This window comes from Papio anubis, chromosome 5 (genome assembly GCF_008728515.1).
Source record: "Papio anubis isolate 15944 chromosome 5, Panubis1.0, whole genome shotgun sequence".
NCBI classification, from domain to species: domain Eukaryota; kingdom Metazoa; phylum Chordata; class Mammalia; order Primates; family Cercopithecidae; genus Papio; species Papio anubis.
The window spans coordinates 168,128,848-168,200,936 of record NC_044980.1 but is presented as its reverse complement, the minus strand read 5'-3'; the positions used below and the strand labels follow the sequence as shown (position 1 = coordinate 168,200,936).

At 43.6% G+C, this 72,089-nt stretch overlaps 1 protein-coding gene across 5 annotated transcripts; it reads right to left on the bottom strand.

Moving 5' to 3' along the window:
* Nucleotides 1-17,892: 17,892 nt before the first annotated feature.
* Nucleotides 17,893-68,144, bottom strand: SFXN1 (sideroflexin 1). Of its 5 annotated transcripts, none has more exons than XM_003900549.3 (11): nt 67,917-68,144; nt 54,639-54,811; nt 38,843-39,013; nt 37,700-37,798; nt 36,386-36,461; nt 35,730-35,815; nt 34,358-34,485; nt 31,280-31,329; nt 25,669-25,718; nt 25,218-25,265; nt 19,875-20,690 (listed from the first exon to the last, which is right to left on the bottom strand). In XM_003900549.3, the coding sequence occupies exons 2-11, from the start codon at nt 54,800-54,802 to the stop codon at nt 20,594-20,596; spliced, it is 969 nt and encodes a 322-aa protein (XP_003900598.1). In that variant the 5' UTR covers nt 54,803-54,811; nt 67,917-68,144; the 3' UTR covers nt 19,875-20,593. The 5 variants fall into 5 exon arrangements, with proteins under 5 accessions (XP_009207856.1, XP_003900598.1, XP_009207855.1 ...); XM_009209591.4 differs by having other exon boundaries at nt 20,224-20,690; nt 67,889-68,053; XM_009209593.4 differs by having other exon boundaries at nt 20,224-20,690; nt 38,843-38,984; nt 67,917-68,021.
* Between the last annotated feature and the right edge of the window lie 3,945 nt (nt 68,145-72,089).

The window sequence follows — 72,089 nt, the reverse complement described above, 5'->3', positions numbered from 1 at the left end:
ACAGTATAGTATGTGAAGAATCCCAATGGCTTTGAGACAAGGACTCAAGCCTGCTTTTTCTTCGTTTAGTTTTAAAATATGACATTGAGACATGAAGACTGAATATATTCAAGGTGTACAAAGTGGTAATTCTGTTACAGTAGGTAGTCAGGCAGACATGAGCAGGGGAGGAGAGAGGCCCCCTTCCCTCCCACCAGGAATGGGAGGTGACGATCAGGTGATGGTCAGGCAGTTGTGAACTGTGTCTCTAAAATAATAATTGGGTGCAGTCGGTGCTAGGGAAAGGCCATCTCCCAATAGATATAAACACCTGAGGCCTGGCGCAGTGGCTCATGCCTGTAATCCCAGCACTTTGGGAGGCTGAGGCGGGCGGATCACGAGGTCAGGAGATCGAGACCATCCTGGCTAACACGGTGAAACCCCGTCTCTACTAAAAAAATACAAAAAATTAGATGGGCGTGGTAGCGGGTGCCTGTAGTCCCAACTACTCGGGAGGCTGAGGCAGGAGAATGGCGGCAACCTGGGAGGCAGAGCTTGCAGTGAGCCGAGATGGGGCCACAGCATTCTAGCCTGGGCGACAGAGCAAGACTCCGCGTCTAAAAAAAAAACAAAACCTGCAATTGGTGATCAGCAGCTTCCCAATAAGATAGCAGAAGCTGGGAGAGTGGGTTCAAGCATGCGCACTAAGAGGCAACACGGCAGGGTTTAAACACTTGGCTGGTAATGGAAGAACGCCTCAAACGAACATGCGTACAACTCCAGTAAACACACTGAGCCTGCAGCCCCTCCCAAGTGCTAGCAGGCCACTGTGCATGCAGACAGCCCACCCCAAGGAGGAATCAGGGAAGTAATGCAACCCTGGAAGCGTGCCAACATGTAAAATCCCGTCAAAGGTCAAACAGCACAGTTGAATCTCTCGTCACCCGCTTGGCCCTCCCAGTCTACTTCTTTTCATTCCTGCTTTAAACTTTTTTTTTTTGAGACGGAGTCTCTCCTTGTCGCCCAGGCTGGAGTGCCATGGCACGATCTTAGCTCACTGCAACCTTCACCTTCTGGGTTCAAGCGATTCTCCTGCCTCAGCCTCCTGAGTAGCTGGGATTACAGGCATGTGCCACCATGCCTGGCAAATTTTTTGTATTTTTAGTGGAGACGGGTTTCACCATGTTGGTCAGGCTGGTCTCGAACTCCTGACATCGTGATCCGCCCACCTGTCTCCCAAAGTGCTGGGATTACAGGTGTGAGCCACTGCACCCGGCTGCTCTAAACTTTTCAATAAATTTTCGCTCCTGCTCTAAAACTTGCCTCTGTCTCTGACTGCTTTCTGTCCCTCACTCTGCTTTCTGTCCCTCAGTTGAATTCTTTCTTCTGAGCAGGCAAGAATTGAGGTTGCTGCAGGCCCATACAAATTCAGCATTGTTAACAATTTCATATACATAGATGTTATGTTTTAGGGGAGGAATAATGACTCCCCTCCATCCTTCTAGGTTCATTGGCTAGGCTATGAATCAAATCGACATAGGACAGACTAACAGGAGAAAAGCTAATTACATATGTATGCACAGGAGTTCCACAGAATATGACACTGGAGGAATGACCAGATGATTGAAGCTTAGATAGCATCCTGAGCTACAGAAACGGATAGGGACTCGGGGCTTCTGGAGGGTGGTAGAGATACTAGTTACGGGAGGGTGAGGGAGGAAATGCAGGGGGATAAACGCTGTCCTGTTTACAGACAAAAAGTCTCTCAGGTAATGAAAGTTCTCTGGAGCAGCTCTTAGAAGAACAGGTGATAATCTGTGTGGGCTGGTGTCAACCTCCAGTTGCCTCTCCTGCGCTCCCAATCTATCCTTCCTGGTTGATAAAATCCACAGGGAGATGCATAACAATTGAGTTTCTTTCTCTTCTTTTTCTTTTTTTGAGACAGGGTCTCATTTGTCACCCAGGCTGGAGTGCAGTGGTGTGAAGATGGCTCACTGCTGTCAAGCCTGGTTTTTGCTTCATTCTGTACCCTGAACTTCTGGAAGCAGAGAGAAACATAAAAACTGGCACGGTGTGCTCTAAAGAAAAAGAAAGAATGAACGAGTGAAAGATAAATAAATAAAGGACCGAATCAATGTAAGAACAATGCATGAAGATCAAGCAGAAAGACCCTGGGCTTTGGAATCAAAAGAGATGTCTGGGTTCCAGTCTCGGCTAGGGCTTTTCAGGGCAGCCCCTCTGGGTCTTGATTTGCCCTTCCATCAAGTGGTGTCATAAACAGCTCCCTCTTGAGGTTGTGGGGAGAATAAAATAAAATAACCTGTGCGGAAGCTCTTTGTTAATTTAATAGCATTTTGTATAGGGAGATGTACAATGTCTTGTCCAAACCAGGACCGTTGAGAATGAAAGGGAGCACTACTAACAATGAATGAAGTCCATCTGAAGTCCAAACATTCTCATTCTACGTATGCAAATTGTCCCTTTGGCTTCTGTCATGAGCGGTGCCAGGTTAGAAATAGCCCCGTCCACACATGCTTGTGTCTTTCCACAATGTCAGGCTTGTATTGATTGTGATCCAATCACAAAAGCCACGAGGTCTGTGGAGTTCCCAAGGAGGGAGTTCTCCTGAATACTTCCCACTTACTCCATAGTCAGAGCTGCGGGCACTCCGTAAGTCAGTCAATACCACAAACCATGCATGATACTGTCCTTGAAGTGTTACAGATCAAACATTCCACAACAATGGAGCATTTAACATCAAGGGGAAAAAGAGATAGAAGAAAGTGTTAATAAATCAGTCCAGGGGGAGCAAAGAAGACACAAGGTGTCCTGTTCTGGGCTGGGCAGTCTCTTGGTCTTGCAAGGAAGAGTCTTTGAGGTGGCAGAGCCTTTGGCAGCAGATGTCAAGCTCTTATCATGAGTGACAGCCAGATGGTGTCAGTTAAGATGACCATTTGAGCTGCCGAAGGCCTAATCTTTTATGGTCACAGAGTCCTCTGGCGAGAACTGATAGTGGAAGAGGGGCTTGTTTGTGTCCTTGTCTGGTTGGATGCGGTCTTTACTTTTTACATTTGTTTATTAAACAAAACATCTTATACTTGTTGGCAGAGTGCCCTGTGAATTATCAAGTGGAGCCTTTTCCTAAGATGGAGTTAGTTATGTCAAGGGTACTCCATACAGCTTCCCTAATAACAGAAGAGACATCATTCTGGTGTAGAGGAAAGCCCTTGGGAGGTGTCTAATAAAGTTACAAACTCAGCCTTCTTTTTTTTTTGAGACAGAGTCTCACTCTGTTGCCCAGGCTGGAGTGCAATGGCGCCATCTCGGCTCACTGCAACCTCCGCCTCCCGGGTTCAAGCTATTCTCATGTCTCAGCCTCCCGAGTAGCTGGGATTACAGGCGCCTGCCACCACGCCTGGCTAATTTTTGTGTTTTTAGTAGAGATGGGGTTTCGCCATGCTGGTCAGGTTCTCGAACTCCTGACCTCAGGGGATCCATCCACCTCTCTCTCCCAAAGTGCTGGGATTACAGGCGTGAGCCACCGTGCCTGGCCTTTGAACTCAGTCTTCTTAGCGCCTGACTTTGAGTGCTGGCCTGCCCCACCCACTCAGCAGGCTTCCAAACCACTTCATAAAATCATGCCATTTTCAGTTCAATTCCACAAAGGTTTAGATGATTGACAGTGGAGTCTTATTTTGTGTATTTGCATTCCATTTCTGCCTCTTACAGTATGTAGGATTTTGTGCGAGATATATAACCTCTCTTTGCCTCAGTTTTGTTCTCTGCAAAATGGGGATATTCATATCCAAGTTCATGAGTTGTATGAGGATTACATGCTTAGCACAGTCCCTGGCCACGAAACTCCTTAATAAAATAACTGGTCATTCCCCTTCTTTCCTTTGCAATGAACCATGAAGCCCGTTAGGGTATTTATTGAAATTTGAGCATCACAGAAGACAATGAAAATTGGACTGAGTTGTCGTGGTCTACATATTTACGTGAGTAACACAAGATAACATACCCTGTTACCCGTGTTTGTCATTACAGTAACAATAATGGGAACTGGAGCAGAAGGAACGCCCCCGACACCCTCTTGGCCCTCCTGAGTTGGCCTGCAAGCTGACCGCGTTCCTTCTCAAACACTGGGCTCTCTTCACTGGGCTGAGGGTTTCCCTCTTCACACAGGTGCACCCAGATGTGCTGTGGGGCTTGTTACTGCCTCCCAGGGCATCCCTTACATATGAGGCTTGGGAGTCTGGGGACAAGCGCTCCAGCTTCCCGGCAGTTCTCATGCATATTCCACACAGTTTCTTAGAGGGCCTGAGCCCTAGGTGCCCACAGTAGGAAGCCACTCGGGATGACAACTTTTAATGGCTTTTCTCCTTTCACTCTTCCAACTGTGCTTCCTGAGATTACCTCATAAGTCAACCTTGAAGTAGGTTCAAGAAGTCCTACTCTTCAAGGGACCCAAAATGAGATGGTAACTAAGATCTATTAAGAGCTGCCTTTGTGCCAGGTGCTGAGCTGAGCATACTGCCTGTGATCCTCGTGAAATCCTCATTAGGCAGGTACTATTATTATCCCCATTTGCAGATGAGAAAACAGGCTCAAAGAGGTAAGTGGTTGTCCCAAATTCACACAGTGACTTATTTTCCAGGACATGGTGCCTGGGCTGGAAGCCAGGTTTGTGCTGGATGATTCTGTTTTGATTTCATTTCAAAATCAAATTCCTGCTCTAGTCTATTTCATTCATTGGATCTGCTGAATCTCCTACACAGAGGAGACTTTGGAGACCAGCTCCTTGGGGGTGACAGTGGGTAGAGAATATCTAGACCATGGAGGTCTACAGTTGAAAGTCTGTGGCTGTGAGGTATAGATGAAATTGAGATTCTGACAGGCGGAAGAGCTAAGCAGAGCCTCTGGGGCAAGAGGAGTGACTAACCCTGTGTGACTCGGAGAGGCAGGCACCCTGCTGGGAACGTCCCCATGCTGTTCTCAGAAGCAGATTTCTGATGTGAAAGGCGGAGAAGCCCCAGTCTTCCTCCAGCGGGCAGCACCTTCCAAACCCAGGTCTTTGCCTTTCAGGGCCTGCTGATCTCGGGGAAGCCAAAGCGGCTCTTCCTGTGCTATCTGCACAGTAAGTGCTTTCCTTTACTTGGTCAGTCAAGTCCCCAAGGCAGGACTTTGAGGGACACCCTACGGAGGGGAAGCCCTTAATTTTAGCTCTTGCTGATGAATTTGTGACTAGACCAGGAAACATCATTCCAAAATTGGACAAATTCCAAGAAGGAAAGTTCATTTTTCAAAGCTGGAGGAAATTAGAGCCTGGAAAACATCCAGGGGAAAGGACAGAGCAGTGAGAAGCGTGTCTTCCCCTGTGGAGGGTGCAGATCCGATCCCCAAACCCAATCTTGATTCCACCTCTTCCTGGCTGTGCTTCCCCTCTCCCCACACGCAAGGTGAGCCACATCATCCTTCTGTTCCTGTTTCCTCACCGATAACGTGGGGTGCTATCGGTTCCTATCTGATAGGATTGCTGTAGAGACTAAATGGCAAGGCACATAGATCCCTTAGCACAGTGCCTGATGCATAATACATGCTCAGTAAATGTTAGCCAAGCAAAGGGCGTATTGGGCACAGCAGCTATGAAAGGTAAAAGAGGGAGGAATTAGGGAAAACCTTCAGACTATGATGCCGATCTGACATTCCGTCAATGCAGCACAAAGTCCTAGAGCAAAGATGGGTCTTGGAAGAATCCCACATTTGACAGAAATGGCCAAGTCTGAGAACCCCCACCATGCTCAGTCACTGGCTGAGGGGGCTTCCTGGGAAGAGTACGGCCTTGGCTAGAACTTGCACGCAGAGATGGACCCTAAAAGCTGTAGCAGCAGGAGCAGCCAGTTGCGTGTCTTGTAGCTGAAATGCACGCTCTCCCTGAAGGGAGATTGGAGCACGCACCTTTGTGGCTGCCACCGGGAGTCCCCTCTGAAGCACACCCAGTTCTTGGCCTTGCTCGGGCCTGCAACCTCCTTAAAGAGATCATTTTTCTTCTGGTTTTCATGCAGCTTTTGGAAAATTCTCTCCCTGCTGGCAGGACTGGTCTTTCCCTAGCATTTCCTTCCATTCCTCCAGCAACACATGTCCTCAGTTCCTCCTCTGTGTAAGGTAAAGCCTCAGAGAGCAGGGGCCTGTGGGACAGCTAGGGGAGGCCTTGGCTCCAGCTCTTCCAGCGCAATCTCAGGTGGTTGTCCTCCAAATCCACTCTTTTTTTTTTTTAAATGAAACGAAACCAAACCAAACCAAACCAAACCAAAACAAAAAAACGAAGTTTCGCTCTGTAACCCAGGCTTTAGTGCAATGGTGCAATCTTGGCTCACTGCAACCTCAGCCTCCCGGATTCAAGCGATTCTCATGTCTCAGCCTTTCCAGTAGCTGGGATTACAAGCATGTGCCAATGCACCTGGCTAATTTTTGTATTTTTAGTGGAGATGGGGTTTCGCCATGCTGTCCAGGCAGGTCTCGAACTCCTGGCCTCAAGCAGTCCACTCACCTGGCCTCCCAAAGTGCTGGGATTACAGGCGTGGACACCATGCCCAGCCCCAATCCCTTCTTTGACATCTCCCCACCTCTGTGCCATGGATACATCCTTCTGTCTTCTCAGTTGTGCAGCCACTAGGTGAGGCTCAGGTTCTGCTTCCCTCTGTCTCTGACTCTCACACATGTTGTGGTGAATTAAAATTGGCCACACGTTCCTTATTACTGCTCCCATCAAGAAGCGAGCTCCAAGCCTCCTGCCTGACTGGCTGACTCTGGGTTTACCCGTGTGGCTTGACCAGTGGGACATCAGCAAACATGACCCAAGCAGAGCCTTGTGTATTGGTGTCTCTTGGGATGCTGTCCTGAGGCCACTGTACAGGAAAGCCAGTTTGGCTTTTTGCCGGAGGAGAGGCCATGTGGAGGAGCACCGAGGTATCCCAGCCAACAGCCAGCATCTACTACCAAGCCTGTGGCTGAGGCCATCTCGGAACTGCCAGCAACTGAATGCAGCTACATGAGTGAGCCCAGGTGAGACCCGTCAGAGAATGGCCCCACCAACCCACAGAATCAGAATAAATAATAAAGACCTTGTTGTTTTAAGGCACTATGTTTGGAGGGGTTTATTACTCAGTAATAGTTAATACACATGTACCCATAAAACACCTTCCAAGGAGAAAAGATAATTCTCTGAAACCTTACAATTAAGTCTACCAGGGGCAAAAGACACGTTTCCTGGTTGCTGTGTATTTGCAAGGCTGCCCTCCCACAGAGAGGTCAAAGGAGTCAGGATTTCACATCATGCAGCAGAGCAGAGTCTCATACAGTACCTGCAGCATTCAGGAGCGAGACGCAGGCCCATCACAGAGCCCGAAGTGTGACATATGCTCTCACAGCTACCAAAGGCTAACAGGATCCTGGAATTACCACATGGAAGCCATTGCTTCAGGGTCCTGCCCATCCCTAGGCCCTGCGGACGAGGAGATGAGGGAGAAATCTTCTTTTGGATGCACGAGGAGCTTAAGCTTTAGAAGTTAGCCAAATTGTGTGTGTGCTTGACTTCTTTGTTAATTAATGCATTCAGCAACCCCTTATTGAGGGTCAGCTATACACCAGGCATCCTGGATATTTTCTCAGAGGAAAAGGATGCCTACTTTGACTCTACTACAAACCAGGAGGCAAGCAAATATTCCTCTCAGAGAGTAGTTTAGCATTCTTTAGGTCAGGGACATAAGACACTTGGCCAGTGGGACAAGCTGTGACTCCAGCTCTTCCAGCACAGTCTCAGGTGCTTGTCCTCCAAATCCACTCTTTTTTTTAAAAAAAACAAAGTTTCATTCTGTCACCCAGGCTTTAGTGCAATGGTGCAATCTTGGCTCACTGTAACCTTTGCCTCCCAGATTCAAGCGATTCTCATGTCTCAGCCTTCCTAGCTGGGATTACAAGTGTGTCCAAGTATGCTTTATGACTACTTCATAAAGCACAGACTAAGAAATTTCATAGGAAAAGATGCTAAAAAATTGAAGGTATTTTATTTTTTCTCGTTATGAAAGTAACAGCTACTCATTGCAAAACACTTAAAAAGCACAAAAAGTATAACACAGAATAACTATCACTTGCAAGCTCGCTGTCACTGAGTTTGGTGTTCTCCTTGGTTTCATCCTGGCTTCAAGAGACGCCATTTAAACTGGGCTTTGAAAGATGGGTAAGAGTTTGCCAGGAAAATCAAAGATGGAAAGGCCTTCCAGAAAGAAGAAATGGCGTGTGCACAGGCTCTGAGATGTGAACGTGCAGGGTCATGGTTTGGAAAAGCTGACAGGAAAAGGACAGAAGGGCCAGAGAAAGGATAGTGACTTTGACAGGCTGGCAGGGATGTGGTCATGGAGGACCTCAAATAGTAGACCAAGGAGCCAGGAGTTTATCCTGGTGGCAATGAGAGACCAAAGGGCTTTAGGAGAGAGTGTGAGTGTTCTGGTAGTGTGGAGGATGGACCGGAACGGGGAAGTCTGGGAGCAGGAGCTGCTCCCATGGAGGTTCTGGTCCAATAGGGAGAGAAAATGGTCTGAAACAGGGTGGTGATCATGGAAGCCACAGACGTTCACCTCAAGGGGTGAGAAAGCAAACCAAAAATGAGGGACCTTTAGATTTTCGTTCTCACAAAGACAATGATATCCTGTTGGGGAAATGGCCCTGTGGCTAGAGTGAAAATTGGTACTGCCTTTTTGACAGACAGTCCACTTATTAGCTGTGTTATTTGAAGCAAGAACCCAACTTCTGTAGGCCTTAATGCTATTGCATGAAAATGAAGATAATAATAAAATCTATCTTATAGGGCTGTTGGAAGGACTAAATAAGATAATGAATATAATGTTCTTATAATGCCTGGCACACTGAAGTAAGTGCTAAATACAGTTAGCAAGATGATTATCATCATCATTATCGTTACAAATGTACATGCTCAGGCCGGGCGTGGTGGCTCACACCTGAAATCCCAGCACTCTGGGAGGCCAAGGAGGGTGGATCACCTGAGGTCAGGAATTCGAGGTCAGCCTGACCAATAAAGTGAAACCCCGTCTCTACTAAAAATACAAAAAATTAGCCAGGCGTGGTAGCTGTAGTCCCAGCTACTCTGGAGGCTGAAGCAGGAGAATTGCATGAACCTGGGAGGCAGAGGTTGCAGTGAACTGAGATCACGTCACTGCACTCCCGCCTGGGTGATGAAGGGAGACTCCATCTCAAAAAAAAAAAAAAAAGAAAAGAAAAGAAATGTATATGCTCACATGCTATGAACTAGCAGCTAATCCCACTTCTAGGAACCTCTTTTACAGAAACGATAGCATAAGAATATAAAGCTACGCACAAGGGGACTCATGACAGCATTTTGTGTGTGTGTGTATAGTGGCAAAATTGTGAAAATAAATGTTCATCAATAGGGGAATGATACATAAATTATAGGAATTAGTATATCAGAATTCTATGAAGCTCTTAAAAATGAGAAAGATTAATATATTTTGTCTTGAAAAAAGTTCATGGCATATATTTAAGGATAAAAAATAAGGTTGTAGTATAATTTGAATAACAGGATTTAATTTTTACAGACAATTCAAAAAGCAAAAACATTTACAGATGAGCATAATGTTTGTGTGAGCCTATGCTAGGTCTGGGGGAACACACAGGAAATTGTACCCAGCAGGAGATGGTGGCATGCAGAGTTGAGATATACTTCTGTGCTATCTTATTCTTATGAGAAAGTATTATTTTAATTTTAATTTAATTTTTATTTTTTAGAGACAGGGTCTGTCTCTGTCACCCAGGCTGGAGTGCAGTGGCACGATCATAGCTCACTATAGCCTCAAACTCCTTGGCTTAAGGGATCCTCCTGCCCCAGGCACCCAAGTAGCTGGGACCATAGGCACATGCCACCACACCTGGCTAATTTTTAATTTTTTTGTAGAGACAGGGTCTTGCTATGCCCCATCTCGAACTCCTATGCTCAAGCTATCCTCTGCCTCAGCCTCCCAAAGTGCTAGGATGTGAACCACTGCGTGTGGCCTATTATTTTTATAGTAAAAATAGAGTTTTTTAGGTCAGAGAGGTTGAGGCGTGAAGGAGGGCAGGGGGGAGGAAGAGGAGTTTGAGGTGGAACCAGGATGGGAGCGGGGATGGGAATGAATGGAGGAGGCAGGTGCATGCCAGAATAGAGCACGCCACAGGGTTCCAGACATATCATCTTTCAAATTGCAAACTCCATTCACACTGGAGTCTTTGCCGAGCCATGTTCCCAGTAGCAAATGAATTGCTGTGTGGGGACATCTGCTGCTTGCATTCAGCCTCATTTAGGTTCCTTCTCCCAGGCCAGTCTGAATGGAGTCTTGGTTGTGGTTACCTTGGGATCAGAGGCTGGCCTGCCCCTCCCTCTGATGAAAGGCAAGTGAAGGGGGAACCTGGGCAGATGTTGTTGTATTGACCAGGGGGCCCTAGAGCCAGATGCGCAGGCTCAGTTCTGCCTCTGCCGTTTATTAACTGGCTGATCTTGGGCAAGTTACCTAAATGCTCTATGCCATAATTTCATCTGTGTAGTGGGGGATAAAAACTAGTTATTTCACAGGGTTGTTGTGAGATTAAATGAGGTGTTGTCTAAGGCAAAATAACTGTTCAATGAATGTTAGCCACCACTAGCTGTAAACAGGGGCTCACTGGATTTAAATGAGATAACAAATGCCAATATTCTTAGCTCAGGGCTGGACATTCGCATCAGTATAATGCATTTAAAAACACCATCCATCAACCCCCAAAGTTATTAAAGTACATCAAAGCACAATTCTATCTCTAGAACAGCAATTCTCCATCCTGACTGCACCTCAGACCGGCCTGGGGAGCTCAAAATTCCAATTCCCAGGCTTCCCCTGGGTATGGAGATATAATAGGTTCGGATGCGGCCTGAGCAGCAGATACTTTGAAAGGCTTGGCAGGTGATTTTGGAATGAAGCCGGGGATGAGGAGCCTTGCTCCACACCGAAATGGGCACGTCCTGTCCATGCTCAGCCAACTTTTAAGAATGGCATCTTCCGTCGCTGCCTTTCTCTGCACCCTCTCTCTCCGAAACTACCTCTTGCCCACTCACCACTCTCAGTGGCTGTGGACCCTCTCTATCTGCCCCCTCTTCTTACTCTCTCTGCTTTTTATTGTGAGGCTCAACTTAGCTGCTTAGGATTCTTTTGTTAATTCCCCATGACCTAGATTTTGTCTTACAAAGGAGTGCAGGTAGCTGAGCTACCCAGGAAAGCTGCATACAGCTTTCTCTCTCGGTTATGGTATCTTCTTCCTCCTCATCGGATCTTGATCTGTCACTGGACTTCCTGTTCTGACTCACCCCTCAGTGAGGGAACCAGATCAGAGGAAAATGTTCTTGGTTCCTGTCCTCCTCGCACATGTCTGCACCCTCATGTCCTACCCAGCGCCCAGCCCTTCTCTCACTTACCTGATGCTGCTCCACTCCAGAAGTGGGTCCCAGAATCCCCCCTCCTACATTCTGGATGAAAATGATTATTTAGAGTTTGTATCATGAGATTGGGTCTTTTGCATTCAATGGAGTTGGCATTTTCTTCTCTATTTTTAATTTTTTAAATTGTTCTCTCAGCTACCATCTTTCCTGGAGATAGTATTTTTATAATCAGAATAAGATGCATTTTTAAAGATACATTTTTATTATTAACGGGAATAAGAGGGCAGAACTTGTTCTTGATTGCAATCAAACATGATGAAAATGATTTCCTGGCCCCTGGAAGCCAGCTGAGATGACTCCCCTGGACTACTAATTTTTGCCAGGCTTGCACTGTGGCCGTGCTGGAGACGGCCCGCTTATCTGTCTTTTCCATCTGAATGTTATTGCAGAGAAATAAAAGGACAAATAAAAAAGGATGAGTTCATGTCCTATGCAGGGACATAGATGAAGCTGGAAACCATCATTCTCAGCAAACTATCGCAAGAACAGAAAACCAAACACTGCATGTTCTCACTCATAGGTGGGAATTGAACAATAAGAACACTTGGACACAGGAAGGGGAACATCATACACCCGGGCCTGTCGGCGGGTGGGGACTGGGGGAGGGATAGCATTAGGAGAAATACCTGATGTAAATGATAAGTTGATAAGAGCAGCAAAACCAACATGGCACATGTATACCTGCGTATCAAACCTGCACGTTGTGCACATGTACCCTAGAACTTAAAGTATAAAACAAAAAAAAGAAATAAAAGGACAAGGGAAGGTAAGTCACACATATTGGGAATTGACTCAACATTCTCTGTTTACCCCTTTTAATCTTCACAAGAAGACTGCAAGGTGGCTTTTATTGTACTCATTTTACAGAGGAGGCAACTGAGGGCCAGAGAAGGCAAGTGGCTTGCCTCATATCACAGAAACAGTGGTAGAGCTAAGATTTAACTACTGCTCCTTCCCTGCAGAAAACTGTTCTGAAGGAGCCCCAATTTTAGGATGAAATTCGTGCTGCCTCTGTGGGCACTGCAGGGCCCTCATGACTTGGCATCCTGGTGAGATCTTCCTGTACACTACGCTCAGCCACACTTTCCCTGGTCTCCAGGTCTTTGTATGCACTGTCTCCCTTACCTAGAAATCCTGTTTTTTTTCCTGCCATTTTCTGCTCCCAGTGAGGAAGTCCTGCACATCCTTCTGGTGTGGCTGAGGTTTCATCTCCTAAGGCCCTCCCCATTCCCTGCTCCCTTCCCACCGCCAAGGGTCAGGGCTCAGCCTCCGTGCTCCTGCAGCACCTGGTGTTATTGACCTGTGTCACAGTGCTGACGATGCTGAGGGCAAGGACAGGGGCTGGTCCACCCTGGTTTTGTGTCCTCCCCTCTCACCCCCAGCCAGGTGCCCGGTACAATGTACCCCAAAGGAATGCATCCGGAATCCATGAATCCATTCCTATCTGTGGGACGCCAAGCCAGGGCATCTTTCCAGCTTGCCGCCGCTGGAGAGACCATGTCTTTCTTGTAGCTTCCTCTACCTCTTTCCTGACTTCGCTTGGGAGATGCACGTCCGCGGGCGGCCATGGGTTGCCCTGGGCCACCTGCCGGCAGCTGCGGGGAGCGCCCGGCTCCGGCCGCGCGATCTTGCAGGCAATGCTGCGCCCTGGCGTCGCTTCTCAGCGCTGCGCCGCTCTCCTGGCTCGGAAATCAGAGCCTGATTCAGGCCTGACAAGGCTCCTGAGGTCCACGCTGTTTCCATCTTTTCCAGTAGGGAGCTGGAATCTACGGAAGGGTCCACGATTGGCTCAGTATCCCCTGGGCTTTCGAGCTGGGAGAGCCGAGAGTTGGCCCCAGGGCTGCCAGCGTGGGTGCCTGGGCTGGGATCACTGCCCACCCTGCGAGAAGGCCTGGAGACTCGGGTGTTGCTTCAAGCTATTACATTACTCAAAGGCCTGAACTGGATGGTTTTCCGTTTATAATATGAATACACGTGCATTTCAGAAAATTTGGGAATCAGAAAAGTGTAAATAAGATAAAGATTACCTGCAAACTCAGAGACACCAACTGTTAACCATTTTGGTGTATATTATTTTTATATGTCTTTTATGTGTATCAATGTATTTATTACAAAATTGAGATTAGAATGTACATAGAATTTTAAAAATAGCATTTCATATGTCCTGAGTGCGGAAGCAGAAAAAAATCTGGGAAAATAGAAAAGTATAAAGAAGAAAATTTAAAAATGACTTTTAGTTTCATTGCGTAGAGATAGCCTTCCTTCCCAATTTAGTTTATATTTGTGACAGTCAATCATATATATATATATATATATATAATCTACTTAGCAAGAATTCAAATCAGAAATTTAAAAAAATTCCCAAGATAAAAATTTATTTATTTTTTTGAGACAGAGTCTTGCTCTGTTGCCCAGGCAGGAGTGCAGTGGTGCAATCTTGGCTCACTGCAACCTCTGCCTCCCAGGTTCAAGCGATTCTCCTGCCTCAGCCTCCCAAGTAGCTGAGACTATAGGCACATGCCACCACGCCCGGCTATTTTTTGTATTTTTAGTAGAGATGGGGTTTCACCGTGTTAGTCAGGATGGTCTTGATTTCCTGACCTCATGATCCACCCACCTTGGCCTCCCAAAGTGCTGGGATTACAGGCGTGAGCCACTGCACCTGGAGAAAAATTTATTTTTATTCGTTTTTCTGCCTGAAAATTTCTCACTATCTTTGGAAAACATCCTCCAACTTCCCCTTCCTCCAAGTCCACCCAGAAGGCTCCATTCATATGGCTTCCACAGGAGTAGCCATGGTCTTCTGTGAACATGAGTGTATACATCTGTGGGATTAGGTTTCAGGAGTGAAACTGCTTAAAAGAGAGTTATGCTTTTATACCTTTTGATATATACTGCCAAACTCTTGTAGAGATATTGTAGCAGTTTGCACTCTTGTCGGCAGTCATGACAGTACCTGTTTCCCAATAGGGTCACCAGCAAAATGTTGTCAGCCTTTTGTCCCAGGGATCACACATCCATCTTAAGTTTAACTAAAATGTACTGGATGTGCATGCACTGTGCCAGGTGCCAGGTTAAGGGCTGCCTATTTGCTAATCCTCACTGCATCCTCACAATAACTCAATGAGGGAAGTAGTACTATCTTCATTTTACAGATGAGAAAACTGAGGTTGAGCGAGGTTAGCCTACCTCAATTTGAAGAACCGAGCCGAATCCAAGCCTGAGAGGTCCACCTCCAAGCATTCATCCTCCTAACCAGTGGTTCTCAAGTTTGAATGTCCATCAGAATCATTGAGAAGGCTTGTTAAAAGTTGGCTGGGCCCCAGCTTAAGTTTCTGATTTGGTTAAGTGTGAGATAGGCCTGAGAATGGGAATTTCTAAGGTCCCAGTGATGCTAATGCTCTGGTCCAGGGATCACACTTTCAGAACCATTGCTTCTATGACTCTAATATGAGGCCCCATCTGGAAATTACCTTTGACCTTGGCTGAGTGCTCATTGGAACTCTACATGTTCTACATACCTCGTATGTGTGTGTATGTGAACGTGAATAGAATCCTTTATGGTCTTTTGAATATCTTGGGTAAGGTTGTGGCAAACGATTTCACTTCTTCAAGACTTTCCCCACCTTTTGAATGGAGATGATGCTCAGAGGAACCCTTGTGGGAATTACAAGGAAGAATGTATGTAAAGAACACTTTGGAGATTGTGAAATGTTGTTCTAAAGCTGGTTATAATTATTCCTGTTGATGGGGAAGCTATGAGAATTTGTAAGGTATAAATTAAGATTGTGGTTCTAGGCCAGGCGTGGTGGCTCACGCCTGTAATCCCAGCACTTTGGGAGGCCGAGGTGGGCAGATCACGAGGTCAAGAGATCAAGACCATCCTGGCTAACATGGTGAAACCCCATCTCTACTAAAAATATAAAAAATTAGCTGGGCGTGGTGGCATGTGCCTGTAGTCCCAGCTACTCGGGAGGCTGAGGCAGGAGAATCGCTTGAACTTGGAAGGCAGAGGTTGCAGTGAGCCGAGATTGGGCCACTGCACTACAGCCTGGGTAACAGAGTGAGACTCTATCTCAAAAAAAAAAAAAAAAAAAAGATCGTGGTTCCACCATGGTGTGACACTGGGCAAGTCAGTCCACTTCCCTGAGCATCAAATCTCTTTTCTTTGAAAGTGCGGATATGATGGGTTCCATGAGGATTAAACAAGCCCCTATGTGCATCAGTCCTGGTTTCCTTCTGTTGCAGAAACTTGGAGGCACTCTGTCGTCTGTGAGGAAAGGGTTCATTCCAGAACACACCTGTAATGTGGTTGCTCAGTCATTTCCCCTCTAGCTGTCTTCTCAGAAAATCTCCTATTCCCTGTTCTTTCCACATGCTGGTGATGCCCTCTTTGAAACACACAATGGATTCTTTTCCACATTTGGGTAGGTGAGGACACTTTGCAGATTCTAGAAATAGCCTAGGTTGAACCCAATGACCACATGGCCCCTGGCCTAGTGTCAACTGTTCTAGGTGCTGGGGATATGGCAATGGACAAAAGAGAAATCCAAATCCTTGTCCTCGTAAGCTTGTTTGTCAACGAGGACCCCTTCCCATGGTTTCTTGGAATCTGGTGAGGGGTAAATACTCAAAATTCATAGAAAACCACAAGTTGTCCTCAAATTGACCCAGTGAAGCTCACTGACCCCTGGGAACACCAGGAATGTGGCTGTAGCCAGAACTTCTCAAGCTGCGATGTATTCAGGGATCACCTGGGGCTCTTGGCACCTGTCAGATCCTGGCTCCGCAGGTCGGGGGTCTGGTCTAAGAATCTGCATTTCTAACAAGTTTGGATGTCTCTGGTCTACGGACCACACTTTGACTATCTAGGGTTTAAGTGATGCCTTATCTCATCCCACCAAATGTAATCTTATTTTTCTGCAGCTTTTAGTAAAACTCTGAATACACAGAAGAAAAATTAATTTTATTAGCATATTCCAGTTGTCTACATTTTTGGACAAGGTTGTAGGTATGGATGTCAGATCTGGTTTTCAAGTGACCAGGAGCAGCCTGAAGCATGCACTTCACTAACGCAAGCCCATTTGCTCATCTGTGAGTGGAGACTCTCTGGCTTCTGTCTCATTTATGCAAAACCTTAATTGCTGGACATTTTTAAGGGATAGATTTAAAGTCTCCACTTGACCATTTTAATCTGATATTTTTAGTTAAGTTGTGTGCCATCTCTGGCAAAGTTGCCAGGGTTCTGAAATCTTACCTTTAGCAATGACACGCTGGCATTTTGAATGCACACCCACTGTCTCTAGAGCAAATATACAAGAGGCAACCATTCGTTTAATGTTTACCAAGTGCCAGGCAATATGGTGTCTACTGTGCAGGGATTAGCTCATTTAATCTTTATAACAACTCTATGATTCAATGATTTTTCCAAAGAGTCAAAACAAAAACCACAAAATGAAGGTCACAGAGAATGTCATTGGCCTAAATGCGTATCTTTTATAAAAGGGTGCAATGAAGATTGGACCTGGCTCTGATTTCTAGACCCACGCTCTTGAATATATTTAAATAATTTCAGTGACAACAGAGTTACTGTAGCAAAACAAATGCAGAAACATGGCCAAGGAAGTTAAAATGCTCAGCTCTGTATCAAGTCTTTTATTTTATTTTATTTTTTTTTGAGAGGGAGTCTCGCTCTGTCGCCCAGGCTGGAGTGCAGTGGTGCGATCTCAGCTCACTGCAAGCTCCATCTCCCGGGTTCACGCCATTCTCCGGCCTCGGTCTCCCAAGTAGCTGGGGACTACAGGCACCCGCCACCTCGCCCGGCTAATTTTTTGCATTTTTAGTAGAGACGGGATTTCACCATGGTCTTGATCTCCTGACCTTGTGATCCGCCTGCCTCGGCCTCCCAAAATGCTAGGATTACAGGCCTGAGCCACTGCGCCTGGCCCGTATCAAGTCTTTTATTAAGGCACTCCCCAATCTTAGGTTAATTTAGACTTTGTCAGTAAATGCAGTTCCAGGTTAGAATCAGATCAATAATATAAAAGCACATTTACATCACTGTCATGTGCAGTGGTGTTGGCCATCAGAGTTTAAAGCCAAAATCCATCCCCCATGCCCATCATTAATATTCCTGGAATCACACTGTCGTTGGGGTTTGGGGGGGGTGGGTGTGCCTCTATGTATATGAGGTTCAAAAAGGTGGAAGACTGGTAGCTCAAAATAGAAATATATTTCTTGTCAAAGGCAAAATACAAAAATATCTTTTCATTAGGAGTTGCTGATGGTACTGCAGATATTAAGTTTGAATGAAAAGTACCATCAATTGTAACATACAAACTGCTTTATCCTTTATGTACAAATAAAAGAGAGAATTTATTTTCATTCTGAGTTTATTTAACATTTCATCCAGTTGAACTGAAATAATACATGGCCTCCAATACTGGCAAGACACTGTGCTAATACTGAAATAAAAACTGCCAGTCAGTAAACACTTACAATCATAATCCTTTATATCATGTTAATAGAAATATTAATAACTACTTAGCTTTACAAGCTTATTGCACTTCATGTGGATTTTTTTCTCCAGAAAGGGTATTTCTAAAAGATCGGCAAGGATTGCCAATCTTGGTTTATTTGTTCTTTGTTATAAACCATGATTAACATACACAGTTTATAGCTTTATATAAAAGCATTAAGAGTCTGAAGCATCAAAAAACAATGTTTAAAAAGACGCAGCTCCATGTTCATCATCCCTTTTATAATCTTTTCTTTTTTTGAGATGGAGTTTTGCTCTGTCGCCCAGGTTGGAGTGCAATGGTGTGATCTCGGTTCACTGCAACCTCCGCCTCCCGGGTTCAAGCGATTCTCCTACCTCAGCCTCCCGAGTAGCTGGGATTACAGGTGTGCGCCACCACGCCTGGCTAATTTTTTGTATTTTTAGAGACAGGGTTTCTCCATGTTGGCCAGGCTGGTCTCAAACTCCTGGCTTCAGGTGATCCAACCGCCTTGGCCTCCCAAAGTGCTGGGATTACAGGGGTGAGCCACCGCACCTGGCCATTCCTTTGATAACTTTTAACACACATAACTGGAGTGTGTAAAATTTTGGTTAGTTTGTCAGTCTTCTAACCAGTCATGAGCTCTTCACTGGAGGTTAACATTCTGAAACGGAGCTACAGATTACCTGGTGCCGGGAGGACTCTGAGAGGAGCAGGACACCTGGGGCAGGCAACCGTGCCTTAGCTTCCTACGAAAAGAGTCCCTTCAGCACCTTATGGAGATCTGCCCTGAATTTCAGGCTTTTACCACGTTTTAAAGAGACATGTCGAGGACAACAGAACCTGTCCAAGACCAGAGTGTCACGGGAAAGCCGTTTTGCTTCCAATGGTTTAAGACAAAAAATCTAAATGAGGAGATTCTGGCAGCATCAAGGAAGGCTCCGAGTGGCCCAAAGCTTCAGATCTATTAATCCTTTCAGAGAAAAGAGAAACACAGACACAAGGCACGCCATTTTTTCTTTATGAGGAAATTCAGTCTGGTCACATTGTCAGAAAAAAAATCTGCCAAAACTAAAGAGTTTCTATATATTTTTTCACTTACAATCTCTGAATACAATGATCTACACTTCGTGAAACGTCGCCCCTCAGTATCCGTGGGTGGCTGGTTCCAGGACCGCCCTCCGATACCAATATCTGCGGATGCTCAAGTTCCTGATATAAAACGGCGCAGTATTTGCATATAACCTAGGCACATCCTCCTGTATACTTGATAAATCATCTCTAGATTGCTTATAACACCTAATACAATGTAAGCACTATGTAAATAGTTATTATACTGTATTGGTTTTTAAATTTGTATTATTTTTCATTATTATGTATATTTTGTATCTTTTTAAAAAATATTTCCCATCCAAACTTGACTGAATTCACAGATGTAGAGCTCATGGATACAGAGGGCCGACTGTCTACGACGTTCGACATCTACAGACTTGAAACATAATCTGTTATATTAAATATATTATCTGTGAAATCACTACAGATGATGTAAACAGTGGTACATTTCATTATCTTCCAATGAAGTGGAATGCAACATACAATATTCAAGTAAAATTCACTGTGACTGATTCATACACATTATCACTGTATCTTTCTGAAAGCCAAAGAGATCTATAAGGATGACAAGAAAAGACATGTAGGTAGCTGGAACTGTAGTCTCACTTCTTACCAAAAAAAAACCAATGAACTAGATTCAGCCCACTCACACAGCGTTGGTATTGAATATACTTCCAAAATTTGACATTTGTACATTTCAGTAATTTCATTATTTGATGTAAATAATTGACTATAAAGTCAATAACTGCAAGGTAAGATTAACATCTTTATAAGAACATAAAACAATAAATTAAAAGTCAACCAAGGCAATCCACCCACAATCTGAATGTATATAATGATCTAGCAGGAAGGCATGTTGCCGTGTTCCGTGACTGACTTTTGGAAGGGGTGTGAAGGAGCTTTCACCCTCCAAATCCAAAAACTTCGTTACCTTCATTGGGCCAGCACAGTCCCCACACTAGAAGCAAACTGCCCTTAATATTTCGGGGTAGGTTTTTATACATTAGCCCAGAGCTTTTGTATTTTCCCAGTTCACTGCTGAGATCTCCTTGATTTGGAATGGGAGTGAGATGAAAATTCAATATTTTAAACAGATTCTCTTTTCATTGATTGATAATCAATAGAATATTTACTGATCATACACTGAGCACCTATTCTATGTCTATTAGTACTTTTTTAAAACCCTGGGTGATGGCTGGTATACTGTCTTTGAAAAACAATGACTATAAAAGCTAAAGGAAGGGTATTTCTATAAATCATAACATGATTCAATGTAAGGGAGTATCAGGCACTTGGCCCATGCCAGGTGCTCTGTTAAAGTAGCAGCTTTATTCTAAAAGGCGAATGTGGATCTTTAAAAGGTTTCTGTAACTGGGAGAACCCAGGTTGAACAGGATTTTTCTCACCAGCATGGCTACACCAGCTTTGCAGTGGCAGAATGAGCTGCAGAGGTTTCCTCCTTGCTTTACAGTCCCTTATTAAAGTACACGCGTCGCAATTCAGGATGGCTCTCTTGGATCTTAGCTTGCAACTCGGCCTCCAAGCTTGTCACAGACATGGAACTGGGATAAGGGAGAAATGACAGGGTTATTACACAGGCAGAGGTGAGAATCAGGATCTAGAAAGAGCATGGAGAAGGCACAGGTGTGGAGATCCCAGGACTGGTACAGTGGGTCTTGTTGGAGAAATGCTTCATACGGCTAGAAAACGAGATTATGTTCCTTTCAGAAAATTGTCACTCATAATGGAAGAAATGCATCTTAAGAACCCAACACCCAACTTTTCCCTCTCACGTTATTAAAAGGTGAAATCTCTTATTGCTGGCAAGAGGGTATGGTGATGACGCTCTCAGACCCTGCTGGTGCTGGAAAAACCATTTGTGGCAATGCCACTTCCTAAGAAAAACAGTATCAATCATTTGCAATGTTCACCATTGATAACAAAAGATATATGCAGTCAGTGAAATGTATAACATTAATAATTTGTCTGCATTAATGTGCTTTTGTTTACCATATATAATACATGCTTATTGAAAAAATTTCAGAAAATACTAAAATGTACAAAAAAACCCCAAAACATTTATAATCCCACTGAGAGATAACTGCTGTTAGTCTTTAAGTGCTTAAGAATGTATTTGAAGGTATTATGGGTATATATATATATAAAAAAGCTTATTCTTTGAGAGAAACGCATACTCATTAAAGTATAAAGAAAATTGTCCAGAATACCTACCAGAAAAACTGCTAATATTTTGATATGTAATTAGTTTAAAAAAAAATTTGAGGCTGGGCGCAGTGGCTCACACCTGTAATCTCAGAGCTTTGGGAGGCTGAAGCAGGAGGATGTCTTGAGGCCAGCAGTTTGAGACCAGCCTGGGTAACCTAGTGAGACCCAAATTTTTGTATCTATCAAAATAAAAAATAAGACAGGTGTGTTGGTGTATGCCTGTGGCCCCAGCTACTCAGGATGCTGAGATAGGAGGATTGCTTGAGCCCAGAAGTTCAAGGCTGTAGTAAGCTATGACTGTGCCACTGCACTCCAACCTGGGCAAGAGAGTGAGACCCTGTCTCTAAAAAACAATAAAAAAATTGGTATTTAATATAGTTGACATGTGATAGACTGTAAGGTTAAAAAAAAGTCAGGATACAAGTTTATATTTCAAATATGCAAAACAAATTTTAACAATTACGAATATAGAAAAAAAGTAGGAAAAAAAAATCCCACGATGGCTACTGCTTATGTAGTGGGTCTTTGAGTCATTTTACTCAATGATGACATTGATGATGGTAACGATAATGGCTATGACTTATTGCTCATTTGCTGGGCCAGACATTATGCATTTTAATCCTTATGAAAACTCTAGAAGTCCAGTATTATCATAATTGTACAGGTAAGGAAACCTGAGGTGCAACTGAGATGTTGAAGGCAGATCTTTCTTGATCCCGAAGCCCTGCTATGCCGCCTCTTGGTCCTTCTGTTTTGCCATTGATCTCTAAGTATCTGTAATTACTACGAATGTATGTTAAAGGCCCAAGTCTGATCTTGGAATTAAAGTTATTCAAACCTTGGTGGATGGTGGGGAGTGTTCTCTTTTTTATCTTCCAGGAGAGTTTGTTCAAAATTGGAATAATCTGTTTCTTGACAGCTGGAAAAACTTACCTGTAAAACTACCTGTTTCTTGTGTTTTCTTTGTAGGAGGAAGATTAAATGCTGCTTCAGCTTCCTTAATGACTATCTTGCTTATTCTGACTTTTTAATTTTTCAGCTTTGCTAATATTTTTTCCAGAAATTTGTCTATTTTGCCTGTTTTCAAATCTATTGGTATAATGTTGATATTATTTTTAATCACTGCTGAATCTACAGTTATGCCTCTTTTTCATTCATATTATTTGTGCTTTTCTCTCTCTTTTTGATTAATCTCACCAGACAATTGTCTATTTTGTTTCTATTTTCTTTTTTCTTTTTTTTTTTTTTTTTGAGGTGGAGTCTCGCTCTGTCGCGCAGGCTGGAGTGCAGTGGCCAGATCTCAGCTCACTGCAAGCTCCGCCTCCCGGGTTCACCATTCTCCTGCCTCAGCCTCCCGAGTAGCTGGGACTACAGGCGCCCGCCACGTCGCCCGGCTAGTTTTTTGTATTTTTTTAGTAGAGACGGGGTTTCACCGTGTCAGCCAGGATGGTCTCGATCTCCTGACGTCGTGATCCACCCATCTCGGCCTCCCAAAGTGCTGGGATTACAGGCTTGAGCCACCACGCCCGGCCTATTTTGTTTCTATTTTCAAAGAACCAAGTTTTCACTTTGTTGATCCTCTACTCTTTCTGTTATTTATTTCTGATCTTAATCTCCTTCCTTCCTTCTTTTCTGATGTTTATTCTTTTGTGCTTTTTTTTAAGTTAAGTTGGACATTTAGTGCATTGATTTTTATCCATTATTCAAAATATAAACATTTAAAGCTATAAATGTCTCTCAAAGCAACACATTTGCTGCTTCTCAAAAATGTTAATAAAGAATGTTTTCATTATCACTTGTTCACATGGGAGATGGGCAACTGTGGCGCATTCATACAATGCACTATGATACAACAATAGCAACGAATGGACTACAGGTACACGCAATAATGTAGATGAATCTTAGTTCTGATACTGAATAAAAAGAACAAGTACTAGAAGACTATATATCTTATGATAGTGTGACACCCTTGTCTAACAAGTTCCTAAGAAGACAAACTAAAGATACATACACAAATATAAAATGCAAGAGCATGAAATTCAGTATAGTGGTTAAATCTGCAGGGGAGGCAGGGACACAGGTTGGGAGGAGTCTATAAGATGTAACTTATTGGAGATAAATATACATATACATATATATATATATATATATTTTTGAGATGGAATCTCACACTGTTGCCCAGGCTGGAATGCAGTGACATGATCTTGGCTCACCACAGCCTCCACCTCCTGGGTTCAAGTGATTCTCCTGCCTCATTGGGCACCGAATTTGTGGATGTTCATTATATTACTAGTATAAATAAAATAAAAATAAGGAAAACAGGGTCATGCTTGGATCAATGAGGATACTATATTACAAGCCAAGGAATATTATTAATCCTACTCTATGAAACCGAGGAGCCACGGACCTAAAGAAGCCAAACATACAAACAATGTATAAACAATAAAACAGAGTAAGAAGTTATTTTAAAATACAGTAAAACAAAAGACCATTGGTTTCACAAATGTAAAACCACACGCTTTCTGAGGGCCTTGACCTGAGGACACTAGTAGTTACAGAAAGCTTTTCATTTCTACACCTAGAGTTTAAATGAATCTTAAAAAATAAATGTTAGACTATATATATTTTTTTTCTCGCAGCACTCAAAGAAAATCAAGGCCAAAGTAGAAAGTTTCTCTATGGGTTTTCAAATCTAAAATCTTTTCAACCTGAAAATAATTACAGCTACATTTCTTAGGCGTTTCCTTGGTATCAGGCACGCCCCTCGGCATTTTATGTGCTCGAAGTCTAAATTGCTAAATCAAGGTCAGCTGCTGAACACCAGTGTTCATCAGCCCACATACTATAGACATGGACATTCTCAGGTTGAGCCCCAAGACTCTGGGGTTTGTGCAGTTAAACAGGTATCATTATCCCACTGTAGAGATGAGGAAATTCGTCTGAATCAGGCTCCCAGAGCAAGTTCTGAAGGTCCTGCCCTCTTCACGGGGGGCTCCTCAGCAGGCCCAAGGTGATAAAGGGCTCCTGTCCATGAGGTTTAAATGTCTATTCAAACACAGCGGGGTCGGAGACAGAGTGGGAGAGCAGATACAAGGTGGAGTTCTCCATCAGGTAGAGGCATGTGACCGCATTAGTTCTAGAACAGACGCTTCATCCAAAACCGACTCCGCAAGGCTAGGGGATTAAAGATGGTATGTTCGGGACCTACCGGCCCACGAAGGAAAGGCTATTACCATGGCAAGGGGCCTGATAACACAGAAAACGACAGACAACAAAATGCCGCCGCTTTGCATGTTGGTGTCAGGTCAAGAGCAGGCTGGAGACCTGATGTCGAAAATGCCGATTTAATGCCAGTTAGTCCTGTTCTCACATCACAGGCAGGATTCAAGGGCAGCTTGTGATGAAAGGCATGCACGAGAAAGCTTTTAAGGCAAAAAACTAAGTGGGAAGAAGGGAAGCAAATATACCAACCACCTAAGCTAAGTGCATATAATTGCTGTCCCTGGGGGCGGAACTTACATCCTATCATATCTGTATTACAGATGCATTTGCCAATGGATTGGACCATATTTTAAATTTTCATAAAAGCAAATTTGCACCAGAGTTAATCTGATTCTTATAAAAGAATAAAGCGTTTTAAAATTTAATGGAAGGGGGTAGAAAAGAACTGGGTACATCTGAAATTAGGCAGATGTGGGTTTGATTTCTGCCTCCATCCCTTCCTTTTAGAGACCCTGGCTTCAGTATCTTTTGAGTCTCAACTTCCCTGCCAATGAAATGGAATAATGGCACCTGCACCTTCCATTGGTTTTTAGGATTAAAACTCATGATTATTCTGAAGAATAACAAATACAAATACATACCTTTTCTGAGGAAACAGGGCACAACACAGGGGTGTAGCAAACACCAAACTTAAAAAAAAATACAAAAAAAGGTCAGACCATTTTAAATGGTTAACTTTTCAGATTATTTTTCTATTTTACAACAATCCCTTCTTTCTTCAGAGCATTATGTTCTGTGTTGTCTAACAAAAATAAGTCCTGTTTGTGTAAGTTTTATTACCTAGGATTGCCAAAATAATGGAAAAGTCACAGAGATAAAACGATTTAAAAAAGAATCACATGAATAGCCCCCATGTTGTAGGTTCCTCTAAAGACAGTTTACTTCTATTTAATTATCTGGGGCCATGCATTCCAGACGTTCTGAGATGGCTCATTTTCAAAATTTGTATCCCATATTACCCAGTCACCTTTCATACGCTGTGTATTTATATTTTAAAAAGAAATTAATTATGTAAAAGTAATTTCTACTCACCAGAAGCCAACTAACCCAACTTGAATGGGTGCATTCATCCACGGGAACCTCTGCGTTGAGAAATAAATGACTTTGAATACTTTTCATACAGGGTCTTAGAGACAATTTCTTGTGATTAACTGGAAGGAACCTCACCATATTTCAAGATCCAGATAGAAGGTGGTTAGTGAAATTTGGGGGAAACGCTGCAACAACGGTGTTAGCCTAACTTCCTGTAGCCTTCTTTGATCTGTAAATCAGCACCCACGCAAAGATCAAGTGGCTTCTGTTTTTTCCCACATCCCCCCATTTAATCTGAGCACTGCCTGGGTATATAGTGGAGGTGGGGAGATAGCTGTCATTTAATTGTAACGTATCCCCTGGCTGAGGAGATAGGATAGCCTGGTGCCAAGGTCTCAAGTCTCTGCCCTTCCGGTTGGTTCCTGACTGTGGGGAAGCACAGGCAGAGTCTAGCCTCTCCAAGCTTCCGTTTCCTTGTTATGGTGCAAAATGAACATCATTAACAGCTTCCTAAAAGTGTGTGGAGGAAGATGCCAGATCACATTCATGAAGCACCTAGTATGGTGGCTGGAATATACCAGAAACCCAACAAATGCTCACCATCCCTCACCCCACTTTGCACCTCGTCTTTTTGGTTTTAGTTGCTGTCAGTATGGTTAAAACTATTTCTAGCATAAAACATTTTTGCTAGTCACACCTTTTTTTTTTTAATGGAAATGAACAAGTTGGTTGGTCTTTTGGAGAATAAATGCTGTTAGATTTTTAGTTTTAAAAAAGGAGTGGTACTTCAATACACAATATAAAGAGTGATGAGATATATGGTTATATAAATAGGGCCACAGAAATCACTGCAACCAAGGTGGTGTGAGCTGGTTGTAATGAAATCAGCCAGCTTAGTTAGGAGTCAACACAAGCTGTTAGAAGACAACATGCATGGGAGGCGTACCCTCGTCCCCAAAGAGACTCCTCTGGAGAAAAGGTTCATCAGGGTTGGCGTAAGAGGGGAAAGGGATGGATTAGAGAGGAAGGGAGAAGCATCGGCAAGGAAACTGACCCCTACAGGTTACACAGAGGGGGTCTCTCTCCTCAAAAGACAGAACGAGGCTGGGCGCGGTGGCTCAAGCCCGTAATCCCAGCACTTTGGGAGGCCGAGACGGGCGGATCATGAGGTCAGGAGATCGAGACCATCCTGGCTAACATGGTGAAACCCTGTCTCTACTAAAAATACAAAAAAACTAGCCGGGCAAGGTGGCGGGCGCCTGTAGTCCCAGCTACTCGGGAGGCTGAGGCAGGAGAATGGCGTAAACCCGGGAGATGGAGCTTGCAGTGAGCTGAGATCTGGCCACTGCACCCCAGCCTGGGCGACAGAGTGAGACTCCATCCCAAACAAAAAAAAAAAAAAAAAAGACAGAATGAAAAGGAAAACACTGTATCTTTGGCAACCGTCTCTGTTTGATGGTGAAGGATTGTCATAAGGAGATGCTAAATACTCCCCTAGCACTTCCTATCCAGGTGACATCTGGGCTGGGACAGACTTGGTGATGGGAGGGTAGGCATAGTACTGAGCGAGAGCCTGTTCATGGATGAACGTGAACCTGTGAGAGCAGCCACCTCATTTTAAGTAGACTCTGGTCTGCAGCAAACTGGGCTAATCTGTTAGCCAAAAGAGAGCAGCTGTGTGCCACCTTGGAGGCGGGCATGTGCAAACTACGTGCTGACTGTGGCTCACGCAGAGGGTTTTGATGGAAAGGCTCCTCGCACAGACAAGGCTCCTAGACAATTACAGTATCCTGCCAAAACCCAACCTGATACCATGTCTTCTTCCAGCTCCTACCCCAGCATCCCATCCTGCCTTATTCATCCCTTCCTCTCCATCAGAAAGTCAGATACAACATTCGTCAGCTGGGATGCTGGTGTTTCACTAGATATTCACAAAATGTCTCAAGGTAGAGACATATCATACCTAACAGAACTGTGCAAACAGAGGGTGTTTAGATGAAAAGTCTAAATGAGTTAAAGACAGTAATTATATGTTTAAAATATATATATATATATATATATTTTTCAATGAAGTAAAAAGCTCAAAGTTAGGCTGGGCACAGTGGCTCATGCCTGTAATCCCAGCACTTTGGGAGGCCGAGGCGGGCAGATCATGAGGTCCAGAGATCGAGACCATCCTGGCTAACATGGTGAAACCCCATCTCTACTAAAAATGCAAAAAATTAGCCAGGCGCAGTGGTGGGCGCCTGTAGTCCCAGCTACTTGGGAGGCTGAGGCAGGAGAATCGCTTGAACCCGGGAGGCGGAGGTTGCAGTAAGCCGAGATCGTGCCACCGCACTCCAGCCTGGTGACAAAGCAAGACTCGGTCACACACACACACACAAAAGGCAAAAAAAGAAAAACCCTTAAAAGTTAATGACTCTAAATTCTCTCTCCCTCCATGATCTTTTTCTAATAGCTTTATTGACATACAACTGCACATATTTGAAGTGTGTAAGTTCTGACATCTATATGCAGCTGTGAAGCCATAAGCACAATCAAAATAATGAAAATATTCACCACCCCGAATGTTTTTCTTGCTCCTGTACCCTTTGCAGTTCCTCCCTCTTCCATAAACCCTGCACCCCATTATATGGCAACCTCTCATCTTTCTGTCACTAGATTTAGTTTACATTTTCTAGGACTCGATATACAGTATCTATTCTTTTGTGTAATTACTTTGAGACCCCTTCATGTTGTGTGTAGCACTAGTTTGTTACTTTTTATTGCTGAGTTAAGTGTTCCCTTGTATTCACAAGGTGTTTATCCGTTTTCCTTTTGTTGAGCAATTTGAGCTGTTTCTAGTTTTTGGCTATCACAAATAAAGTTGCTATGAACATTTGTCTTTCATGGACATGTGCTTCTATTTTTCCTAGGTAAAGAAGTAGGAAAGAAATGGCTGGATCACAGGGCAGCATCTGTTTAACTTTGTAAGAAACCGCCTCAATATTTTCTCACATGACTGTACCGCATTAATTCTCACCAGCAGTGGGGAGGGTTTCAGTTCTTCCATTTCCTCACCAACACTTGTTATGATTAATCTTTTTAGTTTTTGACATTCTAATAAGCGTTGAGTGGCAGCTCATGTGGTTTTAATTTAGATTTCCCAATGACTAAAGATACTAAGCATTTTTTAGGTGCTTGAGAACTGTATGTATTTGGTAAGGCGTCTGTTCAGACCTTCTGCCCAGCTTAAGGGCTGAGGATCCTTTATGTATTCTGGACACAAGTCCTTTATCACATACATGCCTTGTAAACATTTTTTCCCATGCCGTTTCTTCTCTTTTCATTTTCTGTGTAGTTTTAAGAACAGAATTTAAAAAATCCGATGAAGTCTAATTCATCGATTTTTCTTTCATGGGCTGTGCTTTTTGTGTTGAGTCTAATAAGTCTTTGCCTAGCCCTAGTGTTCTATTGTATTTTCTTCTAGAAGTTTTATAGTTGTAGACTTTTATATTTAGATTCTATGAACCACTGAAAGTTAACTTTTATATATGATATAGTCAATTCCTTACACATTGCCTACATCCCAGCCAACCTCACCATCCACAAATCTCCAACAATTCCTGCTCTGTGTACTTGCTGGGCTTCTGCAGAGTGTGTGGCCCTCACCCCGTCCTCTTCAAAGAAGTCTCTGCTCACCTACACCAGTTGGGTAAGATACCTCCTATGCGCTCCCTCTGTGCCCCAAACTTTAAACACTGTGTATTTTCACAATCTGTCTTGTGCCTCTTCCCTATATCATGCTACATGCTCCCTGAGAGCAGGAGTCACATCCTCTTTCTGGGACTCTAGTGTCTACCACATCGCTTGGCATAAACAAGCATTCAGCAAAGGGCTGTTGAAAAAAAAACATGAATGAACAAATAAATGTTACATTCCCATTCAACTAGCAGTCCTGAAAGCCTACTGAGTAGACACAGCAGTCCACATTTATAAAAGGGAATATAAAAGAATTAGAACTTAAGGAATAAGAACTAGCATAGGACCCAAACCATATCAATTTCGCTCCCAATGAACGTGCCATTAAGAATGACCCAAGTGTAAAGAGACAACGGAACTATTCTTCAAGAACACTGTTCACAGAAGCACCAGATATTAGGCAGCGAACTTTTTGGTTTACTGCAAAAATTTCCGTGAGTCACCTGCCTACAGCTGATGCCTTTTTTCCCAGCTCTCCACTTGGGGAGAGATAAGGCGTGGGGGGATGGATGAGTCATACTGAATGCTCCCCAAGCATCATCGTTTAAAAAAGCCCAGAATGTTCAATTAGTTTCTTGTTTGCGGAGGAGTCTGGTCATTTCTAAGGTAAAAGCCCAGATGAGTACATCCTTGCAGAGGAGGCACACCTGGCCCGGGGCAGTGGGAACAAGCGGAAGGCCAACCAAGGTGAACACCACCGCATGGGTATCATGAGCTGCCGAGGAAGTGATCTCTTCAGCCTTTGCGGAAGGGGCACGGTGAAGCCTGCCTTCACAATAGAATCTGAAAGTGTTTTGAACATGGAAAAGTAGGGATTTTAATATAAGCTGCCTCTGTGTCATAAGCAATGACTGTACTATCATTTCTGTCCTACGGTCCTCTCTGCATGGGTGAAATGCAACACTGACGTATACCAGCAACCATGAACTTGGGAAGTGGTAGGTGTGCATGGGTACCTTAACAGTATTTAGCCATTAGTTTTTCAGAGCAATTATCTCTCATTGAGGTCTGAAGGACTACAGCTACAACCAGGCCCCCTTGTAGCCACTGAGGTGCCAGGACTGAGCCATGAGCTGTCCTGATCATCTCTCTGGACCTTCATGTGGGGTTCTGAAACCAGTGGGCCCTTCCATGTGGGGAGTGGGGCAGGTAGGGGGCTTCGGTGGGAAGAGTAGGTGAGGCGACACACTTCCAAATGATGATCAAAGGGTACGATATCAAGCAAAGCTAAAAAAAACCACAACTTAAGATGAAAGTGGGGAGAACACAACAGTTATTCATCTTATCATTGTGTAACAGCCTGGAACAATGCGGCAATGGTGGGCTAAGATGGGGCTAACTGCTTTTATCATTTGCCAGCTCCTTCGCATGAGAAAATGCCAGGAAAATATCTACAGAAATTTCCATCTGTCACAGCAAGAAACTTATGCAACATGCCCAACTGTCTTCTGTTCAGTGTTTGTCACTGAGATGAGAGGAACTGTGGTAACTGTTCCCAAACTGAGACCCCATGAAGCTGCTACTCTGAATGATTTTTTCATTCCTGATAGGATGACTACTGACTTGTACACATATCATTCCAAATTCACATCATCCCTTCATTTTTACCCAGCCAGGCATCCAATAGATGACTGTGTGTGTAACTGAGTTAAAACCTCTCAAAAGTAGCAGTCTTTATTTACAAAAAGCTTTTTCAAATATCTGAGATTAGAAATCAAATCTTCCTGGGAACATCTTTTTATTTACATAAGTGCCCAGGAGAAAGTGGCCTTCAAATTCTATACTGTTTAGGTAAGAAATACTCTGTACAGTTTGAAATCTAAAAAGAAATAAAAAGGGTTGAGAAAATGACAAAAGAACTACAGCTTACCTTCAAAAAGGCTTTCTTTTCCAAAGTGTTCATAATGAATGGAGGGATGGCTGCAAATAAAGACAGATCCACTTAAATCTTTATTTAATGTCAATTTTCAGCTTACATTTTTTTTTCAACCATTTAACAGAAAACTTCTGTCACTTTTAGGCTGTTTCCACTGTCACAGTAAAAACAGTTTGTAGTAATTCTTTAAATTATTACATTTGAATTTATTAAATTGAAAACTGTTCCTGTTTTCTAAATTTTTGAAAAGTCATATCACATCCTCTGCCAGCCAGATCATTTTATAATCTTGAAAATAACTTTACTTTTAGGTTTAAATAGGCAAAAATAAAAATATCAAGAACTTTTTCTTCCAGTATTAATAAAACAAAGTGCACAAGGCAGGGAGGATGGTGTAAAGAATCCTGCCTTGGAGTCAGGCAGAAACTGCTTCCGTACAGACTAGACCAGGGGTCCCCAATCCCTGGGCCATGGACTGGTTTGGATCTGTGGCCTGTTAGGAACTGGGCCGCACAGCAGGAGGAGGGCAGCGGGCAAGTGAATGAAGCTTTAGCTGTATTTATAGCCACTCCCCATTGCTTGCATTATGCTTGCGCTCTGCCTCCTGTCAGATCAGCGACCGCATTACATTCTCACAGGAGCCCGATCTCCACTGAGAACTGCACATCCAAGGGATCTAGGTTGCCCGCTCCTTATGAGAATCCAGTGCCTGATGATCTGTCACTGTCCCCCATCATCCCCAGATGGGACTGTCTAGCTGCAGGAAAACAAGCTCAGGGCTCCCACTGATTCGACATGATGGTCAGTTGTGTCATTATTTCATTATATATTACAATGTAATAATAATAGAACTAAAGTGCACAATAAATTTAATGTGCTTGAATCATCCTGAAACCATCCTCCTGACTCCCGGTCCATGAAAAAATTGTCTTCCATGAAATGGGTCCCTGGTGCTAAAAAGGTTTGGGACCGCTGGGCTAGACCACCTGCTAGCTGGGTGACCCTGGAGAAGTTACCTAACTTCTCTGAACTTCAGTTTTCTGTTTTCTTTTTCTATAAAATGGGGGAAATTGGATACAATAATGCATGTAAAACACTGGGTATGTGGTGGACAGCATTTGTTCATTTGCTGACAACTTTTATCAGACTAAACTGTCATATCCACTACTTCAATACATCAATTATTCTTATAAATTGCACTGGGACAGAAAGATTGTATTTCTCCTCTGGGGACTAAATAGTGGTTAAAATAGCCAAATCACTAGAAATGGATTTGATGGGCTGGGCTGGCTGAACTCTTAAGAGGAGTGAGGCAATTCAAAACAGAAAAGACCACAATCAAAAGCAAACCCAGGGCCGGACATAGTGGTTCACAGCTGTAAACCCAGCATTTTGGGAGGCCAGGCTGGGCGGATCATTTGAGCCCAGGAGTTCTAGACCAGTTGGGCAGTATGACAAAACCCTGTTTCTACAAAATATATAAAAATGAGGTGGGTGTGGTGGCACATGCCTGTAGTCCCAGCTACTTGGGAGGCTGAGGTAGGAGGATCACCTGAGCCCAGGGAAGTTGAGGCTGCAGTAAGCCATGATCACAGCACTGCACTCCAGCATTGCCCTGTCTCAACAACAACAACAACAACAACAACAACAAAACAAACCCAGGGCAGAAGCTGGAGCTGCAACCTCGATTCCAGCAAATCTGTAAATCAGGGCTCAGCAGGCACACCAGGGTGGGTTCCATAGCCTCCTCTTAGGTTAGTGACAAACGTGCTGGTCCCTGGACTCAGGGGATGCTTTGCCCATGTTTCAGGACTGTGGCTATGCAGCCACCCCTACAGAACACATTAGCCTCAGACAGGGCACCAAGGCACTCCTGTGTGAAATCAGATAATAGCAGTTTTCCCCCAATTGGCCGGAATGTGAATAGAATGTTCCTCAAAGTTTTCCTTCATGCACTTTTCTTCAACTTTTGTTGCCTGCGCTGCCTGCCTGCTAACGAGCAGTCACAGTGACAAAGGGAATTTAAAAACCTCCAGAAAGTATTAATGGATGACTTGACAGCAGCTGGTGAAGTATACTTCATTGGCAAGCTTCATTTTAATTGCCAAGTGTTGTTTGCGTTCAGTTTAGATGATGAAAATGAAACATACTAATTTCTGTTTGTTTTCTGTGAAGAGCACTCTAACTCCCAGGCCCTCTGATTTCTCAGTCTGAGAACTTTCTTTAGGCCCCGGTCTGAAGATAGCTTTAAGCAGCCTTAGGGTGGACTAGAGAATCTCAGCAGAACTAAATAATGTAGAGTTTCTGTTTCTGGTCATGCTGATCCCAGCCCCTATAGGGAAAACTGACTAGTTGCTTGGCACACAATTTATCAATAGCTGCTCTAACCATTCCAATTTGCTCCATCAATTCCTTCTGGTCAAATTCCTGCTGTATGGCCCTGGTCCAGCCCATCACTGCCTCTTGCCTGGATTACCGAGGCAGCCTCCTGGACAGCCTCCACTGAACATTCTCGTTCCCCTTCAGCCGATTCTCAATCCACCACCCAGAGTCACACAAATAAAACCTAAGTCAGACTGTGCTGCTCCTGTATCCAAAACCCTGCCTGGCTTCTTACCTCTCAGACTAAATCCCAAGTGTGAAATGCCAGGGCCGCCATCCATGCTCTGCTGTCTGTGGCCTCCTGACTACCTTCCTACTGCTCCCCACCCCTCCCACTGTGCCCTAGCTGCACCTGCACCCATAATGCCTGCAACACACCAGGCAAACTCCTGCCTGTGGTTCCCTCTGCCAGAATATTCATCCCCGATACCCACTTGGCTCACTCCCACACCTCCACCTAGTGCTCTTCCCGGCTGCCCTACCTCCACCCCCACATGCCCTAGCCCCCTACCCCCTTAGCCCTCATCACCACTGCACATACTATAACTTTATTTACTTGTTTATTTTCTGCCACCCCCACGGGAAGGCGATTTCCACTAAGAGGCATGATATTTGTCTTTGTTTTCTGGTTCACAGATCTGTGAACGCTTGTTCAACCTGTACTGGAATAAATGACAAAGTCCTGCTAACCCATGCCAGGGGCTGCCATGAGAATCCTGGACACGACGACTTGTGTGATGGCTTGTTTCGCAGCGTTCGCTGACTCCCCCAAGCGGTTCCCATTTTCATCTGTGACAGGAATGCCAACTTTGAGTTCCCTGCAGAGCAAAACACATACAGAGAGCTCCACCAATGCCTTCAAGAAATGTCCCGAGACAGTACGATGTTGGGAAAGATCAAGCCTCTACTTAATTAAAATACCCACTCAAGTGTCATTTTTTGGTACTGACACATCTTTTTTTTTTTTTTTTTGAGACAGAGTCTCACTCTGTTGCCCAGGCTGGAGTGTAGTGGTGCTATCTCTGTTCACTGCAACCTCCGCCTCCCAGGTTCAAAGCGATTCTCCTGCCTCCTCCCGAGTAGCTAGAATTATAGGCGTGCGCCAGTGTGCTGGCTAATTTTTGTATTTTTAGTAGAGACGGGGTTTTGCCATGTTGGCTGGGCTGGTCCTGAATTCCTGACCTCAGGTGATCCACTTGCCTCGGCCTCCCAAAGTGCTGAGATTACAGGCGTGAGCCACTGCGCCTGGCAGACACATCTATTTTTAAATACCATGGACAAGTTTAATCCTCCTTTGATAGAAATAAAACTAAAACAACCTAGTAAACTTTTAAAACCTTTTTCAGTAACAATACGATTCGAAGGGTGGATATGCTAACTTCAATCTATGCTCATGTGCAAACTTGAGCAACTTTCCAAATGAGAAACAGACATAACGCACCACATTATTAAGTCCACAAACTTAGTATGCTGACATGGAAGGTCACTCGCACGTGGCCCTATTGTATATTTATTAACTACATTTACTAACACTAAGTATAACTTCTACGGTTACCCCTGTTTTTTGTTATCCATTCCAAAATGCTTTTGTTGTCCTTTCTTCTCCTTTAATTTTTGCCAGTTCTAAAACAATACTTCCAAAGACACAGAATAATGTTACTTTAAGCTCCAAAAGAAAATTCTGGAGGGAAAAAAAGGAATCTAGTTTAGAGAATAAACTTTCTTTGGATAGACTTTGTCTAACCCAAGCACAACTCAATGTAAGCTTGAGATATATCTTTTAAACTTTTTATTATACAGACACAGAAAGACTACTCCAGCTCAGCCCCCTCCCCGCACTCCTCAGTCTGCTTCAATAATCAGTAACTCATGGCAAAGCTTGTTTTATCAACACACCCATCCTCATCCCCAACCCCAGATTATTGTGAAGGAAATCCAAGATCTCACCTAATTTCACCTGTACATATTAAAACAAATATTTTAAAGTTTCAACAAAGCTAATTATTACAAGAGTCTCCCCCGTCAAGCACACGTCCCTACTGAGAGTGCATATTCGTCTTACCTTTGCCTCATTAATGGAATATTAATGCAATTAGCAGCAGCTACGGCAGCAAAGGGAACAAAACGTCCTATCAGTGGTGAGACATGCTGCAGAGGAGAAAATTTCAAAAGTTTTATCTTATTTTTCCTGTACTAGTGCATGGAAGTAACTTATTTCTTCTTGAAAACTCTGAAAAATGCAGAGTCCTATTTGCATAGAAACTCAGGCCAAGAATACTTTCAAAATTTTCCTGGCAGTATTTGTATGTTTCCCACACGGGTGTGCTGGGACCGTGCAAGCTTCTAAGGCATTGTAGCTAAGTGTGGTTGCAGGAGGATGGGCTTTGGAGTGCCGAGACAGAGATGCTCTTGCCTCTCTTCAGAGCTGTGGCCTGCGGCACACTGCCCACTACAATGCCTCTGGAGGGCTGTCAGGATGGTGAACATTTAGCACTTTGTACACAGAGCCAGGCCCAGACCACAGTCCTGGGAGGTGTTATCGGTGACAACTCTTCCCAAAGTTATTGGAAAATATAACTAAAATACGCAGTTGAAGATAAGGACTATAACAAGAAAGCCATATGACTTGAACTATTTTAAGAAATAATAGAGGGATTTAGAGCCAGACAGATGATAACAAATTAAGCAGCTTTATTATGGAAATAAAAATCTGAGTACCTTGGTCAATGCGTTGAGTCCTAGAGCTGTTGCTACGGCACCAGTTGTTGCAGAAACGTAAGCTGTTCCCAACTCACTGAAAAGAAAAAAGGATATCGTGTAGACAACGAGGGCATGTCAGGAAACTGGTGCAACATTATTTGAAGAAATAAAAGGGAAATATAAAAGAGAATGATTCAGAATGAAGAGTCTACAAAACAACATTATCACTCCACAAATAGGGGAATCCAGAGAAAAAGCAAGCAGACCCGTAAAAAATGGGATTCTTCACACGTATCTTGACTGTAACTCCAAAAGCAGACACGCATTCTTTGAGGTGAGGTGGTTAAAATACATAAATAAATAAACATACAGACTTTGTATTCATGGAAAGGAGGGGAGCTGTGTGCTGCGTGTAGGAAGCTATGAATACAGGGGAATGCATATTGGGCTAAATGTGTGGAGCATATTTGTTTAAAATACTTCTCAAAATATTAATATACACACTGAAAGCAAAAACGAAGTGCTGCCATTTAAAAAATGATATCTTAACTGTATAAAAATACTAAGTCTTATCATCCAAAAACTATAAAGCCCAAGCAATTCTCTCTTAAAAGAAATTTTAATTGCGATAAACACCACTGGGTTACAGAGTTCAAGATCCTTTGTTCCATATGACAACAGTAGAAGAATACGGGTTGTCAAAAGCAATTTTAAGTGATAAAAAAGAGAAGCACTTTTCTTTCAAGTATAATACAATTACGCTAACTAACATTTGTGGTTAACTAATCTTGTTAGCCTATTTTTCTTTTTAACAGGTGACAAAAAATTAAACTCATTGCTTTCTTTTGGGCTCCACAGATGAGCTATTTTAAAAACATATCAGATACAAAGGTCACACCGCCATGGTCTCCCCTTGATTTCTGCAGAGACCACACTTTGTCGCCTCTACTTTTAACGTTGGTGTCTGTCGACTCAGGCAGGGTAGATGGGGGAACAGCCTGTCACTTATCAGAGGCCAGGCTGGTGCTGCCTGCTGTGTGTTCTATAGGGCCATGAGCTTCAGGGTGAGAAGGAGGTATCATCCTATCAGTATCTCCAAAGCCATGAGTAACGTCTGAGAAGGCAGGCTGGAAGAAGACAGTTTTCTTGATAGAGAGAGAGAAAAAGAAACACTTGACTTTTTTGAAAAAAAGCTACAAAAGAAGATGCTACATAATATTCGGAACAATATAAAAATGTGTACACATACGCTTTTTTAAATAGGAGAGTATCACCACTTAATAAAATGAAGGTTGGAGAACTGCAGAGAGCGGTCAAATCTCATAGCCTTACTTGACAGTGAGGGGTGCGTCTCCACTTCTGTTGGTGTAATTGACGACGGCATTGAAGGACTGGTTAATCCACTGCCAGAACAGCACAGCCGGCGTAGTCCTAAAACAGAGCCATCCGTCACATACCCACCATCACCGGGACCACTGTCAGAACAGCACAGCCGGCGTAGTCCTAAAACAGAGCCATCCGTCACATACCCACCATCACCGGGACCACTGTCAGAGCAGCACAGCAGTCCTAAAGCAAACCATCCGTCACATACCTACCATCACCGGGACCCAGCCGCGGCACAGAACAGAAAATGTGGACACCAGTAACCACAGAGGAGATGTATTGGGGAAGGGAGAAAGCCACAAGGCCACAGGCTTAGGACCTGTGTGCTGGGCAAGCTTTTATCCTCTGGAATCATCTATGTCCTCGTTCCGTAGATATAGACAACACCAAGCTCAGAGGGTTACCATGAGGATGAAGTAAGATAAAAGTTGTAGAGAGCCTGGTACAGCATAGACATTCAATAAATGCCAGATCCCTTCTTTTGGGGAAAAAAGACACAATGTGTAGGCTAAGCAGTCCTGGGCCCTCCTAACAGCATGAGGAGTGCTATATGTCTATGTCTACACATACACCTTTAGTGTGCCTATATCTACACTCATGCCTATACCTATATGTATATGAATGGAGTCAAAGGAGAATCTGCTTGCAGACTCTTTATTTTTTTTCTCCATTTCATTCTGTTTTGGGGCTAAGATTTAGAAAAAAAATTCGACCTCCTTTTGAACAACTAAGAAGATGCTATTTAGCAGAGGGGAAAGGTTAAAAAAAAAAAGACAGTCCCAGAGTAACAACATTCAAACACAATGGAACTAAAAGTGAAATGACTTCTTTCTTTTTACATCAATAATGCCCCGTTTTTTGTTTTTTATTGTCTTCAATTTTATTTTTTATTGTATAAACTAAAGGAGTTCAACATGATGTTTCGATTCATAAGTAAATTACGGAACGAGTTAAGCAAGCTAATTACCTTGTTTGCCACTTCATATACTTATGCAATAACACTTATTTCAACAAAATTATTTACATGCAAAAATAGACTTTGGGCTTCTGTAATGGTAAACAAACTGTTGCTACATATTCATAACGTACCTGTAAAACGTCATCATGCAACCTGTGATGGTCATGTTCATGGGAACCTGGGCTGACATTCTTCCTATCAAAATCATCTTCTCCCCAGTGTCAGGATGAAAAGCTGAATCATAGACGTACTTTGCTCTCCACAATTCATTTTCTGTAAGACCAGGAGGAACAATTCCTTGCCTAAGAAAATAACAAATAATATGGCAATTGCTCATTTCAAGTATCTCCCCAGTACCCTAGAGACAAGTGGCTACAAGATTTTAAAAGTTTATGCTCTGGCCGGGCACGGTGGCTCACGCCTGTAATCCCAGCACTCTGGGAGGCTGAGGCAGGCAGATCACGAGGTCAAGAGATTGAGACCATCCTGGCCAACATGGTGAAACCCTGTCTCTACTATAAATACAAAAATTAGTGGGGTGTGGTGGCACCCGCCTGTAATCCCAGCTACTCGGGAGGCTGAGGCAGGAGAATTGCTTGAATCTGGGAGGCAGATGTTGCAGTAAGCTGAGATCGCACCATTGCACTCCAGCCTGGTGACAGAGTGAGACTCTGACTCATAAAAAAAAAAAAAGGTTTATGCTCACCTAAAACACTTGTGCCTAGATGGAGTGACAAATTTGTTACATATAGTCAGCAAAAATTTCAAAACATGCAGGACAATAAGTACTTAAAATGAACATTTCAGGCGGGGCGTGGTGGCTTATGCCTGTAATCTCAGCACTTTGGGAGGCTGAGGCAGGAGGATTACTTGAGCCCAGGAATTCAAAACCAGCCTGAGCAACATGGTGAGACTCTGTCTCTACAAAAAAATAAAAATCATACTACTGTACTCCAGCCTAGGCAGAGCAAGACCCTCTCAAAAAAAAAAATTCAAACCTGTTATCTCAAATTACCTGTAGTTTGGAAAAGCCAGAAAAGAAATTATATATAGGGAACAGGAGAGCATTCAACTTTGAAATACTCTTTAAGTGACATATTTTATAATGTATTTTGAATTTGTAAACTTTAAAATATTTTAACCAATTAGACAAAAGTTATGGTAATTAAGGATATTCATTTTTATACCTATAGAATGAAAAGCTAGTTCAGGAAGAAATTTTTTTTTTTTTTCCCTGAGACGGGGTCTCGCTCTGTCGCCCAGGCTGGAGTGCAGTGGCCAGATCTCAGCTCACTGCAAGCTCTGCCTCCCAGGTTCACGCCATTCTCCTGCCTCAGCCTCCCGAGTAGCTGGGACTACAGGCGCCTGCCACCTCACCCGGCTAGTTTTTTTTGTATTTTTTAGTAAAGATGGGGTTTCACCGTGTTAGCCAGGATGGTCTCAATCTCCTGACCTCATGATCCACCCGTCTCAGCCTCCCAAAGTGCTGGGATTACAGGCGTGAGCCACCGTGTCTGGCCTTTTTTTTTTTTTTTTTTTTTTTTAAAGACAGGGTCTCACTCTGTCACCCAGGCTGAAGTGCAATGACATGATCTTGGCTCACCGCAGCCTTGAACTCCTGGGCTCAAATGATCCTCCCACCTCAGTTTCCTGAGTAGCTGGGACCATAGGCATGCACCACCATGCCTGCTAATTTTTTTGCATTTTTCGTAGACACAGGATTTCACCATGTTGCCCAGGCTGGTTTTGAACTCTTGGGTTTGAGCGATCTGCCTGACATGGCCTCCAAAGTGCTGGATTACAGGCGTGAGCCACCATGTCCAGCCTCAGAAGACTCTTGATGGAAAAAAAAAAAAAAAAACCGTTAGGTACATCATTCTTTATTTCCTTCCCTTCATCAAAAAAACACATATTCATTGTCAAAAATTTAGAAAATACAGGAATCTATTAGAGCACTTAAAATCACTGAAGTCTTCACCTACTCATCTCCAGTGGTAATGTTTGGATGCGTACATTTTCAGTCTCTCTTCTGGAATCTAAATGTGATGTGTTTACTTAAAGGCCTCACACCGGATCTGCTGCTTTATAACCGCCTTCTTTATTCAGTAATACATTGTAAACATTTCTCTGTGTCTTCAGATATTCTTCTATATAATCTATACTGGGTTGAACCATGTCTCCCCCAAATTCATGTCCACCTGCAACCTCAGAATGTGACCCGATTTGGAAATGGGGTCTCTGCAGATGCAATTAGTTCAGATGAAGGCATACTAGATTAGAGTGGTCCCTAAATCCAATGAATGGTGTCCTTATAGGAAGGCCACGTGCAATCAGACGTAGAAGAAGGCCAAGTGATGAAGGAGGCAGAAATGACAGCGATGTACCCATAAACCAAGGCACATCAAAACATTCCTAGAGCTTCTAGAACCTTAGAAACCCCAAGGAAGGATTCTTAGAGGGAGCACGGCCCTGTTGACACCTTGATATCAGACCTCGAGCCTCCATAACTGTGAGGCTCAAGTTGGTGGCAATTTGTTATGGCAGCCTTAATAAATTAATAGGCCAGGCGCGGTGGCTCACACCTGTAATCCCAGCACTTCGGAGGCCGAGGTGGGTGGATCACGAGGTCAGGAGTTCAAGACCAGCCTGGCCAACATGGTGAAAATCCGTCTCTACTAAAAATATAAAAATTAGCCAGGTGTAGTGGCAGGCGCCTGTAATCCCAGCTGCCCAGGAGGCTGAGGCAGGAGAATGGCATGAACCAGGGAGGTGGGGCTTGCAGTGAGCCAAGATTGTGCCACTGCACTCCAGCCTGGGCGACAGAGTAAGACTCTGTCTCAAAAAAAAAAAAAAAAATTGTTCTTATGAAGTGAATTAAAAACACTGTGTAATTGCTTGTTGCTGGTACATAGGAAACTACTGTTGTTTTGTGTTTATTATAAGTAGTCCCCTCATTGCATTTTTATTTGTTCTATGGTTTTTCAGTTGTTATGGTCTCTTCTTTTTCTTTTTTTTTTGAGATGGAGTTTTGCTCTGTCACTCCGGCGAGTGCAGTCGTGCAATAGTGGCTCACCGCAACCTCTGCCTCCCAGGTTCACGTGATTCTCCTGCCTCAGCCTCTGGAGTACCTGGGATTACAGGTGTGCGCCACCACGCCCGGCTAGTTTTTGTATTTGTAGTACAGACGGGGTTTCACCACGTTGGCCAGGCTGGTATTGAACTCCTGACCTCAGGTGATTTGCCCGCCTTGGCCTCCCAAAGTGCTGGGATTACAGGCCTGAGTCACCTCGCCTGGCTGAGTATTCTCATACATATTACATACATTATGGAAAAAAAGAAAGGGCTCATGTCCAAGTTTGGGAAAAATGATTAAGCAGCTTTATTATTACTCCTGGACTTTTTAGAAACTTTGAACAGTTAATAGAATGTGACATTCTCAAAAGTGGAATGTAAACTTTCTCAAATTTGACTACCAAAACCCTCTCCCTTTCTCTCTCTCTGCCTCCCTTGATTCCTCTCTTCCTTCCCCTGCCCCACTCTTTTCTTTCTCTAATTATTTCATAGAATTTCATTATTATTTTTTCTTTCTTTCTTTCTTTTTTTTTGAGATGGAGTGTCACTCTTGTTGCCCAGGCTGGAGTGCAATGGCGTAATCTTGGCCCACTGCAACCTCTACCTCCTGGGTTCAAGCAATTCTCCTGCCTCAGCCTCCCGAGTAGGTGGGATTACAGGTGCGTGCCACTATGCCTGGCTAATTTTTTGTATTTTTAGTAGAAACGGGGTTTCACCATGTTAACCAGGCTGGTCTTGAACTCCCGACCTCAGGTGATCCACCTGGCTCTGTCTCCCAAAGTGCTGGGATTACAGGCGTGAGCCGACGCGCCCGGTCAGGGTTCCTTTTCTTTAGAGGTCTTTTTGGGAAGTTCAGCTCTAGTGTTCCATTATTTCGTGCACTGGTCACTACTGATGTGGGATATGCATTCTTAATAATTAAAGAAGTACTATGCATTATTCCTGATTAATTATTTTATGGGAAATATATAATTTTACCTTCTTTTGGGCATCTATCAAGATGTGGCTTTTTTGCTCTGACATACTGATGTGATAAATTACATTAATAAATGTCCTAAATATAAATCACCTTTTCATTCTTGGAATAAATTCTACCAGTTCATGTTTTAACACAAGGTTGGATGTTATGTGTTGGTGTTTTATTTTGGATTTTTGCATTATCAATTTGTAAGACAGGCCATTGTTTCTTTTTGTATTTTTTAAAAAATCATTTATTTTATCAGGGTTGCAATGAATTGGGAAGCATTTCCTTTTTTTCCTATGATCTCATAACATTTAAAAATTAAATCAGCTTTATTGAGGTATAATTTAAATACCATAAAAGTCATCCACTTTAAGTGTCCAATTTGATAAGTTTTGAAAAAATGTACTCAGTGGTGTAACCACCCCAGAACTGTGGTACAGCATATTTCCATGTCTTCAACAGTTCCCTTGGGCCCCTCTGGAGTTATTTCCTCACTTCCTGTCAACCAGCAGATCTATTTGCTAACACTATATTGCCTTTTCAAGAATTTCACACAAATGGAATCATAGAGCGAGTAGATATATATTTTGTGTATTTTGTATGTGACCTCTTTCACTTTGCATAATGCTTTTGAGATGCACCTTGTTGTTTATATGAGTTGGTTAATCCATTCGATGGATGGACGTACCAGTTATTATTTATTTATTTATTTATTTATTTATTTATTATTATTTTGAGATGGTGTTTCACTCTTGTTGCCCAGGCTGGAGTGCAATGGTGTGATCTTGGCTCACCGCAACCTCTGCCTCCTGGGTTCAAGCGATTCTCCTGCCTCAGCCTCCCAAGTAGCTGGGACTACAGGCATGTACCACCATGCCCGGCAAATTTTTTATATTTTTAGTACAGACAGGGTTTCTCCATGTTGTCCAGGCTGGTCTTGAACTCCTGAGCTCAGGCAATCCTCTCGCCTCTGCCTCCCAAAGTGCTGGGATTACCGACATGAGCCACTGCACCGGTCATCTCTTCTGTTACATGGATCAATTCTCTTTTTAGTTATTCTGAAACTGCTTTTGCAAAATTATAACTAAGGAAATTATGACAGTGAAAGAAATCAGAAGTAACCGACTCTTGTAATCCTTAAGCGGTCCTTGTTCATTCCTGGGCATAGGCTGAACTAACCTTGGGAAGGAATTCAGTTCATGGTTTGACTCTGAAACAAAATGACTCCCTTCTTGCCTGGAGTCCAGTCTGCCTTTGCAGGACTACCAAATTAGCTACAAGATTAGAAATTACAGTTTAAGGGTCGTGCAGTCTCTGGCTCCAAGAACCTGAACCTCTCCAAATTGCTCCCGGGGCTAACGTCACTGTATCGTAAAACCTAAGATCAGACCTTGAGATATTTTGCACTTTGGATCCGTTGACGCCATCCAGACCAGTAATCTGGCCCAACCAGTTCTGCCATCACACCCAGGAAGAGAAGACATTAAAAAACCTCACTTCGAACCTCTATGATTCCATCTTCAACCTGATCAATCAACACTCCCCATTTCCCAAGCCCCTACCCGCCAAATTATCTTTAAAAACTCTCATCACGGACGGGGAGACTGATTTGAATAATAACAAAACTCCGGTCTCCCTCACAACCAGCTCTGCGTGAATTACTCTTTCTCCATTGTGATTCCTGTCTTGACAAATCGGTTCTGTCTGGGCAGCAGGCAAGGTGAACCCAACGGGTGGTTACAAAGTCTAGTAGGTGAAGTAGGTGTGAAGTAGTATCTTCTTGTGGATTTGCATTTCCCTAGTAACTAAAAATGCTGAGCATAGTTCCATATGCTTACTTGCTATTCCTGTATTTTCAATGGTGAAGTGTCCTCGGTCTACTCAAATCTTTTGTCCACTTAAAAAAATTGGGTTGGGTAATTACTGGTTGGATATAGTTCAAGTGATATAGTTCAGTATTGATAGAGGTCTTTATATCTTCTGGATACAAATCCTTTATGAGATATAAGTTTTGCAAATATTTTCCTTCAGTCTGTGAATTGCATTTTTATTTTCTAAAGTGTCTTCTGTCATGAAAAGACTTTTTTTTCGATGAAGTCCAATTTATCAGTGTTTTTCTCTTTCCATTTCAATTGATCATTGTTCATTCTTATGTCTTATCTAAGAAATTTTTGCCTATATTGCCAGGCACGGTGGCTCACGCCTGTAATCCCAGCACTTTGAGGGGCCGAGGCGGGTGGATCACGAGGCCAGGAGATCGAGACCTTCCTGGCTAACATGGTGAAACCCCGTCTCTATTAAAAAAACAAAAAATTAGCTGGGCGTGGTGGCACACGTCTATAGTCCCAGCTATTCGGAAGGCTGAGGCAGGAGAATGGTGTGAACCTGGGAGCCAGAGGTTGCAGTGAGCCGAGATTGTGCCACTGCACTCCAGCCTGGGTGACAGAGTGAGACTCTGTCTCAAAAAAAAAAAAAAGAATTCTTTGTCCATATCAAAGTCATAAAGACTTTCTTCTGTTTTCTCTAGAAGTTGAATAGTGTTAGCTAGTATATTCAGGTCTACTATCCATTTCAAGTTAAATTTTGTTTACAGGATGAGTTAAGGATCAAGATCCATTTTTTTATTTCCAGAACTATTCATTGAACAGAGTATCCTTTCCTCATTGAATTATCTTGGCTCCTTTATGTAAAATCAGTTAACTATATATATTTGTGCCTATTTCAAGATTCTCTTCTGTTACATGGATCTAAATGTGTCTCCTTACAACAATGCTAAACTGTCGTTACTATGAGAGCTTTACAGTCAGTTTTAAGACCAGGTAGTGTAAGTTTCTCAGCTTCATTCTTTTTCAAAATTGTTTCCAATATTCTAGGCTCCCTGTATTTCCACATAAACATTAGAAGTAGCTTGTCAGTGTCTAAAAAGAGCCTGCTGGGGTTTTGATGTTTACAATGAATCTTACATAAATTTGGGAAGAGATGACATCTTAACAATATTGAGTCTTCCAATACAGGAACACTGCATATCTCCCCATTTTTTTAAAAAAACCAAGCTCTGTTTTTTTCTCTGTAATGTGTGTGTGTGTGTGTGTGTGTGTGTGTGTGTGTGTGTGTGTGTGTATCGGTGTACAGGCATTTTATATATTTTGTTAAAGTGATCTCCAAGTACTTAATATTTTTGTTGCTACTGAAAATGGTATTATTTTTAAAATTTCAAAATTACAGTTGTTAATTGCTACTAGATAGAAATGAAATCGATTTTTGTATATAGATCTTGTAACCTTACTAAATCCATTTATCCTAGTTGGGTTTTTTTGCAAATTCCTTTTTTTTTTTTGAGACGGAGTTTTGCTCTTGTCACCCAGGCTGCAGTACAATGGTGCAATCTCAGCTCACTGCAACCTCCACCTCCCAGGTTCAAGTGATTCTCTTGCCTCAGCATCCCAAGTAGCTGGGATTACAGACATGCGTCACCAGGTCTGGCTAATTTTGTATTTTTAGTAGAGACAAGGTTTCACCATGTTGGCCAGGCTGGTCTTGAACTCCTGACCTCAGGTGATCCACCCGCCTTGGCCTCCCAGAGTGCTGGGATTATAGGCGTGAGCCACCGCACCTGGCCTGGTAAATTCTTTCTATATAGATGATCACAATTTCTGTGAATAAGGAAAGTTTTACTTTTTCATTTCCTATCTTTGCCTTTTTTGAAAAAAAAATGTTTAAATTTTGTCTTATTGCCCTAGTTAGAACCTCTAGCACAATGCTGAAGAAAAGTAATGAGAGCAGAAATGGTCGCCTTGCTCCCCAGCCTCGGAAGGAACGTGTTCATACTGTCACCATCAGGTCTGATGTTAGTGGTAGGGCTTTTGTAGTTGTACCTTCCCCTTCTATTCCTAGTTTGCTGACAGCTGTATCAGGAATGGATGTTGGATGTTGTCTGCTTTTTCTGCATCTATTGATATGGTAATATGGTTTTCTGTTTTAGTCTACTGATACAGTGATTTGTTTTTTGAGACGGAGTCTTGCTCTGTTGCCCAGGCTGGAGTGCAGTGGCACAACCTCGGCTCACTGCAAGCTCCGCCTCCTGGGTTGATGCCATTCTCCTGCCTCAGGCTCCTGAGTAGCTGGGACTATAGGCGCCCGCCACCATGTCTGGCTACTTTTTTTTTGTATTTTTAGTAGAGACAGGGTTTCACCATGTTAGCTAGAATGGTCTCGATCTCCTGATCTCGTGATCCTCCCGCCTTGGCCTCCCAAAGTGCTGGGATTACAGGCGTGAGCCACCGTGCCTGGCCTGATACAGTGATTTTTAAATGTTAAACCAATCTTGCATTCTTGTCATAACTCCACTTGAGTTCTGCTTATTTTGGTATTGCCCTTTCTGGGTAGATTTGTTAAATTCCGTTAGGAATTTCTGTGTCTATGTTTACCAGAGGTATTAGTCATTTTTCCTCTTATCCCTTTTTCTGGTTTTGCATCAGGGTATTTGTAGCTTCAGGAAATGAATGATGAAGTGTTTCTTGACTCTTCTGCTTTCTGCTGGAGTTTGTGGTTTGATATCTTTTTTTTTTTTTTTTTTGAGACAGAGTCTCCACTCTGTTGCCCAGGTTGGAGTGCAGCGGTGCCATCTTGGCTCACTGCAACCTCTGCCTCCTGGGTACAAGCAATTCTCCTGCCTTAGCCTCCTGAGTAGCTGGGATAACAGGCACGAGCCACCACACTCGGCTAATTTTTGTATTTTTAGTAGAGACGGAGTTTCACCATGGTGGCCAGGATGGTCTTGAACTCCTGGCCTCAGTTGATTCGCCCACCTCAACCTCCCAAAGTGCTAGGATCACAGGAGTGAGCCACTGCACCTGGCTGGTTTGATATTCTTCCTGTGAAAAAATTCTTTCTTTACCTGTGTAAAGCCATCCGGCCTTTGAGATTTTTGTGGGAAAGATTTTTGTTTTATTATCATCTTGTTATTTGTTTTCTGTTTGTCTCTTCTCCTCATTCCCTTTTTCCCCCTTTCCCTGCCTTCTTTTGGATTGAGTCAATTTTGGTAATCTATATACTGTATTCATAGAATGTTATATATTTCACTAAGATTTTTTAAATCTTTAGCAAAAAAGCTATATAGTAGGCTTTATTTTTATTTTCTCTTTCTCTTTTACGTAACCTTCTTACTCCTTTTGTTATGTATTTTGAGTTGTATTTGTTTCCTTTAGATTGGTTAGACTTACCAGAGGCTTATCCTTTTCCGGGTTTCTCAAAGGACAATTTCTTACATTTATTTTTTAATCCTATTAATTAATTTCTGACTTTTAAAATTAACTCCTCTCTGTTTTGAAAAGCAGTGTATGTAGGCCGGGTGCAGTGGCTCACACCTGTAATCCCAGCACTTTGGGAGGCTGAGGCAGGCAGATCACAAGGTCAGGAGATCGAGACCATCCTGGCTAACATGGTGAAATGCCATCTCTACTAAAAAAAAAAATATACAAAAAATTAGCCGGGCGTGGTGGTGGGCACCTGTAGTCTCAGCTACTCAGGAGGCTGAGGCAGGAGAATAACGTGAACTCCGGAGAACTCGGGAGGCGGAGCTTGCAGTGAGCCAAGATCGCGCCACTGCACTCCAGCCTGGGCGACAGAGTGAGACTCCGTCTCAAAAAAAAAAAAAAAAAAAGAAAAAGAAAAGCAGTGTATGTAGTAGTTAACAGTTAATAGCATGAACTCTGTGGTCAGATTGTCTGGGTTTCAGTCCTGGCTCTACCGCCTACTGCAGCAGGATTCTGTTAATGCCTCCATTTCTCAATCTGAAAAATGGAAATAACATTACCTACCTTCAAAGGTTGTGAGGGTTAAATTAGTCCATGTGAAATGATTAAAGCAGTATCCAACACTCAGGAAGTACCCTGCAGGGTTTGCTGTTTTCTTATTATTCTGCTGTTCTCTAGTTTCTTAGGCTGGATTCTCAGTTCATTCATTGTCGGCTTTTATTGTTTAATCACAGAGATACAGTCTTTCCCCTGAGTACAATTCCTTAAGGTTTCTTATTCATTTTCTCATTGTTTTTACTTTGTAATTTGATTTCTTTTTGTTTTGATCAAAGAATTAAAAGAGCATAAAAATTCTAATGTGATTAGATGATCTATCAAAGATGATAAAAGGTATGTTAGAATTTCCTACTATAATTGTGGGTTTTTTTTTTTGAGACGGAGTTTTGCTCTTGTTACCCGGGCTGGAGTGCAGTGGCGTGATTTCAGCTCACTTCAACGTCTGCCTCCTGGGTTCAAGCAATTCTCCTGCCTCAGCCTCCCGAGTCGCTGGGATTCCAGGTGCCTGCCACCGCACCTGGCTAACATTTTGTGTTAGTACAGACAGGGTTTCACCATGTTGGCCAGGCTGGTCTCAAACTCCTAACCTGAGGTGATCTACCTGCCTTGGCCTCCCAAACTGCTGGGATTATAGGCGTGAGCCACTGCGCCCAGCCCTACGATTGTGTTTTAATCAAGTTCTATTTGTATTGCTAACCACCCTTTCTTTGTATATTTTGATGGAACACCACCGGCTCATGAATACTGTCTGTTCAGCATTCACTATATCTTTATCAATATCAAGATATTTGGATCTATTTGCCCAGAGTTGTGATTTCTTGCTTTTCATTTGCAATTACCTTTGTCTTGCTTTTTAATGTTAGCCATTTTTATTACTTCCTTTTTGGTTCATTTAAAAATAGCATTGTTGGTATCCCACTAGAACTGTATATTGGCAGTCATACTTAAAACATGATATCTCTTTAACCCTAACTAGCCCTTGAGCTAATCTCCCCAGAAGGCTCATGGCTGATTTATCTCTTGAGGGGAGGTAAGAAACTCGATGAGTTATTTCTTACATACTGATTCAACAACTGGCTTACTAATTAATATATATAAAAGTATACAGGCGAGGCGTGGTGGCTCATGTCTGTAATTCCAGCACTTAGGGAGGCTGAGGTGGGCAGATCACTTGAGTCCAGGAGTTCAAAACCAGCCTGGCCAACATGCTGAAACCCCATCTCTACTAAAAACATAAAAATTAGCCAGGGATGGTGGCAGGTGCGTGTATTTCCAGCTACTTGGGAGGCTGAGGCAGGAAGAATTGCTTGAACCCGGGAGGCAGAGGTTGCAGTGAGCTGGAGCGCCACTGCACTCCATCCTGGGCGACAGAGCAAGACTCCATCTCAAAAAAAAAAAAGAGTATATATCAGCACAGAACCTAACAAATACCCCAAAGCTCATTTGGAACAGGCCTAGTCAATTTATCCCCCAGACTTTAAGGTTCTATATGCTTTAAAAAGGTGAAGAGAAAAAAAAGGGAGACATTGAGGGATTCTTAGAAAAGTGTATTGTAATTTCGTAAGTACAATTACATCACGCAAGCTTCAGGTATTCTAAGTGGGGTGTCATGTCATCACTGAGCTTTTTAAGTGTTTCCACCCAATTTTAAAGTCTTTGATTTGATTTTAAAATGTTTTAATTTGTTGGTATGTTAGTAAATTATTAAGGCTTACAATTTTCTGTTCATGCATATTCTACTAACTTTAAAATAAAACATGTTAATGCATTTTTTGAATACAGTAAGGAGCAAAATCATGTATATTTTTGAGTTTTGTTCCTATTTGAGACAAGATGTTTTAATTCTTCCATTTCCTTTTTGTTTTTTGACACTACAATCTAGGGCTTTTGATTCAGATAGCTATTACCTTTTTTTTTTTTTGAGACGGAGTCTTGCTGTGTTGCCCAGGCTGGAGTGCAGCGGAGCGATCTTGGCTCACTGCAACCCCCGCCTCCCAGGTTCAAGTGATTCTCCTGCCGCAGCCTCCCAAGCTGGGATTACAGGTGCGCACCACCATGCCCAGCTATCTATTACAATTTTTTATAAAACACTTTTAAGGCCAGGCGCGGTAGCTCACGCCTGTAACCCCACCACTTTGGGAGGCTGAGGAGGGCGGATCACTTGACGTTGGGAGTTTGAGACCACCCTTACCAACATGGAGAAAGCCTGTCTCTATTAAAAATACAAAATTAGCCAGGTGTGGTGGCACATGCCTATAATCCCACCTACTCGGGAGGCTGGGGCAGAAGAATTGCTTGAACCTGGGAGGCAGAGGTTGCAGTGAGCCGAGATTGCACCATTGCACTCCGGCCTGGGCAACAAGAGAGAAACTCTGTCTCAAAAAAAACAAACAAAAAACAAACAAACAAAAAACCACTTTTAATTTCTTTTATTTTATATACACTCTTTCACACTAGAGGTACAACTATTTCTATTTTAATGTGTTTCAGCATTCATCACTTGTCTATTTATATGATGACTTTCTTATATTTTTTTTATTGTAGTAAAAGATTCATAACATAAAATTTACCATTTTAACTGCCCCCCTTTTTTTTCTTTTGAGACAAAGTCTCGCTCTGTTGCCCAGGCTGGGTGGAGTGCAGTGGTACGATCTCAACTCATTGCAACCTCTGCTTCACGGGTTCCAGTGATTCTCCTGCCTCAGCCTCCCAAGTAGCTGAGATTATAGGTGTGCATCACCATGCTCGGCTAATTTTTGTATTTTTAGTAGAGATGGGGTTTCACCATGTTGGTCAGGCTGGTCTCGAACTCCTGACTTCAAGTGATCCTCCTGCCTTGGCCTCCCAAAGCGCTGGGATTACAGGTATGAGCCACTACTCCCAGCCATTTTAATCATTTTTAAGTATACAATTCTGTGGCATTAAGTACATTCACATCATTGTGTGGTCATCACCACTCTCAAATCACCACATCTAGAACATTTCATCTTCCCCAACTAAAACTATGTGCCCATTAAACACTAACTCCCCATTCCCTCTTCCCCCAGCCCCTGGCAACTTCCCCTTTACTTTCTGTCTCTGTGAATTTGACTACTCTAGGTATCTCATCTAAGTGAAATCAGCAATATTTGTTCTTTGGTGACTAGCTTATTTGACTCATCATAATGTCTTCATGGTTCAACCATGTTGTAGCATGCATCAGAATCTGCCTCCTTTTGAAGGCTGAATAATATTTCAAGGTATGGGATTCCATTGTATGGCAGGACCACATTTGCTCATCCACTCCTCTGCTGATGCACACTTGGGTTGCTTCTAGCTTTTGGCTACTGTGAATACTGCTGCTATGTATATGGGTGTACAAGCATCTGTTCGAGTTCCTGCTTTCATTTCTTTCAGGTATATACCCAGAAGTGGGATTGCGGGGTCACATGGTGATTCATGTTTCACTGTTTGAGGAATCTCCTTATATTATGGCTTACTTTTTTTAACTCTATTTTGTGTTATCTTTTGATCACCCAAGAAGGTTTTATGAAGAGTTTATGTTTGATGCACTCGCATATTTTACATATTTTTTTTTTTTTTTTTGAGATGGAGTTTCGTGCTTGTTGCCCAGGCTGGAGTGCAGTGGCATGATCTCGGCTCACTGCAACCTCTGCCTCCTGGGTTCAAGTGATTCTCCTGCCTCTCACCCGAGTAGCTGGGATTACAGACATGCACCACCACGCCCAGCTAATTTTTTGTACTTTTCTTAGTAGAGACGGGGTTTTACCATGTTGGCCAGGCTGGTCTCGAACTCCTGACCTCAGGCGATCCACCCACCTTGGCCTCCCAAAGTGCTGGGATTACAGGCATGAGTCACTGTGCCTGGCCGCACTTGCATATTTTCTGTTGCTGTTGGAAATAGACGATCTGCTCTAAAATTCCCAAGTGACAATTCTTTCTCTCGAGAACTTTGCACACACTGCTTACTATCTTCTGGCATTCAGTATAAAGATGAAAAGACTGAGCCCTTTCTGACATGTTCCTTTTTAATAGCTTCTTTTGTTTTGTTTTCCTGTTCATGGATTCTTTTGGAAGTTTTAAAAGTTTATAGAAAAAACAAAAGGAAAAAAATTGCCATGTGTGGGTGTCTCTGCTTGAAATAGGGCAGATCTCTTTAATAAGAGAAATGGTTTTCCTCACCTGAGGAAAATTCCATTTTACTTTCTGTTGCTATGAAATATATTTAATATTGCTTATTTGCCATTTTTCTAGTTTCTCTTTTAGGAGCACTAATTAATTTCATCTTCAGTCTCTACTCTCTTTTCCTCTAAAGAAGTCTTTTTCATATCTTTCTTTTCCATCTATATCAGGGACTGGCCAACACCAGTCCATGGCCTGGCCTGTTTCTCTATGTCTGTGAACTCAGAATAGCTTTTACATTTTTAGCGGGTTGTAAAAACAAACAAGAATATGTGACAAAGAATGCGTGGCCTGTAAAGCCTAAAATACTTTTTGTCTGGCCCTTTACGGAAAGTTTGCCGACCTCTGGTCTTCACCCAGGAAGCTTCTCAGGTTCATTCTCTCCATCGGTAATTCTACTTTGTCTTTTTCTTTTTTTTTTTTTGAGACAGAGTCTCGCTCTGTCGCCCAGGCTGGAGTGCAGTGGCGCGATCTTGGCTCACTGCAAGCTCCGCCTCCTGGATTCATGCCATTCTCCTGCCTCTGTCTCCCGAGTAGCTGAGACTACAGGCGCCCGCCACCTCGCCTGGCTAATTTTTTTGTATTTTTAGTAGAGATGGGGTTTCACCGTGTTAGTCAGGATGGTCTCAATCTCCTGACCTTGTGATCTGCCCGCCTCGGCCTCCCAAAGTGCTGGGATTACAGGCGTGAGCCACCATGCCAGGCCGGTAATTCTTTTTCTTACTGTGTGATTTCTGATGTTGGTTCTTTACCACCGCCCCCAGTAAACCTTTCAATTTCAATCACATTTTTAGGTTCTTGGCAATGTTCCTTATGCCGTCTTCTTTTCAACCACGTAGTTGTCTTTTCATCTCAACCTCTCCGCTTTCTATGGCTTTGGCCTGTCTTCACTATTTCCTCATAAGGCTCCAGGATGTTCTGCTGTTTGTATATCTGCTATCTGTATATTCCCTCTTTACGCACATTGGCACGTGGCAGTACTTGGCCAGACTCAGTGTTTACTGACTGTCGTTGGTTCTCCCTCTACCTAGATGATGGTTAAGGACCTGCTTCTGATGTATCACTTCTGGGCACGTTTAGGCACAAAGCTTCTAACAATCCAGTCCCCAGCTTTGGATTGACTTTCCCCTAGTGCAGGAGTCAGCAAACTACCGGTTGTGGCCTGTGTGCCCTGCTAGGTAAGAGGTTTTTACATTTTTTTTAAAGGATTGTTAAAACAAACAAAAAACACAAATAAAAATTTAAGAATAATATGTGACAATGACCCACAAAGCCTGAAATAGTTCCTATGTGATCTTTTACAGAAAAAGTGGCCAACTACTGCCTTGGATGGAACATCTCTACACTGGTAGCATCTTCTCTTCCCTCCTGTTTGCTTCTCTCAGCTGATGGCGTGCATCCCACATCTGCAGTCCCTGTAGGCATTGCCAGCAGCACCCTTGCCATCTGAGCTCCTACCTACAGGATTTTACTTACTGCGCCTATAATTCAGAAGGAACCAAACTACCCCTGATTCTTGGCAATTTGTTTTTGCATAATGCTGTTTCTGTCCAGAGACAGAAAAATGCATGGAGGGGTTGTGGATGTCATGGCGGAGGTGGTGGTGCTATTGGAGAACAGAAGGCAAGCTGCCAGGAGAAAGGGATTGGTATCCACAACAAAGAGGGGTGACTCTCATTGTCAGGTTAATATGAACCCTAGATATTTGTGTTAAGGGCGAGCAATGAGGGATACAACAAGTCTTTTTACTCTTCCTTTTTTTTTTTTTTGGTCAAAAGAATTCCATTGCAAAAAAAAAAAAAAAGGTTGTAAAATCACTAAGTGAAGGTTTAAAGATAACAGCCTAACATGATGATCTATTTATACATTAAACCAAAAAACAATAATTAATGTTACCTGTAATCATGTACTATTTTTCTTGCACTCTCTAGTTGTTCGTTTGTTAACAGAATGTTCCTGGGGTCAGTTACAGTGAAGAAATGATAGGCTCGTCCAATGAAAGTACTTTGATCCCATCGAGGTTCCTTGATGTTAATGTTTGGTGGCAGTTCTCCAGACATGGTCCCGGACTGCAAAGAGTCAAAAAGGCAAATTCAAGTAAGGCTTACAATGTCACTACATATTTAGAAACTTTATAGTCACTTTTAATTTTCAAGTAAAGGTTTATGTACTCTTCCTATTTATAAAGATAATTTTGCTATAAATGGCAAAAAGGCCATCTAAATTCAAAGCTAACTTTGTCTATAAATCTCAATTGATCTTAACTAAATTTCAATAGTTTCCTACATATTTCTCTTTATAAATACATAGTATTTTAATATTTACTTGTTGAATACTTAGAATTACTCTGCAGAAAATAAAGGTATGAAGTTTTAGGAGAGGTGCGGCGGCTCACACCTATATTCCCAGCACTTTGGGAGGTCGAGCAGGGAAGATCCCTTGAGCCCAGGAGTTTGAGACCAGCCTGGACAATAAAGCAAGACCCCATCTCTACAAAAAATTTTAAAAAACTATCCAGGCATGGTGGTGCATGCCTATAGTTCCAGCTACTCAGGAGGCTGAGGTGGCCGTGGGGTGTGAGTACTGCTCGAACCCAAGAGTTGGAGGCTGTAGTGAGCTGTCATCATGCCACTGCACCCCAGCCTGGGTGACAAAGCAAGACCATGTCTCTAAAAAAAAAAAAGAAGTTTAAAAATAATAACAGTAACAAGGCCTGAAGTTTGAACCCATTTTTCTGAGTGAAACAACCAACGTCAAACTACTAAAGTTGTTTAAAGCCTACTAAAGTTGTTATTCCTACTAGGAGAAATGACTAATGATTTTAAAAAGGTTTAAATGCTAAAAATTACACAACTAAAAAAGATGCAGATTCATTCAGCCTTGTTTAGCACATAAACCACCAATCAAAAATTAAGAATTATGTTCTTCAAGCTACCAGGAACATAGTGGGAAAAACACATTTGCATAGCCCCATGAATAGGAATAACTCTGTAGCATATAATTATCCTCATAAAATTTTTATTTTCTGGCTAAAGAGCATTACTTTTTTTCCAAAAGTAATTAATTTCTTTCTCTGAGTAATACATGTTTATTTTAGAACTGCGTTGTATTGTTGTAATAGATGCTTACTGTGGTATTCTGAAAAACACAAGCTTATTATAGAAAATAAAGAATAAAGAAACAAAATTTCCCATAATCCAGGCACTCTGAAATCATCGTTAATGTTTTGGTACCTTTCCTTATAGATATTTTCTATACATGTTATTATACAATTAAAAAAATAGTTGATATCACACTGTGTATTTTAAAATCCCGATTTTTTTGCACTTATTTCATGAGCATCGTTGTGGCCGCTGTTCATTTTGGATATATAACTACACCTCTAATGTTTAAGTGGTTTTTGGTTTTTCACCATGACATATAATTGCTTATCCCTGTCTATGCATGTTTGTCCTTACAGCTAGTGATTTCCTCAGACTAGCTCTCTCTGCGTGATATTAGTAGGCCAAAGGATTTTACCCACTATGAAGGTTTCAAACCATGGCTTACTTACACCTGCTTCCCTTCCCTACATTTCTAATACCAGTTTTAATTTTAATTCACTTTTCAGGTCACTTTTCCTTAAGTTACTTTCTTAGTGCTTTACAGGTTCGGAGGTATATTAAGATGTCAGATGCAAATGCTGGGCATTCCTGTAAGGCATATGTTCTCAAAATCTCCAATTAACACATATCATGGACCACAGGATCAAAACTGAGCATGTGAGGTCCACGGATGTGAGGAGTCTAGTGTATGGAAAACAGTAGGGCGGTGAGAGTGAGAAGGTAAGAATCAGCCCTGCTATTCCTAGAGCAGGCTGGGGTAACAAACACAGAGAAGGCCAGCCAGAAAGCTAATGGGAAGCCTATTTTCCCCAAGGTCAGAATGCAGCTATGTGGTGTCATAGTAGTTCTCTTTTTTTGTGACCACTGCTTTCTCATCTCACTGAGCAATCTTGTTACCTATCATCACAGACGGTCAGAAACTTAGCTACTTGAAATCCTAACACACAGAATGAAACATCCCACTCTTGACACAGAAAGCCCGCCCAGATTTCCAGCCCGGGCGCAGAGCTTCAGATTAGGAAACTTTTGGACACAACGTTGCAAGTCCATCTTAACTTTGTAGCTTCTAAGGAAACAGGGATGTGGTAGTGATAGTGAGAATTACAGTTAAAAGGGAAGAGAGAATAGTTTGTATTCAATTTTCTGAGAAAAATCTGTATCAGATCTCCACCGGGGAACATCACAGTCCACCTGGGCCTGAGGGCAGGCACAGGAGGGTAGAGAAGGGTGCAGGGAAGGAAATGGCTCATGGCCTCATGTACAGCCACAGCCTGGTACCCATCAGCATGAGGTCCACACCCAGAGTGCAGGCTGAATCCCATGCCCAGCCTTGTGCTGGACCTCCTTGATCAGAATCTCTAGGAGGATAACATTTGTCTGTTTCAAAAGCTCTCCAGATGATTTTGACGTGTTCCACTGGTTCAGAACCATTGATCTGCGCCAGCAGCTTCGCAGGAATAAACAGTTCCCCGAGGAGGGAAGTTGAATGTGCTGTGCAGTGTCTTCCTTCTTGCTACCACCATCATGGGGATACAAGAAATGTATGTCATTGTATGCAGACATGACTAAATTTTGAATTAGAATATATCAAGTATATTACAAAAAGCAGAGTCCAGTTCATATTCTGAAAAGCAGCCCTTTTCAGACTTGTCTACAGAGGCTTGGGCTCTGCTGAGGCATCTTAGCAACCCATAGGGCGTGCAGGCGAATTCAAGCAGGTGGGTTCACATGCTGGCCCCTGTCCATGAGCCACATTTTGAAGTTACAATTACACAACATTTGTATTACACAACATTTGTTTCTATCCTTAGAGGTCATCAAATAAATGCCATACGCAATCATACAACTGAATAAGACAGAAAATCTGGCCTAATTTCCTCCCCTTTCTGAATGAGCCAATAAAAGATATAATTCCTACTCTCAAGTAGACCATAGTTTAAATGCATAACAGAATAAATACTCAGGAGAAAAAAAAATCTGCTAGCTTTGTTTTTTCTATAAGGCCTAAAAAAAATGCTGCTATCTTTAATATATATTTATTGAGCACCTACTACATGACAGACTCTTGGGCTGTATCAGGGAACAAAGAAGACAAAAATTCCTGCCCTATTGGAGCTGACGCTGGGATGGCAGAGGTGAAAGGAAAACAGGCAATAAACAAAAAATACAAAAGATAAGTAAACTATTCATTATATTAGAAGACAGTAAATGGTTTGGGGAAAACAAACAAACAAACAAAAATACCCCAGAACAGGATAAGAAGGATCATGAGCAGCACTTGCATTTTTAAATAAGGTAGTCAGGGTATGTCTCATTGAGAAAGTAATACTGCAGCAAGACCAGAGGACAGTGAAGAATTGAATCGTGTGGATATCTAGGGGAAGAGCATTCCAGGCAGAGGGAAAAGGTATTGCCAAGACCTTAAGGCAAAAATGCATCTGGTGACTTCAAAGAGCAGCAAGAAGGCATGAGCTGGAGTGGAATAAGGAAGCAGGAGATGGGAGATGAGCAGGTAAGAGATGCAATGGCTTAGGTTGGAGTCAGATGATGTAGGTCGTGTAGCCTCTGTAAGGCCTTTGCATTTCACTCTGCAAAAAATGGGAGTCATCGGAGGGTTCTGATCAGAGGACTGAAATGAACAGACTCACAATTTGAAAGGATCTCTCTGGCTGCTGTGTGGAGAACAGACAACGGGGAGATAAGAGTGGACACAGGAGGAGCAGCTGCAAGGTTCCTGCAGAGATCCAGACAGAGCCGGGGGGCAGCGCAGGTGGCGAGAGGTACTGGAGCTCTTGGTATTTCTTCAGTGGTGCCAGCAGGATTTCTTGACACCTCACACTCGTGGGATGTGAGAGAAAGGAAAAGCAAGGTTCCTAAGTATTTGGTTGGAAAAACTGGAGGAGGAGAGAGGGCCGATGGAGAAGACAGGAAGCTCAGATTTGCCCGGAGTAAGTTTGAGGCACCTAGGAGGCATCAAGTGGAGATGTCCAGCGGGCAGCAGAATGAGCAGGTCTAGGTTCGGGGGAGAAGTCTAATCTGGAGATTATCCGTGGGAGTTGTCGGACAGAGATTATATTTAAAGTCATGGGATGTGATGAGATCACCAGGGAAGTGAAGGTAAATAGAGAAGAGATCCAAGGACTCTGGTGTGAAGAGGTCAGAAAGGACCGAAGGCACGCACAGTGGGCTGGGGAGTGACTGGTGGGTGGAAAACCAGGAGAGAGTGGCATCCTGGAAGGTGAGAGGTAAATTTATTGTTAGCCCGACTGGCCAAAAGGAAGACACCGTGGTAGCCGGTCACTTCCATTTTTGGATAGTGAAGGGGGAGGAGGTGGATTTAACAGCAATGATGGTGGTAGCAAGACGGAACAACACATTAAACCTCCCCTCCTCAGGAGACTTTATTCCTGCAAAGCTGCTGGTGCAGATTGATGGTTCTGAACCAATGCAACACATCAAAATCACCTGGAGAGCTTCTTATAAACACAAATACTATCCTCCTTCTAGAGGTTCTGATCCAGGAGGTTCAACATAAGGCTGGGCGTGGGATTCAGCATGTGCTCTGGGTGTGGACCTCATGCTGGACGGACTCCAGGCTGTGGCTGTACATGAGGCCGGGAGCCATTTCCTTCCCTGCACCGTTCTCTACCCTCTGGTGCCTGCCCTCGGGCCTAGGTGATCTGTGATGTTCCCTGGTGGAGATCTGATAGGGGTTGTTCTCAGAAAATTGAATACCAAGTAATCTCTTTTCCCTTTTAATTATAATTCTCACTGTCAGTATTTTTCCTTTATGCTTAACATAAATAATGAAAACAAAAATTAATATGTAGCTTTTATATAATTCTAGTTCCTAATAACTATCTCTAATTTGTTAAATATAAGGGCAACCTTTAGGGCAAGTTGCTGCCATCATGGTCTTATTTTAGAATTGGTTACTATATTATTTATTTATTTTTCTTGAGACAGGGTCTCCTCTCTCACCCAGGCTGGAGTGCAGTGGTACAATCACAGCTCACTGCAGCCTTGACGTCCTGGGCTCAGGTGATCCTCCCACCTCAGCCTCCCGGGTAGCTAAGACTACAGGTGTCTGCCACCATGTCCAGCTAGTTTTTGTATTCTTAGAATTTGTATACCGTTTGTAGAGCCAGGGTTTCACTGTATTGCCCAGGCTGGTGTCGAACTCCTGGGCTCCAGTGATCTGCCCGCCCTGGCTTCCCAAAATGCTGGGATTATAGGTGTGAGTCACTGCACCCAGCCAAAAATATGGGTACTCTATAAAATTTAAGTATTATCATGTATAAGAGCTGGATAGTCTTAAAAATGATTTCTCCAATGTGCTTATTATGTGGAAGCCGAGGTCCAGAGGGGAAATAACTTGCCCAGGTTGCATAGCAGATGCTGGCGGCAGAACCAAGTCTGGGAGAGCTCAAAGAAGGACCAGCCTCCAGGGCACTGGCCAGCTTTCCACTCACCACTCTCTTCTAGCCATTTTTCTTGAAGTATGACACCAATTAATGTCTGTAGAGAAATGATATCTTGGAGGCCCCTCCCTTTTTTCCTTTAAATAAAAACTTGACCTTCATACTACGAAGTTCTATATTACAATAACCTTAAAGTTACTCTACAGTACAAGTGATCAAGAATGCTGTGGAGGCCTCAGAAAAAATGTCTTCCTTAGAAGGCAAGGAAAAAGGAGAGAGATGGAGAGGGGAGCCCTAACATCTTAAGAATTTCCATTACATACAAGGAATTGGGCTAGATGCTGGCCTAAGCTTGCAATATTAGAGAATATTCTATCTAGAACTTCTCACAACAACAGTGTGATTCAGACATCCTACGCACATTTTGCAGACGGAAGAATCAAGATTCTGGGATATCACTCAAAGCCACCGCATCTTTCCAGCAAGGGAAGAAGCAGGAGTGCTTGACTCCAGCTGCTTATCTGCAGACTCCAGTCAAACCCACCGAAATCCTGGCAGTGGAAGCGCCTACCGCATGTACCTGTGATGGGCAGAATAACGGCCGCCAAAGATGTCTCCATCTAATCCCCGAAAGCTGTGAGAAGGTCTAATAAAAAATGCTGCTATCTTTAATATCTCTTTATTGAACACTTACTACTATGAATATGTCACCTTACATGGTGCAGGGACTTTGCTGATATGATTAAATTAAAGATCTTGAGAGATGCAGAGACGATCCTGGATTATTTGGTGGGCCCAATGTCATCACAAGGGTCCCTATAAGAGAAAGAAGGAGGCAGAAGAGGCAGAGGCAAAGAAACAGATGTAGGAACAAGCAGAGGTTGGAGTGATGCTGGGCTGTGAGCTGCAGTCCCTAACAGCTGGAAAGGGCAGGGAAAGGGGCTCTGCCCTAGAGCCTCCAGAAGGAAGGCCCACTTGTTCTAGACTTCTGACCTCCAGAACTCTAAGATAATATATTTGTGTTGTTTTAAGCTACTTAAATATGTAGTAATTTGTTATAACAGCAATAGGAAATGAATACAACACTGTTTCCTCTACTTAAAAAGGATTTCAAGTTGTACTATAGTGGCATAAGAACTACCAACTGGATTTGATGATCTGTGTTCCTCTGCCCCCAGAATTTAAAAAAACCCAAAAAACATGCAGACTAATCAGGAATGGCACATTAGCATTCTCACAAAAACAGCTGATCTCAGATCAGATAACATTTTGTTATTAACCATGATGCCGTGTTTCAATTAGACAAGACTTCTTTCACGCATGAACTTACTTCCACCTTTAAGCACAGAAGTAGCTTGCACCCCAGACAAATGGATCCATTTTTAAAAAACAGGAGTCCCACTTAAAAAAAACCAAAAACAAACACCAAAACTTATTTCCTATTCACATGAAAGTCAACAGCACTGAGCGTGGTGGCATGCGCCTGTAATCCCAGCGACTTGGGAGACGGAGGTGGAAGGACTGCTTGGATCTAGGAGGTTGGAGACCAAACTGGGCAACATAGCAAAACCCATCTCTAAAAATCAATGGGGCCCACCAAGCATGCTGACATGGAGCACTCCTTATGCACGGGGCCTGGGCTGGGGAGGGTGCGCCTAGGCACGCCCTGGGCTGGCTCCGCTTTGTGCCTGGAGTCTATTCAGGGAGCGAGATGCTGGTATCCCTAAGGCCTTGGCCGCCACGTGGGGATCCCCAGGGTGCACCCCGTTCCACTCGCTGGGGTCAGGGCTGGCCGGACAACTTGGTTGGTCCGTAGCATTCCAGTGCGCACTTGCTGGCCCCGGGCAAGGCAGAGATGCGCTGAGGGCATGTGCTTCACACACCTGGTACTGACAGGTCAGCAGGGCTGGGTGGTGGGGTGGGGTTGCCACGGGCACTGTTGTGGGGAGGGAACGAGGTCCTGGGGTGGGGGTGAAGGTGCAGGAATGGCCTTCGTTTATCCGTGGTCTGGTTTATGCAGCCATCCATCTGGCAAATTATGGCCCCTAGGCTTGCCTGAAAGGTTGAAACTGGGTAAAGATCAGACATCTTGTTACAGAGGTGTCTTGAACATCACTCACAGTCTTTCATGACCTAGGATAGGCGCAGTGCTAGGACAGAGGCTTCTCGACTCCGGATTTCTGCAGACTGCGCTGGAGGAAGTCGTACTGCCCAGCCTTGCATTGACACTGGGAACAGTGTGAATAATCATGAAACCACAGAGGTTTCAAAAGAAAGTTTTGGAGAATAAGATATTTGCATTCCCATTGCAGATGCGGCAAGGATCATGAAGAATGTCCCTCAGAGGGCCAGACGGCACAGGACGCCAAAGAATGTGTTCCAGAGTGTGTGGGTTCATCACCCTCATGGCACGTGAAGCAAGTGAGCGATGCCAGGGAGAGTGAGGAGACAGTCAGTGGGGAGGGTGCTCTCTCTGCCCTGTCCACCTGAGGCTTTGAGAGTGTTATGCAGAAGCGCTGGGGTGGTGCCTTCAGGCACTCAGAGAGGCTAGGAGACAGGGGAGCAGGCCCCAGCCCGCCAAAGACACAGAGGGGCCCAGGGAAGCTGTAGAAGAGATGCTTACTGAGCAGTTACTCGCTGGCTTCAGGACTGCAGAAAGGCAGCAGCAAAATGTGATGGTTCACACAGCGGCACACTGGCAGGTTTCTCACATCCAGCAAGCTCAGTTTTCATGAGCTGAAGAAATGATGCAATGGGGTGTGGAGGGAAGAGAAGGGGCCTAGAACAGACGTGCTAGAAGGAAATGATTGGTGACAGACGGTCTCCGTGTATTGCAGTAGCTGTAATGTGGCTTCCTGGTGCTTGGCCAATTGAGGTGTTAATTCTAAGAATCTTTTTCATGAATGATTTTAAAGAAATATTTGGATTTTAATGGTATTAAGAAATTTTGGTGGGGTATGAGAAAAAAGTGGGACTTAAAAAATTCTGTGGTTGGCTGATGCCACTTATGCTAAGAAAAATGACTTTAAGGTTTGATCACATAAAGACATTCTCACAATCATGTTGGCTATCTGGAACTGTAAACAATTATGACATGATACTGCATTTAAATGAACAGATTATTTTACAGATGATATATGTTTAAAACTTATTTCACCCTTTAAAAGGGACAGAAATAATCTCATAGAGAAATTAAAAACCATTTAAATTCAATCTCTTAACTAAGGTTTCGAGTAAATATAGTTTCATGGAGCCTCATCCCAATAGATTTCTGAAAGTCTTTTTATTTATTCATTCACAAACAAAATTAACTTATGCCTTCTGTATCCACTGAAGGCCTCTTATGTACTCAACACTGGCTTGGTCCTGGGTTTGGAAAGACCCAACACACAGCTGTTTTTTTCTGGCTGGTCCCTGCTGATGGAGGCCCCCTGCCCTGTGGCGTAATCTCCCTGATAACCTATGGAATGAGAACTGGACTTAAGCAAATACAATCTAGATTTCAGTCCTGATTCTGTTATTTCCTTTCTAGACATGTGACTGGGTGAATTACTTTACATCTCCGAGCCTCAATTTTGTCATCTATAAAACACAGATAAGAGTTGGCTCATAGAGTTGGTAGGATTAGCAAACTGAAGAGTATGAGTCTTTTATTAATCTTTATTAAGGTGCCAAACAAAAGTGCAATCATTATTAATAAGCTGGTTTTCCATGAGTGGAAGCTCCTGTCCTTACTGGCCACAGTCCTGTGCATAAATGCAGCTCCTGGTGCCAGGAATGGCTGCCTGAGCTTCCTGAAGATGATCAGAAACATGTAAGAAAAAGAATTTATCTCCAAGATAAACTTTATTTCAAATTTTTAGCTGCATGCTAAGAAAATGCTTAACTACTCGAGAAAAAAGAATTTTCCAAAATATTGTAGAAAACAAGTTAGCAGGGAATGTGCTTCATCAGGAATTAGTAATAAAGACCTTTAATCTTGGCTAAAGATTAACAATGATAACTACGTTATTAAGCTGGAAGCCTGTTGGTTAAAACTACTGTATTTTGAGAGTTATGACAGGGTATGATTGCCCAGTTTGTTTAGCTAGGGCCAGGCAGGTGTGAGACAGCCCGTCAATCACTGCTGTCCACTGTCCAGGTGACATGACGGAGCACCCAGACACTAAGCTTTCCATGCATGGTTAGATTGCTAAATCCTTATGACAGCCCTCCAAGTTATCTTCCCCTGTTTTCTAGAGCCACTCGGAGAAATTTAGTGCCATGCCCAAGATGACACAGCCTTCACAGTTCTATCTGACTCTGAAACTCAATTCTGAGCCTTTGGAGGCCAGAGAACATGTGTCTGACAAGGACAATCACACTAACTCAAGGAGCCTAAAAAGCAAATTCCCTGATTTCTGTTTGGGCTGGGCATCTGCATATAGTATCCCTTTCTTATGGGCGTGGTCACACAGGGGATCGAATTATAGATCAGAGAGTTGAATTCTGTGCAAAGCATCAGATTCATTCCAAGGGTATTTCCATTCAGCAATGGATTTGTGTTGCATATGCCTCCCTATTCCAGGATAGCTCTGCATGGAGACGTGGGGCCTGCCTAGAATCAGGAATACACGGAAAATCAAGGCCTCCTGCCCTTCCCACTGCCATGTCCTCCCCCCCATGCAGATCCCACTATTCTATTAACTTTAAAACACCCATCTACCAGGCGCGGTGGCTCACGCCTATAATCCCAGCACCTTGGGAGGCTGAGGTGAGTGGATCATGAGGTCAGGAGATCGAGACCATCCTGGCTAACATGGTGAAACCCCGTCTCTACTAAAAATACAAAAAAATTAGCCAGCCATGGTGGTGGGCCCCTGTAATACCAGCTACTCTGGAGGCTGAGGCAGGAGAATCACTTAAACCCGGGAGGCAGAGGTTGCAGTGAGCAGAGATCGCACCACCGCACTCCAGCCTGGGCAACAGAGCGAGGCTCCGTCCCCAAAAACAAACAAACAAACAACACAACAAAAACCAAAAACACTGATGTAACATTACAACCACTGCTCATATTCCGGTCCTCAAGATCAACTATGGATGTGGGTTTCTTAAGCAGTATCTTAGGATGGGTGATGTTATTACCAGTTAAAACAAATTCTATTGATTTCTATTTGAGATGGTGGTATCAGCTTGCAAAAAAATGACAAACACTACCCAACTGTAATATTTTAGACATATTCGGATGAAGTTTTACCATCCATTTATAAGAATCAACTCAGGGATGCCATATACCAAAGTCTATAAAACTACTTTACAAATTAACAGCTGCTAAAGAAAAACTTAGTAACTTTGAACTTTGTGTAATTAAGTGCAGGTTTGATACATGGTCTAACTTAATGATTTTTCACTTTCTGGACAACAGCTCTTTGTTCCCCCCTTTTTAAAACAATGGATTCACTACTTCTGATTTCTTACCTTTAACCACAAAGGAAAAATTGGTCACACTCATGTTTCTACTCTAACCGAATGCAGCTCACCACTGCTACACAACAGGATACAGATGCCTGACTTCAATGTAAGGCTTCCAGAACAACAAAGTTCGATGACGGGTCTGCTCTTACGACCTCTGTGCCCTGGCTATCCTCTCAGCTTTCTTTGCAGAAAGTGAGGAGCAGGAAGGGATATCCCTGCCAGTTGGTGCCTTTCTGTAGCCATCCCCATGGGATTTCATAAAACTTTTACAGAAAATTAAGAACATGCTAAACATTTCACTGATCCTGAATTATGACACCCCTTGCCACACAGGTTCCTCTCTAACAACTGTAACCACAGATATCATCCCTCTTCTGAACATCCATGTGGCCTGAAAGCCTCAATCTAACCTTTGAATATGTACTGAGCTGAGATGGGAGCTGATAGCTCCTCACTGCCAAACACTGAATTTTTTTTTTTTTCTTTTTTTTGAGACGGAGTCTTGCTTTGTCGCCCAGGCTGGAGTGCAGTGGTGCAATCTCGGCTGGCCGCAAGCTCCGCTTACCGGGCTCATGCCATTCTCCTGCCTCAGCCTCCAGAGTCCTGGGTCCACAGGCGCCCGCCACCACGCCTGGCTAATTTTTTGTATTTTTAGTAGAGACGGGGTTTCACCGTGTTAGCCAGGATGGTCTCGATTTCCTGACCTCATGATCCGCCCGCCTCGGCCTCCCAAAGCGCTGGGATTACAGGCGTGAGCCACCGCGCCTGGCCCAAACACTGTATTTTTGAAAGTGAGACACCTGCTCAGTGCTGAGGAGAGAAAGAACCTGCTTGAGGTTCCCGAACTTCTTGGTAGCCACCTCATTCATCCTCCCAAACAGTTCCCTCTCATCTTTTACATCAAGTCTGAAGCTGTAGGAGCTGCAAAGCCCCCTCATTTACCTGCATCCTCCTTGGGCACCTATGACAATGCCGGGAACATTGAAGCAGATCAAACGGGGGATGGACAAAGAATGGAGAATCCAGAGGCACCCAAGTCAAAATCTATAAGTCAAGGCAGAAGAGGGACTAGGACTGTGAGAAATGCACAAGGGAAAAGCTATGGGGACTCAGAAAAGAGTTGCCTACAGAGCAGCTAAGTGCCCAAGCTCTGGGGTCAAGCAGAGCTAGGCTTTTTCATTCAGGCAGCCAACAAATATTCACTGAGGGCCTTCTTGGTGCAGGCAATTGTTACGTGCAGGGGATAGAAAGGCTGAGCAAGACAAAATAGGCCCTGTTCACATGAGGAGAAGGAAACAACCACCTTTAATTTCAACTAGTGACAAAAGACACTAAAGAAAAAATCCAGAGTTTGTGTTACAAACGGTGTGTGTGGGAATGGGGGTGCAATTTTAGGCAGCATAGCCAAGGAAAAGCATCTTTGAGAACGCAGCATTTACGACTGAGACTCAGATGGCCTTGGACTATGGATGGCCAGCTGTGCGACCTTGGGCACTCAACTTCTCTCAGCCCCAGTTTTCTCATCTGGAACCCAGTACCTCGCAGGGCTGGAAGAGTGTAAAACTACATGGACCTAAGTCACCTGGCACGCACTTAGTAGACTGTTTATTGTCATTCTGGGCAGGTTAGAGACCTGTGACAGATGTGAAAGTTCAGGAGAAAAGCAACTACTATTCCAAGAATCTACTTCCTTGCACATCACCTCCCTACTGGATTGCGAGCTCCAGGACAGGAACCAGGTGGTCTCCCCTCCGACCCCAGCACCAGGAAGCAAAGCTGAGAGCGCGGAGCGCGGGGTCAGGCACCGGGCCACCTGGCTGCCGCTGTCCGGGACGCAGCCATCTTGGTGTCCCCACGGCGAGTTCGCCACGCAGGCGCCGAAGACAGCGCGGCCAGGCGCGCGGGGACGCGGCGGAGGGCTCTCCCCACCGGAGAGGAGGCCCACGGGATGCTGGGCCTCGGGATGCTGGAAGCGGGGTGCTGTCCGGCAGCAGGATGGCAGGGATCCCCAGGTGCAGGGACCCCCCGGCCCGAGGCATCCCCGGCCCGCGAAGGGGCTTCCGACCTCCCAGCCCGGGGTCTCCCGGCAGCCGGCCCGCAGGTGCACGGCCCAAGCCTGCCCGAGCCTGCGCGCCTCCGCCGGGCCCCCTGCGCGTTTCCCACCCACCTGGCTCTGCCTGCCTCCCGCGACTCACCGCTCCCCCCGGGCCGCAGCGTGCGCAGCTCGCAGGTCCCGCTCAGTGCAGCCTTTGCCGCCACCGGAAGCGCTTCTCCCGCCACGGTGTCCTCGCGCGTCCCCGGAGCGCGTCCTCGTGCGGGCCTGCGAGCGCGCGTCCGCGCCCCGGAGCTACGAGGCTCAGGGACCCGCCCTCCCGGTCCAGGCCCCGCCCCGCGCGCGCGACTCCGCTTCAGGCTTAGCGACCGCGCCCCGGCTCCGGGAGAACTCCAAGCCCATCCTCACCGTGGTGTGGGGCTCTGCGCGGGCCGGGGCCACTGTTTTCCATTTGGGTTTCCCTTAAGGAACTGCCTCTTTATCATTTCTTTATTCCCGGGGCCTGGCATAGCCAGCGTCCATTCACGCACTCATTTACCCAATTGAAGTGTGGAGCTTGGCAAGACTGGCGCTATAAGGCGATTTTAGGACTTTAGTGCCACGACCTGATTTACGTCTTAAAAAATACCGCCGCCACCACCACCACCCCGTCTTCTTTATGGAAAACAGACTGTGTGGGAGGGGATGTGCAGGCAGAGAGGCTGTTTAGCGAGATGCTGAGGTTATCCAGGAGAGGAATCATGGTGTTTTGGACCAGGTGGGTAACCTGGGCATATTTAAAGGGCAAATGAAATCTAATAAATGGTGAATTACATCATAAATTTCATAGGAAGATTCCATTTTTAAAGATGTAAATTCTCTCCCAAATGACCTATGACAATTCAAAAAAATTTTTTGACAACACTAGTGTGCATGGTGGAGTGTGTGTTATAACTGCACAAGCGGACTGCAAAATGCATATGAAAAAAATAAAGAGCCAGAAATAGCCAAGCAAGCTTTGAAGAAAAGAGCAAGGCTGAGTGACTTGTCCTACAGATACAAAACTTGTTATAAAACAATGGTAAATAAGAAAGGTGGTGTGTTTGCTCCGGGGTCAGCGAAGCTTCATGGAGCCAAACAGAGTTGCCAGCCATGTGGAAACCTGCACATGTAGAAACCTGCTGTGATTTGGCATCGCAGGTCAGGGGAAAAAGGTTGGATATTCGTTAAACAGTACTGGGATAGCCAAATCCCGACTTGTATAATGCATGAAACTAAACTCCAGGTGGATTAACGATCCAAATGTGAAAAACAAAACTTCTAAAACTTAAGCAATATGTCACAGATAGTTTGAGTGGTATTCCTCATCCTCCAAATTCCTGTGAATATTTAACTAGCTTTTTCTCTGTACCATACCCTGTGCCAAGTGCTGGGCTCAAAAAGATATACAAAAGATCGCCCCTTCTTGGCTGGGCACTGTGGCTCATGCCTATAATCTTAGCACTTTGGGAGGCCGAAGTGGGTGGATCACCTGAGCTCAGAAGTTTAAGCCTGGACAACATGGTAAAACCCCATCTCTACCAGAAATACAAAAAATTAGCTGGGCATGGTGGCGTGTGGTCCCAGCTACTCAGGAGGCTAAGGTAGGAGGATTGCTGGAGCCTGGGATGTGGAGGTTGCAGTAAGCTGCGATTGTGCCACTGCACTCCAACCTAGGTGATAGAGTGAGACCCTGTTTCTCTCTCTCACACACAAAAGAAAACTAACAATTATTTACAAATTTACAAAAGAAAAAACCAAAACCTGTCTCTCCAAAGAACTTATGAGCAAGGAGATAGACATGTAAATACTTGCTTAAAATAAATGGTAACAATTCAATAGGAAACTTGCAACAGTATAGTGTGGAATATATTGTATAACTAAGTGTCCTGAGAAGGGATTGACTAGTTGCCTGCAGAATGGGCATGTGGAAGAGGTTTAGTAGATACAAATGTATCAGTTGTCTGTTGCCACAGTAATGCTATATGACAACCACAAAACCTTGGGACTATGCAACAGTAAACATTTAGTTTTGTTCCTGAGTGTATGGGTTGGCTGGGAGGTTCTGCTGACCTGAGCTGGGCTCTGCAGAGCTTGCTCACGTGTCTGTGGTCACCTTTGGGCCATCAGTGGCATTGCTGATCTTGGCAGAGCTCTCATATGTGTCTGGGGCCTCAGCCAGGATTACTGGGTCGGGATGGCTCTGCTCCACGTCTCATTCCTCCAGCAGGCTGGCCTGGACATGTTCACATAGCAAAGGCAGAGAAAGGAGAGAGTAGATGAACTTAAGGCCTCTTGAGGCCAAGGCTTGAAAATGGCAAACCTTCATTTCCAAGGCATCCTATTGGTCAAAGCAGGTCAACAAGGCCAGCCCCTATTCAGGGTGAAATAGACTTTATCTTTTGATGAGAGAAACTGCCAAGCAACATGGCAAGCAGGTGTAGATATATAGACTGGTGGAGAATTGTGGATTTTTTTTTTTTTATTCAAAAATTCCGTCATGTGTAGTTTTTGTCTTTCCAGCATCTCAATTTCTCTTGGGGGAATTCCCCTCCCGCATTTCACTGGATCTTGTCCAATTATCAATCATGGTACTTGATCTTCTCCTGTCTGCCACAGTCATGGGTACTTGGCCCAAACTGGGCCAAACAGAATTCCACCCTGAATTTATATGTAGGTGCTGGGGAAGAGAAGTAACCTCTCCTCCCTGCCTCCCTTCCCCACCACACACATATATTGGGACAACCGATCTAAGAGAATGTGGATTGAGGGCCGCTGGAGCTGTGGAAGGGAAGCCAGGCTAAAAGATGTGAGAGGGACAGAGGTCAGATGGCATCATGTCAGGCTCTGGACTCAGCCAAGCCTGAGGCTAGATCTTCCTCCTGGTCTGCCTCCTGGGCTTCCAGCTATGGGAGTCAATAGACCCCACCCCCACCCCAACTCTTTTCTTTTCCCTTGCTTGTCTTTTTTCCTTCTTTTTAAAATCTTAAGCTCTTGTGAGTTGAATTTCCATTCCTGACTAACTGGGGTGAGGAGATGTTCATAGAGGTGGTGACATCCGAGCTAGTGCAACTAAATTTGAAAAAGTGGAAACAGCAGATGGATGAAGGAAGAAAAATGAGAGGGAATTAAAAGTGGGAAGCAAGCGTTTATATGATTTCCAGTCATTGTTTCAAATACAGCTCCCTGCTAAATCTCCCTGCTAGATTTTTAGTGTATTCCCTTTGAATATTGTAATTCCTTTGCTGACCCATCAAACTTCGGTTCAGAAACAGCTTCCATAAAGCTAAAATGACATTTCTGTTTAATTGAGAAAACAAATGCTTGGGAATTCTTGCTAGGCTTGCATCAACAAAAGTTGCAAAACCCTTGCATTTTAATATGGACTTTGACCATTCAGGGAACAGCAAAGACAAAACAATGCTTAAGTCAGCAAAGGTGGGGGGCATTTCTGAGCCTAGCAAAAGTTCAGGGAGCTGAGGAAAGATCTTGCTGAATGTATCACAAAGGGAAGTTTTCATCAGGGCAGAACAGATAATCCGGTGAGAACCATATTTTTTGTTGGTTTGTTTAAATTAACTCTTTAATTAAAACTTTAAGTTCCAGATGATATTAGCCATGTTTTTTTTTCATTCTCCCTCTCTTTTTTTTTTTTCTCCCAGAGCCTCACTCCGTAGCCAGGCTGGAGTGCAGCGGCGCTATCTCGGCTCACTGCAACCTCTGACTCCCTGATTCAAGCGATTCTCCTGCCTCAGCCTCCCGAGTAGCTGGGATTACAGGCACATGCCCCCACGCCCAGCTAATTTTTGTATTTTCAGTAGAGACAGATTTAGTAGAGACCATGTTAGCCAGGATGGTCTCCATGTCTTGACCTCATGATCTGCCTGCCTCAGCCTCCCAAAGTGCTGGGATTACAGGCGTGAGCCACCGTGCCTGACCCCCATGTTGTTTTTAATGATAAAAGAAATATGTAATCAAATGAATTTGAAAAGTACGAAAAAGTATAAGTGTATAGTCAATGCTACTCCCCAGAAATCTCCCTGCTAGATTTTTAGTGTATTCCCTTTGAATATTGTAATTCCTTTGCTGACCCATCAAACTTCGGTTCATCCCATGCTTGAGTTTCAGATCTCTGTATGCACAAGCCGAGAAGCACGCGGCACAGTGCTTAAGCACACAGGCTCTGCAGGTGGGTCCGCGTGGGTTCTGATTCCACCTCTGCCTGGATCGGGTGTGAGACCCTACACAAATTAGTTCCTTGACCTTGCCGTGCCTTGGCTTATGTCTAAATGGGGTA

Bases quoted from the DNA above. Each gene is read 5' to 3' on its own strand.
- SFXN1 (XM_003900549.3), bottom strand. From the start codon at position 54,802: ATGTCTGGAGAACTGCCACCAAACATTAACATCAAGGAACCTCGATGG. The intron at 35,816-36,385 runs GTACTCAGATTT...TCTCCTCTGCAG, and splicing joins GACTCAACGCATTGACCAAG to CATGTCTCACCACTGATAGG. The intron at 20,691-25,217 runs GTATGTATTTGT...CCCTTATCCCAG, and splicing joins GCCCTGTTTCCTCAGAAAAG to TTCCATGTCTGTGACAAGCT.